This window comes from Nyctibius grandis, chromosome 23 (genome assembly GCF_013368605.1).
Source record: "Nyctibius grandis isolate bNycGra1 chromosome 23, bNycGra1.pri, whole genome shotgun sequence".
Taxonomy (NCBI): domain Eukaryota; kingdom Metazoa; phylum Chordata; class Aves; order Nyctibiiformes; family Nyctibiidae; genus Nyctibius; species Nyctibius grandis.
The window spans coordinates 1,546,236-1,616,847 of NC_090680.1; the positions used below are offsets into that span (position 1 = coordinate 1,546,236).

The 70,612-nt window shown below is 49.5% G+C and overlaps 1 protein-coding gene across 3 annotated transcripts; it reads right to left on the reverse strand.

The window, feature by feature from the left end:
- Window positions 1-205: 205 nt before the first annotated feature.
- Window positions 206-25,776, reverse strand: ATP1A1 (ATPase Na+/K+ transporting subunit alpha 1). 3 transcript variants are annotated; one of them, XM_068417553.1, is made up of 23 exons: window positions 25,463-25,776; window positions 18,876-18,983; window positions 17,576-17,635; window positions 16,372-16,575; window positions 15,903-16,016; window positions 15,241-15,375; window positions 14,926-15,043; window positions 14,185-14,453; window positions 12,921-13,119; window positions 11,365-11,474; window positions 10,062-10,196; window positions 9,314-9,506; window positions 8,645-8,820; window positions 7,997-8,133; window positions 5,996-6,146; window positions 5,291-5,459; window positions 4,528-4,682; window positions 4,044-4,167; window positions 3,116-3,261; window positions 2,861-2,991; window positions 2,174-2,275; window positions 962-1,053; window positions 206-530 (listed from the first exon to the last, which is right to left on the reverse strand). In XM_068417553.1, exons 1-23 carry the CDS (start codon window positions 25,472-25,474, stop codon window positions 502-504), a joined length of 3,069 nt encoding a protein of 1,022 aa, XP_068273654.1. In that variant the 5' UTR covers window positions 25,475-25,776; the 3' UTR covers window positions 206-501. The 3 variants fall into 3 exon arrangements, with proteins under 3 accessions (XP_068273654.1, XP_068273653.1, XP_068273656.1); XM_068417552.1 differs by lacking the exon at window positions 25,463-25,776 and adding an exon at window positions 24,915-25,203; XM_068417555.1 differs by lacking the exon at window positions 25,463-25,776 and adding an exon at window positions 25,113-25,193.
- Between the last annotated feature and the right edge of the window lie 44,836 nt (window positions 25,777-70,612).

The window sequence follows — 70,612 nt, forward strand, 5'->3', positions numbered from 1 at the left end:
ACTGAGCTACAGAGTGGGATGCACCAGGGCTTTTAAAAACTGCGCATGCTGTTGTCTCCAGGACAAGCAGCTCTGCTTCTTCCCTGCTACAAAAATGGGAAGCCAAGGGCTAACCCATGCTGTCACCACCACACCCTAAGCAGGGAGGGCAGGCTGCCCTGAACCAGTTTTTGCCCTGACAAAAAACCATCCACCTCAGACCGTGTGGGGGCATCCTCTTAGAATCATCTTTATTTGTAAAAATCCACATATAAAATCTTCAGGTTCCTTTTACAAAAACAAAAAGGCACATAAAACTACTTAAACTTTCATCCCCATGGACTGATGGTCAGACACTCCCCCCACCCCAGCCTCCTCCAGTCCATGTTTCTTCATGTTTCCTTTAGTTTCAGCTCACTCATGCCCAGGCACAGTTCTGCACTTGCACAGATGAAGTACGCACACAGGGGAGATGGTGGAGAGGTGGCATGGGCTGTGTGTGGAATGTTTTACAGGCGCTTTTTAGTAGTAGGTCTCTTTTTCCACCCAACCTAAAGGAAAAGGAGAGAGAAAGCAGAATTAGTCTTAAGGCAGACATAGTACGAGGTTCATGAGAACTCCTTTTATGCTCTGAAAACTTGCACTGTAGCACCTGAGCTAGTAAGTGACCCATCACACAATGGAAAAATCTTGCCAAATTGTTGATGTGCTGCAGCTTTCAGGCCCTGTTCCAGCTTTCTAGAACTACCCAAGCATCAATTGGTCTTTTCCATCTACTTCAGTGCATTGGTACTTTCATATACTGCAGGAGAATGCAGGGAGAGGGACAAAGTCCTTAATTTGAACTAATGGCACTGTTAATGTTGAGGAAGGGCAAACACAGCAAAATACACCCCTGCACAGTGCTCGGCCCTGAGGGTCCCTGAGCTCAGCAGCATGAATAGGTGGGGAAGATTCACACAGATTCACAGCGTAGTCTTACCACCAGGGTTGCGTCTGATAATGAGCTTTCTGACTTCATCATACAGGAATATGAGGAGGGAGTATGGGAAAGCGCAGAACCACCAGGTCGGCCTGTTTGGGAGAGGAGACAGTGAGAACACAGGCAGCAGAGACGCTCTTTGCCTAGCAGAGCTCTGACTTAATGGCATGGAAGAGCGCAGGAAGGCTGGCGTGTCCCAGCTTGCCAGTGCGCCAGCTCCCACAAGGCTGTGGTTCAGCCAAGAGTCTTCCAAGCCAAGAATTACCACCAAGTTTTCTGCTGCAATAGGTTAATCTACTTCTGGATATTAATTCCAGCATGAGGTGCGTCATAACCCCTTTGTTCATCTCTGTACCAGCACCTCCCCGCCTATTAATCTAGCAATATTTCCTCTAAGTACACATAACCTTTGTGCCCACAGCCTTGCTCACTTGAGCTGCACTGGTTTCCCTTATGATTTACACGTGCTAACATCTAGCTGCTGCAGGCGCTGGGCAGAGGCCAGCTTTCTTGTTAGGAAATGCCCACACTTCAGCGCCAAACTCCAGACAACATTTCTGAATGGAACACAAGACGTACCAGGATTTTTTTTGCCATGAAAATTTCATGGCACTGAAGCCAGAGGAAGGTTTGAAGTTTGAGACTAAACCCTGCCATGACATGCTGCAATGCTGTTGAGCAATGCTTAAGATGTTGGCACCCTCCCAACTGTTAGGAAAGTTACTATGCACCAACTGGTCATCTGCGCCTACGTAGCATCTTTCAAAAGACTTACTACTGGTGCTATTTCTGTGGAAGGTAGAAAAAGGCACAAGATGTCATCACCAGTTCTTTAGTAAAGAAGAGTCACCTGGCCTATGTTTTAGAGCAATTCAAGTGACCTTCTGTGGAGGTGCAGTCCCCTACCCATAAAAATAGCCCATGCAAGTAAGTACCAGAGCAGCTGCACTACAGCACGTTGGTACAACTGAAGTTCTGCTGCTAATTTTCAGTGGGGCACTGAACTGCAGACTCCCCATAAGCACTAAAGAAAAGCAAACCCCTGGTGTGCCACACTACAGCAAAGGATCACTCACACCCTCTAGCCTGAGCTCTTCTGGGTTAAGTCTAGGTTTCATGTTCCACAAGCTCACAACTGTTTATCCATCTCTCCACCCAAGCACTATTGTTCGGTGGTACAGCCTGCTGCACAAAAAGCGTGATGCAACTTACTTGAGAGGGTACATCCTTAGAGCAACATCCATCCCAGGGCAGTAGGAGAGGAAGGCAGCCAGAGCAGTCTCCTCAAAGAGACCAAATATTAGGATCTTGTTCCTAATAGAAACAGGAGAGCAGTCAGGGACAAAGCACTTTCACAGATGACATCCTAAAAAACACCTAGTTGTCACACAGTAGTGAATGGAAACAGACATTCTGGTCTAGCCCAAAAGTCCATCTGGTGGGGACTACCAGGCCATCCAAGCTGATGGCACAGTTGTCACAAGGGTCTTTTACATCTCCAGAGAGAGATATTCCAGTTCACAAATAAGTCAACCAGCAATTGCTTTCATCACTAATTCAGGAGGGTGGGGTTCATGCCACCAGATCTCTTGATACATCAGCTGCTCTGCTGCTGCACAAGGCTGTGTGCTGGAGTATGTCACTGTCCTTTGAGGTGGGCTAGCTCCCACACACAATACCAGCAGAAGTCAGCATTTCACTTTGTCTCAGCTGGATGACCATAGCAGGTACTACAAGAAAGAGAGCACCCAGTCCCTCTTTTATCCACTACCAAGGCACCAGACTGTTCAAGACTTATGCCAAGATGCCCAGACACTGCTGGGACAAAGAACTAGAATGCCATGTGGTAGAGAACACACAGAGTCCAATTCTAAGTCCTCCATGGACAGCCTGACTTACTTCATCCCCTGCTGGAAGACAGAGTTTCTTCGGGTCTTACATATGATCAAGTCTGCCCACTGCACAACCACAATGCTGACAAAGAAGGCTGTATGGCAAGTGAACTCCACTATTTTCCTCTGTTCGTAGGTCTAGGAAGCAGACAAAGCAGAGCACTCGTTCAGACATGCTGCCTTTGCTCTCTGGTGCTCACATGAAGTTCAGCAGGTATTAGTAGTCTGGCTGGCAGCCTCTAAGCTGTGCCTCAAAACTTACCCATTGCTGCCCATAGCTGTCTTCCACATCGTTAATCCATCGGTCATCCCACTGAATTCTGAGCCCTAGCAAGCCAGAAGGCCAGAACCCATTCTCTGCCATGATTACAAAATAGGTGAAGAAACCTCCAAGGGCCTGGATCATACCTGAACAGATAAGAAAGGATGATAAAACCGATGAAGCTACTGTGCAGTGCAATTATAACAGAAAGCAGTTTGCAGGAGACCCCAACCACCTAAAAAATTACTCTTGTGGGGCTCAGTCTCCCAAGCAGCAGCTACAGAAATAGTTCACACTTACATCAAACTCAGCTGCAACCTTTTTGTTGAGCGGCTTCTGCTCCCAAGTTTGTACAGAGTTATTTCTGTTCTGCCCTGTGCTGTGATGGCATGGTACTCAAGGACACGAGATAAAACTCCCTTTGTCTTCTCATTAAGCCTTGCCCACCCCCAACCCTTGCAAAATACAGCCAAGAAGGTTCCCAAGGTCTGCTGCAATTAAGCACGAGCTCCCGTCCTGTGAACTGGGCATGTCTCTGTAGCTGCCTTTAATCAAAGCCCCTAATACTGTGTGTTTAGGGATACGCTGGAGAGAATCCTTTACTTCTAATTAACCTAACAATGGGATCTATGTTCTTGCTGAACAAGTCTGAACCAGAGGAGAGCTGGTTGTCAGCCAGTTCCTTTACAGCACTATGCAATTAAACAAAATTACTGTGAAAGCGATTCAATGGATCAAGCTGCACAAGCCACCGCTGTGTGCCATGGGGACAGAATAACGGCAAGTTCTTAACAGCCTGAGGTTCTGGTTTAGACATCCCAAACCTCAGCCCTACCAAAAGAAGCAGAACAGTCACTGACTCAGGATGGTGTATAACCCCTGCTACCACCGAGTTCAGATCAATGCCAGAGAAAACAGAGCAGCTTACCAATCTGCCCATAGGCCATGCTGATCAGCCGTTCATTCACCAGCTTGTCTGTTTTGGGATTTCTGGGTTGCCTCTTCATGATGTCACTCTCTGCTTGCTCATAGGCCAGGGAGATAGCAGGGACCTTTGGAGGTGGTAGGACTGCTGTTAGAAGTTTCAATTTTCCACTGTATACAACCTTCCTTGCCCCATGTTTTCAGCCTGAGAAACACTGCCCAAAAGCCCTAGCTCTAGTATTTGGGAAGGACCTTACCCCCGCCCTTCTCCAGCCTCAGTTTGTTCTTACATGGAACTGAAGGTTCCTCAGACTCAGAGAGCCATAAGACAGGAAGCATGGGTTAAGGGAGTATCAAATGGTCACTTATTTTAAATCAGAACACTAGAGAAAACTGTATTTAAGCATTTTTCTTCCACTTGCCCTTTCTTTAGGGCACCTAAGAACACCCGCATTTCTTCTTGAGACAAAAAAAAAAAAGACATTCACCATGTCAGTGCCCAAGTCAATGCAGAGGATGGTGACTGTTCCCAGTGGAAGGGGTATGTTCGCAATGATGAAGATCAGGAACGGCGTGATTTCAGGAATGTTACTGGTCAAGGTGTAAGCAATAGATTTCTTCAGGTTATCAAAGATCAGACGCCCTGGGGCAAGGAAGAGAGAACTTCTCACTTATCAGCAGAAGGCAGCCAGGTAGCTCATAGGCAGCTCCAGTGGTAACACTGAAATGCTGTGCAGTAAATTGAAGAGTTCTCTTGCATGCAAGGGTGAGACTGTGTGCTCCACGCACAGCATCACCTATACAGAGTAAGATTTTCAGTCACAGCTATCAGGGTTCACCTCATACAGCAGTAGGATACTAAGCCCTGGTTTCTGAAGACCATCAAGAGCCCCTGGAGGTACCCTCTGTTCTGCTCCTGTTTGAGAGCTATTGCTCCATCAGGGAGGAAAATGTGTCAGACTCAGCTGGCAGAGATGACTGTAGGGTCAGTGTTAGGCAAAAGGACAAGGCAGCTTTTGTTACTCAGCTGCTTCCTACTGTTGCCCATCCCAAAGGGTTGTGCTGGTCCCATGGAAAGGGAGATGACTTTGAAGGGAGGAGGAAAGTGCTGCCCTCCTCGAAAACACTTGTCATGGAGACAAGCTCAAATAAAGGAGAGCCCTCCAGGTGCCTCTATTTCAGAGGGAATCAGTAAGTAACATTACTGAAGCATGCCACTTGGCCACCACTGCACACAAGTTATAAACTCACCTTCTTCAACCCCAGTGACAATGGAGGCAAAGTTATCATCCAGCAGAATCATGTCAGCTGCCTGCTTGGAGACGTCTGAGCCAGCAATACCCATAGCAACACCAATGTCAGCCTTCTTCAGGGCTGGGGAATCATTCACACCGTCACCTGTGACTGCTACAATAGCACCCTAGTCACAAAGAGAGGGATAGAAAGACTGAAATCATCATATGTTTTGGGCACAAAAGCTTTCTCCTGTCTTTCAGGAGATGAAGCATAAAAAAAACCTATTTCACTTTGCTATAGAGACCTCAGTTACTCCTTGTCCTCCCCTCACCCCCTTCCCCATTCTGACCAGGCTTATCAGAGAACCATGCTGCTCTCTCCAAAGGAGATGTTGGGCAATACAGAAACATGTTGAATCCTCCTCTCCCAAGCACCTCTGGAGCATTTAGGAATTAAGTGTGTTAACAAACATCCTAGGATCAGAAGAAAGCCTCAGGACAAACTGAAGATGTTTTCCTGCAAGAGTCCTATACTTACGTATTGCAGAGTGGCCTGACATCAGCAGCTGAAGGCTGCTGACAGACTGAGATCTAGTCTGGCCCTTTACCTGAGGGCACTGAGAAGACTAAGCCCTGCCACTTCAGAAGGCAGCACTGGTTGGTAGTTTATATATGTCTGGGGATTTCTCCAATATGAAATCCTTGGCCTCCCTCTCTTTACCTGTCGTTGACAGCCTTCCACAATTATAAGCTTCTGCTGAGGAGATGTCCTGGCAAAGACAATTTCTGTATGATGAATCAGGATGTCATCCAGTTGCTCACTGGTCATGTCCTTCAAATCTGAGCCATGAACAACACAAGCTTTGGCATCCCTGCAATCAAGAGACAATATAATGTTTCCCTTCACGAGTTAAACCAAGTTTCTCATTAGTTGTATTTGCCTCATAAAACTATGGCTCTTCAGTGCTCTAGTGGAAGATCAGCTCCTGCTGTGACTAAATACTAACCCAGGCAGCCTCTGCACAGAAGTTTGATGCTCCAAGTTTAAAAGGTAGATGGGGAACACAAAGAAAAAGACAAGACAGTGCCAAGCAACGGACAAAAAGCCCCATGAACAGACTGATTCTTTCTACAGCTTTTAAAAATGCATCAAGGCAAAGACTAGTTGTTTCCACAGCTCTTGGCCTCTCTGCAAGAAAGGAACCCCTGGCTCAGGCAGTTAGCTTCCAACATCACAAGAGATGCTTTGGTCTTCTGCAGGCAATCCCTTTTGCAACACACTGATGATCTACACGTGTCTCTTCACAGAGAGAGCTCACACTGTGCCAGTTCAGACTATTTTACACTCTTCAGCAACAAAAGCATGCAACATTATATTTAGACTGGTTTGGTCTGCATGCTACAGCAAAATACCACCTCTCTAACCCAGCATACCATCCCTTATAGGTCTAGAAGACTATCCACACAGCTCATGACATCACCCAGTTTAGACAGGGAAATTCCTTCCCCACCCTTACAGCCAGCTGCTGACCTGCTCAGTCACACAGCCCAGCGATCCCTGGCCTGCATTGCTAGGTTGTGAAGTTACCCTCAAAAAAAAAAAGAAGAATTCAGCCACAATACTTGTCTTCCCCGAGCAGTTTCATTCCACAGGGTGTCTCTGTTCACAGTTCATAAGCGACATGGCTACCCTCCAGCCCAAACACAGGCTGGGTCAAGCTAAGCAATGTGGACAGCCCAGCCATTCTGCAAACAGCCCACTTATGCCAAAGCACATTTTCTGAGGATGCCTCAGTTTTGCACCAGGCTATGAAGGCAAACATTAACCCCTGAGAGGAAGGAATTCCATTTTCACATTTATTCTGCCTGTAGCTACTGACTAGTGTCAATTCCTCTACCCAGCCCACGTCCTGCTCCCTTTGCCCACCTGCAATCAGACCCAGAAGAGAGTTTGAGAGCAATAAGGACAGAACCAGGATTTGAGTGATCTAGTTCATAGGTGATGTTTCAGCTCTTGTCTCTAAACAGTACACAACAGTTTACTTTCAGTAGTCCATTCAGTCTGGATTGTGACTAACAAACTAGGTGCTTTCTTTTTACCAGTTTTCCCATGAACCTGTAAGGTATCTTACTAAATAAGCTTGACTAAGTCTATGTTTGAGGGCAAAACAAGACCTAGCCTCTATTTAAAGTCTGGAATCACAGGAGTACGCAGTTTCAGGCTCTGCAGCAGCACCGCTCAAAACAGTCCCCAAACAGCCACCTCCCTCCCCCCTGCCACTTCAGATACTTTCCTGCCTGCTACATTGGGCCAGCACATGGTGCTTGTGCAGTGACACGAACCAGGCAGGGCAAACGCTCAGCTGGAAAAAGTTAGCCTCCAAAAGACTCCACAGAGACAGCTGTTGCTTTCCCCCAGTGTGGGGACAGACCATCAGGACAGGCAGCTACGGGGCAGAGAAAGGATGGAAGAAGCTGCCTGAGTGTTCTTATAGGGCTTACTCCTAACTACCTCCCATGTGCAAGAGACATGCACATTCAAGACAGCCTTGTGCATTCTTCACATAACTCGTGATACACATTGAAGAGCCACAACATGCTGAGCTAAGCAGATGCCAAGCTTTTCATGTCTAGAGACAAATGCTGAGGGATTATCCAAAGCAAGGAGCAAGGCAAGGGCTTAATTCTTTGAACAGCTCTGGCCTTCCCCACCAGTCAGTACCTTGGGTTGACCTGGCTGACAGGAATGTTGAGTCGAGCAGCAATATCTTCTACTGTTTCATTGCCCTCAGAGATGATGCCGACACCCTTAGCAATGGCTTTGGCTGTGATCGGATGGTCTCCAGTAACCATGATAACCTGAAACGCAAACAGACTGCTGTGAAAGCCTTGCCTGTACTGCAGAGCAACACTGCCCAAAAGGCAGGGTCCCCCGAGACTGAAAAGGCCACGTGGCTTTTGTTCTGCTAGCAAGCCCTGGCACAGAGCAAGCCTGAGGTACAGGCAGTAACCTGTTACCAGCATGCAAGGGATTGAGGTGGATGCAAGACAAAGAAAATTGTTAATCCTGAGTCAACGGATCCAGTTCTGTTTCTAGCCTGTGCTTCGCTCTTTCATCTCAGCACTGTGGGACATGCAGAACACACCTGAGCCAAACCACATGCCATCAGCACCTGCCAGTGCCCTAGCAGTTTGGAGTCTAACTCATTTTTCAATCCATTAACATACATTTGTATTTGCCTGAAGTAGTACTAATCAAATCCTGATCGGTACTTCCCTTCACTCACATTACAGTAACAAAGAGAGTAAGGGAAGCCCTTTATATCCACAGGTATAGAGCAAGGCTGTTTTCAACCCATGAATAGACTACCTTGATCCCAGCGCTTCTGCATTTGCCAACAGCATCTGGCACAGCAGCACGAGGAGGGTCAATCATAGACATCAGTCCTACAAAGCAGAGTTTGTCTACAGGGAAGTTCACGTCGTCTGTATCGAACTGGAAGCCTTCGGGGAACTGCTCATCAGGCAGAGCCAAGTGACAGAATCCTGTAACACATCAAACCCATGTTTACTTTGTTCCTACATGTCAGGAGACAGAGAGAGTGAACGCTTATTGCTTCTGCGAACAGCTACGCAAGAATAACAGGGCAGAGTCAGAGGTTTAGCCAGGGCTATTGAGGCAGGAGTCACGCTCATATTCTGATAACTAATAGCTGTTGCTAGGTGCCCAGACACAGCTTGGTTCACATGCAGTGGAGCAAATCTAATACCATGTGGCCCCACGGAGACTGAAGGTCCCAAATGCTTTGCTTAATTTTGATCTAGGCAACCCAGCTGCTGGGCCAGACAAGACCCTGCAGGTTGCCTTTTAGATGAAAGGCTAAAGGCAGAACTGCTCCTATATGAATTGCTGAAGTGACCTTGACTCAACACTATGGTTACACTGCAGGAACAGTGTACAACACTTAATCTGTGGGGACTCTGCACAGGAGCATGAGGGACAAATCTTTTCCAACTTATTAAGGCTGCTTTTCCTTACCTAACACTCTCTCCCCGAGGCCTCCCAACTCAAGGTAGGCATTCTGAAAAGCATCTTTCATTTCCTCATCCAGTGGTTGCTCTTTGCCATGAATAAGAATGGTGCTGCAGCGATCCAAGATCCTCTCTGGAGCTCCCTTCATCACCAGCAAGTAACGGGATTCTGATGGATTTGCATTTTTGTGGATAGACAGCTAGGGTGGAAGAAATGAAACCGTTCTATAGACATGTGCTGCGAAGGTCACGAGTAATCACTATCACTCAGTGTTTTGTGACTACAGTAGCTCAGGACAGTTCGTGATATTCTGCTCTAGTTTTCATTTACTTGCACTTTAAAGAGGTTCACAAGATAAGGAATTACTATGTATACTTTAACATTAACATATTATCACAGATGTTTCAATGGCCTTTTTTTGTATCCAAGTTCCACCTGTTCAGGTAATTTCCCAGCAGTTCATTCCTGTTCCCAGACTCGAGTTCTTCCATTCTCCATGCACTACTGCTGCACTCGGGGGAAGCATACTGTTGTTTTTTCTCAGCAGCTGACACCATAGTGTCAAGGCAGCTCCAGCTCTTACACAGTGTAACTAAGCATGGTCCATTAACTCAAATTTATAGTCTTGAGCAGTCCACAAGCAATTAATGGCTAGGCAAGATTTTGGTGCCAAAACAAGTTTTGAGGCACACTGCATCCAAATTTACATAACTGCTTCACACAGCATCTCTCTCTCGAGAGGACACACGCTTACCTGGTACTTGTTGGTAGAGTTAAATGGTATTTCCACCACTTTGGGATACCTGTCTCTCATCTCCTTGACAGAACCACAGCACAATTCAATGCATTTCAGAAGTGCAGACTCAGAGGCATCTCCCGCCACTGCTCTCTGAGGAAAGAGACAGCTATCAAAGCATACATCCCAGTGTAAAAAAAAAAAAAGGTGCATTCATCTCAGCCCAGTCCCAGCTTCTACATAACATGATACGAGAGCAAAGAATAAATAATTCTATTATCTAGTACTGACTGGGCTCTCCCACCCCAATATAAGATGAGCTTATCAAGCCTCTGGCAGAGAAGATTTAATCTGTCCATGCCTCCTCTCCCATAAGGTTAGCACTGGTAGAGACTGTAGATGGGGGTTCTCAGCTCTGGAGATCTGTGTGTGCTCAATGTCCTTCTTGAGTTTCCTTTGCTGCAATTTAAACCAAATATTTCTTGCCCTTCTGGTCTCTTTGTCCATGAGATTTTTTTTTTTCATTTTTGGTATCTAAAGACATTTCAAGACTCCCCCCTCTCCCAAGTCTTCCTTAGATGGGAAGAACTCCAGCTCTTTATCTTAGGTCTAGAAAATATGACCTGAAGTTATAGTCAGAGGAGTGCTAGGAAAAAATAGTTTGTTCATCATTTCTATTACCAAAGCATCAGAACACCCTTGGGAAGAAGTTTACTAAGCAACATGACTAATATTTGTCAGATTATAAGCACTGTACAGTTAATTTCAGTCCTGGCTGGGTCACAGTTCAGAAGCAGGAAACTGAATTGATGTTATGCCGGCATTTGCACCAGCACTCGAGCAGGAAAAGCTTAAAAAGCCAAGACTTGCCAGCTAGAACAGACTGGCTAAAGACAAACAGTCTCCCACAACTGCTGCTCCCCCAGCTCTGGTGTCTAGTTCTCACAGCTCCCAGAACTGGGTGTTTGGAGCTTTTAAGTGTACAAATGCCAGAGATAGCGATTCTTGGAACAGCGAGACATTGGGAAATGCCTAGGAAAGCTTTCTGGTTTTTCCTAGCCCCATCTGAAGTACCTTGACCTCCCAAACAGACTGTAGATGCTAGTGGATGGCAGGGAGTCTGCTGTGGGAAATGTCTCTTCCCAGTCCCATCTCCTTTGCCCATAGCACATCTCCTGTAAGAGTGCTAGACTGCAGAAAAGATTAAGAGTGGCAGATACCTCTACTTGGCAGGTTCCTGTGACCCACAGGACGTAATCTCACTACTGTTATGGGAGGGCAGTGGTGGGGAATGGGACAAACACTTCTTTTAAGAACTCACCTTAAGAATTGGTACATTTTCCTGGTTGGCCTGAAACACAGCACGGTTGCAGAGACCTGCAACTCTGGACAAAGCACTCCAAGTAGCTGAGCTCTTGTCAAAGGAAGCACCTGAAAGCAGAGGAAGAATGTCAAAAAGCTCCCCTTGCAAAAAATCACATAAGCCCAAAATCCCACAGGCTTAATAGCAAGAAGCCTTTACCTCAGAAATAGGGAACACTTAGAGCCTGTCAGCACACTACATCTCTTTCAATCCTCCTCCCTTCCCAGGTACTTAATGAGCAGCTGATTATTTTAAGACCTGAGGGTGAAATAGCAACAGTGCAAGAGGACACCTCTGCTTTCCAGACTCCACTAACAGCTGCATCCAGCAGCAGCAGAGGCCATGCTGACAAAGCCAAGGAATTCTGGACAGATAACATTCTTCCAGAGGGGCTTGTGTAAGGGACACTGGGTTCCACCTCCAGGTTGTCTCACTTTATCCATCACCCAGGAGCCAGATGAAATAGCTCCCAAAGGAACAATGCTTAAATAAAGAAAGATACTGCTTCTCCCGTGCTGGCTTTTAAGTTGGCTTCAAGGGAGATGAACTGAACACACAGTTAACTGATAAGCTAATGTACTTTCCATGAAGTGAAATCTTCTAGGTTTATTTCTACTGCAGCCAAGTCAACCGTTGCCAGGCCAAAACTGAGTGCTTCCAAATAACACTTTATTTATAGCTTGTTACTTTGCACTAGTGTTAAAGACCAAGAACAGCAAAGCAGCTTTTTAAGTGGTTAAGACAAGCACAATGTTTTGGAGTGGTTGGGGGCAGGGTGCAGCAGCACCACTGGAAGAAGTTTATGCTAATGTATTGCAAGCACAACATTTCACAAGGTAGATGACAGCTAGGAAACTCCTGAATTTGGTTGTACAAAACAGTTCTGGAGAGATAAGTACCTCTCAATTGCACAGCACACCGAGATTTCAGATTCTATCAATATCTAGAAGAAACTTCCTGGTGAAGTCTTACAGCCACTTCATTCATTGCTACCGCTCTGCAAACACAACAAGGATGTTCTGGGAAAACCCCTGCTCAAGGGCAGCCATCTAGTTCAACATGGGAAATTTCCATGTCCAGTCTCAAGTAACTTATCATCAGGGTCAACACCTCTGCTGTCCGCACTTTCAGCAGACTTAAGATGGGGCAATTTCATCAGATACATTTTGGCAAAAATAATCTGGTACTCTGAAGTACAGAATAGCAAATATTTCTATGCACAGGACAAACATAAGGGGCTGAACAGTCAAGAGGCTCAAATTCCAGTGGAGTCAGTCTGAGCAAAATCACCTATATGCAGTTTAAGGCCTTAAAAGAACTGTGGTACAGCGCAAAGCTTTCTGCGTGTCACCTCAAGTCTTTTAATGCTCACTGTAGATCATATGTTAGAAGTCCTTGCACTGTGGACTTCACTTGGACTGGAGGGCTAGAAACATGGATTCTTAGATGTACAGAAAGCCCCAGAAAAAGCCATTTTCTAATGAAATGCCTCAAGCACAAAGAGATGGTCTTACCACTCTGGTTCTCTGTAGTATCAGCCTCATGAATCTGATTGTCAAACCACATGTGCGCAACCGTCATGCGATTCTGTGTCAGAGTGCCTGTTTTGTCAGAACAGATAGTGGATGTGGAGCCCAGGGTTTCCACAGCTTCCAGGTTCTTCACCAAGCAGTTCTTACGAGCCATACGCTTGGCTGTTAGTGTCAGACATACCTGGCGACAAGGAAGAAGATGACAGGTTAGATGTGCTTCTGCACTAATACACTGCTGCCCAACTCACTGTGGGCATGGAAAGACAACCAGCTGATGTGCCCTGCAGTGACTCCCTAACTTCATGCTCACCCTGCCAGTGCAAAATAAACAGCAATATTTAGCCCCAGCTGCTAGACTTAAATGACATTTTCCTCATCACAAAACCTCTAGAAAAGGACCCCCAAGGCTTCAGTCTCCTGCTTCTCAGTGCATTAGGAAGGAAATAACATGCCCTGGATTAACATTTTAGTTAAAGTTGCAGTTCCCTAATCATAGGGACTCTCAAAATAGGTGGAAGCAGGCCACATACGAGAAGACTCAAAATAGCTCTGGTGATAGGGCTGCAACTTACTGGTGTAGGAAGCGAGCAGCCCCAGCTACCCTTTCTTGCCAGAGGCTCTTTATTTGGTTCCAGCTCCCAACTGCTCATTCCCTGGCTCAGTTGCTGCTCTGCCTCCTAAGGCTGTATGGAAGCCTCTAGCCCTGTCCACCACCACCCTCTACACAGCTGAGCACATCTAGATACTCCCACCACCTCTTCAGGAAACCAAACTTACAAGAACCTCTACCAGGTCCCAGATCAAAAGCTAGGACTAGAGTGAAGCTTGCTGGATGCTCTGCCAGCCCTTCACGGTTGGAGGGGCTGGTGTGCATGTGAGTGTAGAAACCCTGAACACTTGTAACAGGAAAGCCCCTTCTTGCCACAGAAAAAGGCAAGATGAGTCCAGAACTGCTAGTCTTGCTCACTTCAGTTCTACAATGCCAAGCCTCTGTGCAAGTCTAGCTTAAGGATCCATCTTCATTAGAAAAACAGCTGCAGAACTTGACATTGATTCGGCCAACTAGCCTGAGTACACTGAATTTACAAAGCTATACACCATACACAGTATACCTACACTCACCACAGAGTACCTTCCACTACTTTATTGTTTACCTCCATGAATGCACACTGAGCATGAAATCACTCCACTTCCTTAAGAACCATATATGTAAGTCATTCAATCTTTTTTTCCCAACTTCACTCACTGTGACTGTTGCAAGCAGCCCCTCAGGGACATTGGCAACAATGATCCCGATGAGGAAGATTACAGCCTCCAGCCACGTGTACTCAAGGATGAGCGAAAGGATGAAGAAGGAGACACCCAGGAACACAGCCACTCCAGTGATGAGGTGAATAAAGTGCTCAATCTCCATGGCAATGGGAGTTTTCCCCCCTTCCAGTCCAGAAGCCAGACTGGCAATACGGCCCATCACAGTGCGATCCCCAGTGCTAATGACAATGCCACGGGCAGTGCCTAGAAGAGAGACAGGTTTTAGAAAACAAAAACCTTTCCCAACACACAATAAACTGAGTTTGTTCAGCCTGTCCTAGAGTTAGCAAGCTTTGCCCACAACAATGCAGGTAGGCATTGCAATGACTGAAGTCTCCCACTGCAGCTTTTTTTACTCTCTAGCAGCATGAGAAATAAATGGAGATAAGTGCTGCACAGGATTCTTGTGTGACTGGTCAAGCTGTATGCCCTCTCCCTTATACCCCAGGTTACAGGGAATTAGAGGAAGCCACCTTCAAGTAGACAGTGTCCTCTTCCCTCCTTTAAGGGGAGGCACATTTTCTCTCCCCAAGGCTCTTGAGAAAGATCCTGCTTTTGCACAGTAGTAGTAGGCTACCAACTAATACACTAAACTCACACAGTGTTTGCATTGCTTACCTGTGCAGTTCTGTCCCTAGCATTGTTAATACTTTAGGGAAGTAGGAGAGTCACATACCTTCCACACAGTTGGTGGAAAAGAAGGCAATGTTCCTGGTCTCCAGTGGGTTCTCATTGGAGAAGTCTGGAGACCTGGTCTGAGGCTCTGATTCACCAGTAAGTGAGGAGTTATCCACCTACATGGAAGAGAGTACCTTGTCATATACAAGCAGGCAGATGCTTTCAGCAATGAAGGCTGATAAAACACTAGGCACTCCCCCCACCATTCTCTTCCACTCCACTACCCATTCACAGCATAGAAGACATTCTTTGAAACCAGACTAATTCATCACCCTTCACAATGAAGTTTTCAGACAGCCTTTCACTGCTGTACCTTGCAACCGTGTGCAGATATGATCCGAAGGTCGGCCGGAATTCTGTCTCCTCCTTTCACCTCCACTAGGTCTCCAACTACAACACCTTCAGCATTTATGCTGATCTTCTCACCGTTTCTGACTACAAGAGCTTGCTGAAAGACAGCAAAGAAACAATCTATGTCAAAAGCAACTCTTAAGAAGGGGTTCAAAAGATCCAAGTACTTGTGCTATGGTTCTATGAGGTTTCTGCTTGCACTAAGATGTTTATGTCCGATATGTATATTAATTAAGAAAAAAGCTATTTTTGTTTTCTTGATATTAAAGTACCTTGTTGCCAAGGTGACACTAGGATAGTTAGGTATGATACAGACTGTCCATGAAAGAATCCGAGTTTTAGTGCTTATCACACCAATTACTGAACTCCCCAGACTATCAAGAAAGTGTCCTATGAATGTTAATAAGCTGGCAGAACTCACAGGGTGCCAGGAACTGCCCTGGCCTATTAGCAAAGCTACTTGGAACATAAAGAGGAAGGAGTCTCATAGACCCCTTGAAATTAAGAGCTCATAACCCACACTAGCAGCCAGGCCTTTTGCAATTGAAGCTGATGTTTAAAACAGTTAATAAACTTGAGCAAGTTACAGCTTGGCAGATCTCAAGGAAATGAGGTATTCCATACCTGAGGCACCATGTTCTTGAAGGACTCCATGATCTTGGAACTTTTTGCTTCTTGGTAATAAGAGAAACAGCCAGTAATGATAACCACAGCTGCCAACACAACACCCAGGTACAGCTACAAGGAGCAGAGAAAGTGAGTCAGAGGACAATCTGCCTGAAAGGCTTCCAGTTTGTCCAGATAAATTGCTTGGTATTTAAGTGCCCCGTTACAAAGCATGGAGGTACTTGCAGTCTTTGCGCATTTTGTACACAAAGGCCGTCCACAGGCTAGTGTTGTTACCACAACGTGTAGGAAGTCGGCTGTTCCTTTCATTATGTGGAAGCACTCCAAGACATGTTAAGCTCACACACTGAATTTCCCGTGCTTATGGGAAAAGCTTCTGGACTGAATGCTTAGAGGAAGTTAATCTGCTTTGAGCCAAACAGGCTGCTCAGACTGCCTTTGAGGTAAAACAGACATTTTTACTTACATTATCGTTGTTGGCCTCCTCTTCCATCACACTTTGTATGCCATAAGCCAGAAAACACAGAATAGCACCAATCCACAACAGGAGCGAGAACCCTCCAAAGAGCTGCCGACAGAATTTCACCCATTCAGGCGTGGTGGGTGGGGGTGTGAGGGCATTTGGGCCATCACGAGCCAAAATCTCTGCTGCACGTGCGGGAGTCAAACCCTAGAAGAGAGATTACTTTTACAGGCGTCGTGGCAAGACTGACTGGGGAAGGTAGCTCTGAATTTGTTCATGTTCTACCATAGCAACAAGGAGATGCTAACAGGCAATGGAGATCTCCACATCTGCCAGGGCTCTGCAACACAAGTGCAGGATGTGAAAGTCTAATGTCAAAAGAGGAGCTACAGGATGTCGGATGCTATTTGAGGAGCCTGCACAGGCCACGGGGCTACAAACACTGAAGAAGGGCAGGACAAGAAGGCTACAGCAGCAGACTGAGCTCTGAGCAACAGCCTAGTGCAATCCATCCTATCAAATTATGGAATAAGTGAAAGCTAGGGGCCATAAAGGTGATGACACTTTGGATTGGCCTTCCAGGAAGTTCAGAAGTTCAGCTTTCAGAAACAAAGGTCTTTGACAGAAATATGCAAGTCTCTGTGCCATTATAGAGTAACAGCAGACTTGTTGCTATATGCACTCATGCAAAACACGCATTAAGCAAATCACACAAGAGCAAAGGTACAAAACCACTGCAGTGCTTCTTCACTGGGCTTTGAGGTTAGCTAGGACATTTGCACACCTCTTACTACAAAAGGGTAAAATTTTAACTGCTACTAGCTATCATTAAGTCTCTGGGCATGTGCTAGCTCACTAGACTACATCTGCAATATAATAAACATTTTCCTTTATTACAAGCTCCTTGGGAAAAAAAAATAAATCCAAGAATCAACTTGACCTTGGAACAATTCAGAGGCAGATAACAGTGACCTTGTTTCTAACAAAGTATTGCAGCCAGGCTGTACAGTGGGAGGATGAAGAGAAGTATTTGTGAGCTCAACAGTTCTCCCAAAGCCTGGGAAACTTAACTGGAGGAAGGGAGATTAAACAAAAAAAAGAAAAAAAACCACCAGACCACCCAGATCTCCCTTTGTGAAATGCTCTGAGCCAAGACTGTTCCTTTTCAGATCAGGGCAAGGAGGGAGGGAAAACAAAGTCTACCTACCCTACTCAAGTCTGTTCCGTATTTACGATGAAGTTCATCAAGGCTCAGCTTGTGGTCATCCTGAAAGACAAGAAATGGTTGGAGGGGGAAGAGATCACAGTCCCTGCAGGCTGATCAGCAAGAGCTCAGCAATTCCACCCCCTACCCCAGGTTTCCTATCTGTAACAGTTTTGTGAGATAGCAAGACTCTAGCTCATCTCCTCTGTGAAGAGAATCTCAGTCTCATCCCACAACTCAAAGCGGTCTCATCTTTATCGTTCTTGTGATTATTTATTTGGGTATGACGTGACAGCTTTTTAAACAAGCTCTGACTATATCTCAGTATAGTCTTTACACCCACAGCAGATTCTGTCAAGCCTCAGTGGTTTGGGTTTTTGGGTTTTTTTCTTTGGGGGGAGGTGGTAAGGAAGGACAGCAAAGGAAAGGAGCTGGGAAGGAAGGTGGGAACGTACAGAAGATATCATCCATTTTTAAGTAACGCTGCCAGTTTAAGCAGTGTTTCTTCCCCCAAAGGGGCTCCTTTCCACAGCCAGGCTATTTTTCAGTTGGATCACGTTGGTGAAGAGCAGTGCCTCACTTAAAAGGTTGTACTGGAGGGAGCAGATGCTTTAAGTTAGCATCACTACTGAACACAAAAATCTCATCTTGGAGCCAGCTTTAGCACACCCTCTCCCTAACAGAGGGGCCAAAAATGTGAAAGCCCAGGCTCAAATCCACAGCACAGAAACAAAACCTGCATCATCTTCAAGGAGAGCAGATCTAAGCTGGATGATGCTCAGACAGATGTATAGCATCATCCAGCATTCACAGATGAGGATGGGAACACTCCCCACAGCCTCAAACATGATTAGAAGGAACAATACTGAAGTCAGTCTGAGCAGAGGCCAGCAGTAAATGGCACTGTACTGACTCAACTCCTCAGCTAGAATGAAAACAGCAGTCCAACTCACATGACAGCACAATAAAGCCTGCAATGCTGCTATCCAGACAGCGCTTGCCTGGGTGAGGAAATGCAGCTACACTGTGCTACGGGTAACACAGGCAAGCAGAGACTTGGGTTCTGTGTCAAGTGCCTTTTGAGAAGTGATGTTTTCAGGGCCTACTGCATGGTCATCTTCATGCTGAAACACTTGCAGCGTGTCTGTCTTGGAGACAGATGGGACAAGAAGGGAGATTAGTGCCTTCAGTCACACCATGCTGTCAGCAGACCAGCTCTCTTCTCTTTTAGTCACATGAGGCACAGGGCTTTGGGGGTAGTGAACATTCTTAAAGATGCTCCTTCCATGCCCTACACTCTTACCATTGAGACTTCCTTTTTAAGCTCATCCATGTCCTTCTCCTTCTTCCCCTTTTTCTTCTTCGCTCCATGCTCTGATGTAGCAGTGGGCTCATACTTGTCTCTTCCAGCCTGCAAAAGAAAACACAGTACCGTTAGAAACTCTTTACGGTCAACTTCTACAGCAGTAGACATGAACTATGCACACGAGACTGCCAGGCAGACAAAATGATTACAGTTTATTAAAGTTATGCCACTTCAATCAATAAAAAAAATAAGCTAGTAAGCAGACAAGACTGCTCAACAGCATCCCCGACACACAGATTACAGCCAGCCATTGTGCAAGTCTAGCTAGAAGGAAAGCAAGCTACACGCTGTTCAGTCAGTCTCGATGTGTGAGCCCCAGCTCAAGCTGAAAAAGTGATGAAGAGCAGAAGAAACCAATTCCTGACTGCATACGTATGTTCCCTTCAAGGCATTAACTCCTCCTCCCCCCTCTCAGCCTTCTACATCCTCTGGCAAGGAGCAGCCTATCAACTGAAGATAAATAAGAGGTGGTATCTCTGACTGGTCAGATCTGGGGGATAAGTTCCAACACTTTCATTCTCCCTTTGGCACTCTAGCTGGCTGGTTACGCAACAGAAATCTGCTTTCAATTTATGGCAGTGGGACCAGCGAGAAGGGTATACAGAGCAGTAGTACACTGTCGCAGGTTCAATCTGTGCTCGGTCCTGCTTACACTTCACAGAGCAGATGATTTGCTTAAAGCCTCTTTATTCAGATGGATTTTCATTTACTTTCGTTATGGTTAACTCTCCATGAAATCATGCAGAGATTTAGATCTTGTCATGATGGTGCAAACAAGCACCTAAGGACAAACAAATCATGACGTAGCGCATATAAACATCACTTAAAAGAAAAAAAAAAAAAGTACAGAAGAATTACAGGCAGAAATAATCCCAAACTGCAAGAATTTTGGACACCCTGTAAGGTACCAAAACCAGGCACCAGGACAGCCTCACAGTGCAGTTCCTTCATTAAGTACTCCATACACTTCCAGACTCACAAGCTTCCAACAGCAGCTTTTCCCTCCCTTCCCTTCTGCGTGGGACCTATCACATCCCTGCCAAGCTTTATGTGATGAGATTTTCACCCAATAAGATCCCCGAGAAGTATTTTGAGATGAAACAGCAGTTAGTGGCACCAGAGTCAAACTTAACAAGATTAAGAAAAGGTTTCAAAGGCATCGCCTTGCTTGATCTCTGCATGAGCACCTCAGATCACAAACTGGATTCCTGAGAGTGATCTGGACACAGAAACTATTGTTAGGATCCAAGAACTGTCCTGTTAAGCAGCAAGCACAGGAAATTTTTATTATTTACTCCAAGAGAAGTAGAAACCAAAACCAAAAGTGAAACTACACCAAAAAAAAAAAAAGGGAAAAAAAGTCACGACTTTTCTATAAGAACCCATCAGTCACATTTAGACAAGGATTTTAACTGCTCAGAGTAAACTGTGCACACCACTCTGCAGCCATAGTCATACATTTCACATGCACAGAAGCCCTCTCTTGCCCTGTTCAGTAGAAGGGAGGCTTCACACCCCCCATATCCTTGCATGCAGCTACGGAGCTGTGCAATAGAAACAGTTTTTAATAAGTGGAGCTGATCTGTTTGCCTCCACTCGTCCAGGAAAAGGACACAGACCTACAGACTGGCAGCATTCCTGACATTCTCTTCCCTGCACCTAAACTCCCATTTCGCTTCTTAAGAAAGTGAAAGCCACAGAACTTAAACCAGCACGGTTCTTGCATTCCAGCATCACAAGAATTTGCCATGGGGCAATTCAAAAAAAGTCACCACAAAGCATCTCTCTCCTTCAGTCTCTGAAGGAAACAACTTTTGATGTCTGCTAGAGCTCTAGCAGACAAGTCCAAACCCAGTCCTGCACAGAACATGTGCTTCTTGGTTACTGCTTGAGATGAGAAATGATTTCTAACGAAGGTGAAAGAGCTGGTGCCTTGACTAGCAGTTCATCACCTTCAGCTTCACCCCTTCCCCCCAGAAGAGCTTGGCAAGCTCTTGCAGGTGATCTAAAAACCTCCTGGTTCTTTGAAACTTCTGTGAGAAGCACAGTTACTCAGCTTATCAGGGGCAATAGTGAACAGCCCAAGAATATAAGAGCATTTAGATCTTTCAGCTGCACACATGACCTACAAGTGGGCAAACATGAAAAGGCTCACTGCCCTTGTTCAAGCATGATTTGCTTAAAAAACCCTGAACAAAAACCCCAGTGACCAGCTGCAGTCAGGACAAAAAGCAGATAAGAGTTACTTTAAGCACCCAAGTATTTGGGTCTTCCTGGAGTCCATCTTATGGAGGAGCTCAGAGTTCCTCAATTTAAAAAAAAAAAATAAAGCACAGTACCTTCCCTTCTGTTGCTTTAGTACTGCACCCTACCCTTAAAGAAAAAGTAAGTCAGTAGCATCGTTTTCAGCTCCTGCTAAAGGATCATTTCATGCAGTGCCTGAACTTCCTGCTCCGTCTTTCAAATCCAAACTCAGAGATCAGAGTCAAAGTCCTGCCCCTGTTCTGTGCCTTCAGGGCCATCGCCACTCTTCTGGCAAGATGAACCCAATCTGTTCAACAAAGGCTTGTGCTGGCTGGGCTGCCACGGGACAAGGGGTTCATCCCACCCCTCAGCGCTGTAGGATTTCCCTGCTCTCCCCTCCTTTTCCTGCCGTACACTGAGAAGGACTATGGTATTCCAGATCCACATCTTACAGAGAATTAATCACATGGCCTGAGCACAAAGGAAGGTCTGTCTCAGAAATGTCACCCCTGTTACCTGACTTAGCCTAGGAACTCTGACTCATCACAACTGCCACAGAAAAAACAACACAGCTTTTTTTTTTTCCATGCAAGATTTCCCCCCCCCCCGTCATTGGCTTAAGCCCAACATTTGTACACACCAGTGTAAGAAGTTTTATACAGCCCCCAGAAAATCCTATTGTCTTTCAGACACAGCTTATGCTTTTCCGCTCTGGCTCTGGACTAATTGGCCATTCAGGGCTGATGTTCTCAACACAAGCCATGATTGACCAGGAAACAGGAGGAAATTAGCACACAAGCTCAGAAGTACCTTATTCTAACATCACCTAGTCCAACAAGAAATGTCAAGTAAAAGCCAAAGTAAATTACACAGTCTCTGGAGGCCTGGTCTGTTCTAGTACTTATGTCATTATAATCAACTGTGCAGAGAAAACAGAAAAGTTACTGTCCTGCTGCCTCATGAGACAGTCTTCAGTAAACGTATTAACCAGATGAGTCATGATATGGACTATGCCTATTGGACTGGAAACATCACTCCATGACCCTCAGCAAGAGATGCGGATGCCTTCTCTGGATCCTTCTTACTCCCTCCCAAGAGCCATGTTTCATCCCCTACCTTTCACCAAAAGTCTAATCAACCGCATCAATCGAACAGACTAGGACAGTACAAAGCAGTTTTTCCTCAGCAGCCAGCAATTGCTCATTGTGAGCAGACTGCTGCTTCCCAAATTATGGGAGCACAAGCTCTGCTCTCATGACAAGGTATCTAAATCTTGCAAGGGTTTTCATCATCAGGGTAAAAACAGGACCACCCACACACCTTAGATCTTCTCTGCATATCAGGACAAACACCTCTGCTTCTGGTGGAACTGCTTGAAGACCCAGTGCAGAGCTGGCTTTCCAAATGCCACCGCTGCACAGCTGAGCAACCCTCCCTGCTTTCTGGGTGCTGTGCCAACTATAGAGTGTTGTCTCCCACACTTCTTTGCCTGGAATATTAGTGCATCTTTACCATCAATCCAGAAATCTCTAGTAGTTGTCAAACACATGAAGATGAGTGGACTGACACTGGACACAGTTCTCCCCTAGAAGGGCTGGTGACTTCAGCTACCCCTTGAAAAGGCCTGGGTGAAGCATGACCTTCTGCAGTTTTCAGCAGGTCAGGATCCCACTGGTTGTGGGATTGCAACCCGCACGTACAGACCACTTGCCAGAAACCCTTCAACTTGTTACGCTGCTTTTGCAAAAGTGTGCGTTGACTAGGCCCAGGGTCTTCTTTGGCAAAAGGAGTATCCTTTAGCCATAGTAATAAAAAGTGGGAATGAAAAAGATGGGGAGGGGGAAGAGTAATATATAAGATTTCTTAAACGCACCAGATAAGGGTTGCTTTGATTTGCATAATTTCCCCTCAGCTGGTCCATTATGCAATAAGCCTTCCTAGTTTCTTACAGGAAAAAACCCTCAACTGGGGTTCAGGCGTTTAGCACTGACCTCCAGCAGCAACCCGAAGCACTCACTACCGACTGTGTGCTATGCCTGTGCAGCGAGGGAGACCGAGTGAAATGCGCTGCTGGCTGCAGACAGCTTCCAGGCAGCTCTGAACAGAAATGAAATCCCGTCTGCTTTCCTCCACTACGCACACCCCCTCGGATAATCTGCTTTTTGGGCTGAACAACATACCCAGGCAGCTCACGGCCCTCCCCTTGTCCCGTTACCATTTAAAGTAAAACAGACGCTCCGCTCAGCTTCTCCTCACAGCCACAGAGACAAGGAACTTGTTCCCTCACACTTACGCTCTTACTTTCTCTCCCATCCCATGGTCCCATGGGAAAGAGGTTTCCTTTTCAGGCACCTTAACGCAGGGCAGGCACATGCTGTTCAGTGTTGCAACCACACACTGCCTTTTTCACAGCCCTGCTCTCTCACATCCCCATTTTTCACAGGGTCCCCAATTACCCGCATGCATTCTCACCGCTAAACAAACAAATCTTGTGCCTTGCTACCAGAAAGCCTGAGGCAGCCGTACACTGCTGAATTATTCCTCGCGTCAGCGCTTCAGTTTCAGGCCAATTGCTTTATTATCCATGCAACCTATGAAATCTGAAATAGAAGCGAGACCGCTAACAGCCTCCTATATTAGAAAGCGTTTGTACCTCCCATTAGTCCAGCCAAGGCAGCCTAAGCCCCTGAAGCCTTTTGCACTGCAGTCATACACATACACACAAGTCCAAGGCTTTGTTGATGATTTAAAGCATCCGAGAAGGCTGCAACGACACCAGATCCCCCCTCAATATTTTACATCTAGACGATCTCTTATTGTGCACGCTGCCTGTTGCCCGTCAGGCTGAAAAACATCACGCTGGGCTGCCAAGCATCAAAAGGACTTCACTGAGGAAACAACCCACAAAATAAAAAAAATTCCCCAAAACCCACACCATGCACTCCTCGATCCCCTTTTCCAAGTAACTGTCCGTTCAGCCATGTTCTCGCAGCTCCCCTACTATTCACGCAGTTGTATCAACATTGCCGCCGTCCTACCGCACCCATGAGGACAAAGCAAAGTCAAACCAATGTTTGAACAGCGCTTGGGAAGCACAGAACACCTGGAGGCAGGGGCAACGCTACCACCTCTGCGTCTCAAGGCCCCGCGCCGTCACGCTCTCCTCAGAAAGTGGAGAAATTTGGGAATTTTCTAGGAATGAGTCTAAACCAAAAGTAAATAAAGGTCTACACACCTCAAACTATACAAGATACACAGGGAAGTATTTGAAGGGAAAAAAACAAACATCCAAACAATAAAACCCAGAAACTGGTCTTTACTTTTTCAACATAATAAAATAAAATCGGAGCAACCCAAGAGGTGTTTCTGCTCCACACACGGGTGTTTGACCACAACACCCAGCGTCAAAAAGTCTTCACTCCTGTGTTAAAGAGCCTTCACCGACACTTTTCTTTAGTTAAACAGACAGGATCTGAATTAAGGACTTCTCCTTGTGGGCTATAAGGTAGAAACAACACTGCTGCAGGGCCTTGTGGGAGGCTTTTATGCCAATTAAGAGGAGAGACACGAGAGTGAGGGGCGACCACCTCCCTCCTGCCACCAACTCCCATCAGGCCCTCACTGCTACCAATAGGCAAATTAGCCCTAATAAACCCTAATAATCCCGACAACTCCCCTACTCCCCCCCCCCACCCGGGCCCTCGTGTCTCAAGAAGTCTAAAGTACTCTTACGGGACCGGGAAGCAGACACGCTCCGCAGCTCCGCTCCAAAAGGGCATCAGATAACGCCAGTCCCGGCGGCTGCGGGCCCCACACGCCCTGGGGGCTGCGGGCCTCACACGCCCCGGGGGCCGGAGGCCCCTTTTCGGGGGGACTCGGCGTTAGGAGGAAGGCGGCGGGGGTTTGGGCCATCCCCCGGCCCGGGCTCACCGGTACAGGGCCCCCTCCGCGGTCATGTCTGCGGCCGGGCCCGCGGGCAGAGCCCGCCGGCGTGTGCGTCTCCCCCCGCCCCGTTACTTCCTCTCCCACCGGCGGCGGCAGGCGGCCGCCAGGGCACGTTGCTCGGGGGCAGGCGGCACCGGCGCCGCCCTCTAACGGCCGTTACCGCCCGCCCCGGCCCCGCCGCCCTCACACACGACGTGGCCGCCCCTCCCGCGCGCCCCAGCCGCCGGCGAAGGGGGACCGGCAACGGTCCGGCTCCTTGAATTTCCCACTCCCGGCCGCACGCCCACGCCCCGGCCATGCGCTCCGCCCCAGCCCGCCCGGGCCCCGCCGCTCACCCCTTTGCCCATGGTGGCGGGCGACTGCGTGCGGGTCAGGCGGCTGGGGGCGAGGAGCGGGGCTCAGCGGCGCCACGTGTCCCGGCCGGCGGCAGGTGCGGAACAATAGCAGCGCCCGGGCCGCCGCTCGCCTTCCTCCTCCTCCTCCTCCTCCTTCCTCCGCGGCTCCTCTCCTTCGCCTCGCCCCGCTCTGCCCCCGCCCGGGTCGTTCCTCTGTGTCGCCGCAGCCGCCCGCAGCTCCGAGAGCCGCCGGCTTCCCACCGCATAAAGAGCCCTCGCCACACCGCCCCGCCCCTCCCCGGCCCTCCGCACCGCCCCTCCGAGGCGGCGGGCAGGCGGGGATGGGACGGGACCGGGGCGGCGGCGGTGGGGAGGGCTGTGGGCGGGAGCGGGGCCCCCGGGTGCACCTCGGGGCTCACCTCGGCTGCCCCAGCCGCGCCTCGCCGCGGTGAGGGGGGCCGAGGCTCCTTCCGCCCTCCCGGGGGCGAGGCCGCGGGGGGGCGCAGGGCCGAGCCCCGGCTCCGCCGCTGTACCGGGCCGCACCGCTGGAGGGTCCGGCGGTTTCCCACTCGTGACCGCCGCCCACCGCCGCGGCCGGAGCTCCGGAGGGGCCTTTCCACCCAAACCCCAGCCTGTGCCTCTGCCGTGGGGTTGTGTTGGTGCCTTAAAGCGCCCTCCGTGCGCTGGGGGATGTGCGTGCAGTTGGCCGGGAAGGGCTTTAAAGCGTGGCGATCGCTGCGCTTGGGCATTGGGTAGTCGGTGAGGAGTTACAGGGTGTCTTCCCATGCCCTCTGCTGCTCGGGCAGCCTGGCGAGGGGACCGTGGTCCTTCCCTCACGCTTCAGATGCTGGGAAAGGAGCACGCAGAAGCTGTGGCACTGTGTTTGGTCACTTTGCTATTTACTTCTGTCTAGATTCTCTAGCAAAGAAAATCAGCTCCTGGTCTTTTTCGTTCTTGATGGCTTAGTAGAACTTCCAGGACTCTGTATGAGGAGCTTGGAAATGAGAAAGCATTTCAGTAGCCTCTTCCCCACAGGAGGCTTCATCTTCTTTTGGGAGGTGAATTCAATTCCTTTTGAGAATTGCCAAAATTAGCTGGGAACTTACCTGCGGAGAAGAAACGTAGTTACAGCACTTCCCTGCTAAGTAGGGCTTGAAACTCCCCTCTGCAGGAGAAGAGAACTGAATTCAGGCCTTAAACGTCCTGCACAAGAGCTTGCTCATCAAACTGTTTGCCCACAGCCCCATGTATGTAAGGGGAAGTGATGCCACTACAACCACAGTTTTTTAAAAGGTGGTGGAGGCACCACACTCGTGGTGGAGCTTGGTCCTGTCACTGTGCCTGCTTTTAGAGCTTCCGATAGATCCGGCGCTTGCGGATGTGCAGGACACTCCGTCTTTGTGATTCCAGCTGGACTTACTTACAAACAGCTTGACCCGCTCAGTTCTGAGATGCTTCTGGGACTGAACGTGGTGAACTTTAAAGTACAAACCAGCAGTGAGATCAGATGCAATTTTAGACAGCAGGCCAGCATTTCAGAGACACTTGTTTAGTCTCCTGCATAAGCTCCATTTTGTGCCTCTGATGGTCTTTATTGGACCTGGCACTGTGCTGACAGACTGGGAGACTGAAGCTTTCAGTTTACCTAGAAAATACATGGCACCTGGGCAGCCGTCGCCCTTCCAAGCTGCACTGTCTTGACCCCGAGGCAGCGCTCTCTGTTACCTTTCATTACTCACATTTGAGGTTTTCTTTTAAGACTTCTCATGAAAGGCTTGGGTCTTGCCAGCAGGCAGGGAGAAGGGGATAGGCATTAGGAACTGGGTAGAAATTTCAGAACCTGAAATCACCTGTTCATTTCATTTTCACTCCTTAACAGCATTTCATTCCTTAAGAGCAATCCACCGTACCAAACTTGGGTTTCTTTCTATGTGGCAGTGAAGTATCATCAATAGGACACTAAAAGAAGACCTCCAGACACCTTCTGAGCCATATTGCCCCTTGAAGTGCCAGTTGATTTGGCACAGTATCAGTTTGATCCATCTTTTGCCTTGGGGTAGTTAATGTGTTGCCATTTCTTCACAACATGAAATTGTAGCGTGCAACTGTGATGCTGTAAACTCAGACCTAGTGTCTCTTTGAGGAGAAAAATGCATCTCAGTTCTGTCAGTGGCAGTGATTTAAACAGCAAATCCATACAGGTCAAAGGAAATTTTATTATGTCAAATCAGACAGGGAGGGCAGAGTACTTGTGTTCTCCTCCTGTAATAGGTATCAAGTGAGATTAGCTTAAGAAAAATCAGGAGAGCTCTGTTTTCAGTATCTACAAGCAATTACAAACTCTTTTTGATACCTTGGCAGGGCGACTGAGAGAAGCAGAGATAACATACTGGGAACTTCACTCCTGCCAGCGGGTTGGATCCAAATCAGGCTTTAATACCTGAAAAATCCTGCTGTTTGGCTTGTGTGTCCCTCTTGGTTCATCCCAGGAGTAGTCGTGAATTGTTATGTTGCAGATTTGCAGCAATATATCGATATTTGCAGCAATATATCATTTTTCCCTTCACTCACTGTTTGTGGTGCAGTTGTGGGCTGCTGAACAGCAGTCGAATTCCAGGGGTAGGTAGCACAGGATGCGATGAAAGGAGAAGAGTGAGCCTTAGGTAAACAGTGCAGGGTGCTACGTGAATGCCTGCTCCTGTGGACATCACACGGCCCTTCTGCAGCATTTTTTGCTTTGAGAAGCTGGGAGTGTTTTACAGCGGGGGGTTTATTATGGCCATTTTAGGGATGGGAAAATGGAGTCACAGAGAGGGAAGGCAGGCATGCAGAAAAGCTTTAGCAGGTTCTCGTTAAGAGTCCAAGGGTCTGAAAGCACTTTGCACTTGCTGCTAGATATGACACCTTCTGCTCAGGAATATTCCTGCTTCCAGTAACAGACTGCATGTAGCTCAACACGGAGAAGCAAATCTTCTTTATCCCTTTGCAACTGCCCCAGCCTAGGGCAGCATTGGCTGGGAAAACTAGGATCCCAGCAGTGGATACTACCCAGAATAAGAAAGAATGTCATCTCCCGCCTGTTTTTTCTTTCTGTGACATCTCCCGTGTTCATCAGCGTTTTGTATCTGTTGCAACAAGAGCCACGCTTTGGCCTTCACCTTGAAAACCAGAGCTGCTTCTTCAGAGGCAATCAATCTGTACACATTGGGGCAGTTTGCCTGTGGACAGTACAGTGCCCTTCACAGCAGAGGCTCCCACTTACTCAGCAAAAAAAAGAATGGAGCTGGGCCCAAATAAGCTATTTTTCCCCATCCACTTGCACCTTATCTCAAGAGTCTCCAGAGGATGGAGGCTAAAGCAGGCGACCAAAGCGGCAGCAGTGCAGATAAAGCGAGGTGTGCTCCACCACGAGGTCTCTGTCAGTGTGGTTCAGACAGGCGGTCAAAAGGGATTCATGCTTTTTGAAGGGTAGGTAATTCCCTTAAGAGGGGACCCAGAAAAGACAAGGAGATTGTATGTAACTATATTTCTATCGACCTTCTGGCTGTAATTACAGGCCTCACACTCCCTGCTGGCTTGTCCCCTGCCGTTAATGAGGTCACTTTAAGAGATAAGGCTGTGACTCCATTAAATGAGGGGAGGAAACAATATCTAACTATGGGGTGAGCAAAGATCAAGATCCACTATACCCGGTCAGGCTTGGCTAAGCTGCTTCTTGTGCTTTTTGCCTCCCCTTGGCTGAGGGATACAAGCATTTTGCATTTTTGGACAGTATTTGCATTTTTCTAAAGCCTTCCAAGTCATTCAAACACTGCTGCAAAAACATGACAAAGGCTCCTCAAAGGCCCTGTGAAAATCAGGGCTCCAGCCTTTGCCATTGCATATAAATGGTATTACCTTCCTTCAGAGTGGCGGCGTCGTGGGCTGCAGAGGCGAAGGGCAGAAATATGCAGCATTCCTGTCATTTCGAGTGCCTCAGCCTGTACAAAATTCCTGTGCGCTTGACGCTTCCGTAGGTGGGAATTTGGCTGCTCAGCCTTTCTCAAGAGCAAGCTCAAAGTGCCTCAGCCCAAGAACTTAAAAACTGGGGGGGTTTTGTGTTTCACCAGGGAGGAGGCGAAGGCTTACTAGAGTCACGCAGTGGATCGGATCAACGTGTGGGATTTCGGAGAGCGTGGTTCCTGTCTGACTGCTAGGACATGGGTTCTTACTACTGGTTCAGAAATCCCCAAGGACTACTTGGAGGGGAGGTGCTGTGAGAGCACGAAAAGCAAAGCCATCGCCAGCAGATTGAAATACACTATTCAAGGGTTTGCGCTTCTCCAGGGAAAACGTTTAGGACTCCACAAATCAAAAAAATAAAGGGTTAAACTCTTGCTCTGGACAAATCTGTAACATGCATTTAAGTGACACTTCTTTTTTAAAGCCCATAACCATAATCTATCATTCCATTTTTAGTTGCCAACGCTGTTTTTAATTCGCCCTTCTTTGCCAGTGAGTTATCTGGGAGATAAAGCAGCTTTGAAATCCCTAGACTCCCTGGAACCACAGTGTATATCTGTGTGTGCACTTTGCCATTCCGCAGCAGATAAACTGAGTGCCATGTAATTTACGCCTTCTGTGCAAACGCTTTGAGCGCTAGTGGCTGTGTGGGAATATATCTAAAAAAGCATAAGATTGAGACAAAAAATATCTGCACATACTCTTCTTTTTTTTCCTTTCCTCCCGTTTGTACCTGCCTGTATTCCATGGCAGGGAGGTGATTGCATCTAAGTATATACAAGCTGGTGAAAAATGCCAGATTTCTTCTTTTTTAATCCATACTTCCACTGTTTTTTTACTCAGCTGAGAGGGCAAGTGGGTGTATTATTGATAAGTAAAAGAGTTCAGGATTGTTGCACTAGGGTGGACAAGGAGAGAGAATAAAGTATGTTGCTATAGTAGAAACAGATAAGCTTTGTTTTGCGTTTTACTGTGCTACAGATATGTTTTCAAACTTATAAAAGATATTGATAACTTTCCATTAAAAAATTGCCTTAGAAAAATATGACGTTTCCAAAGGAAACACCTCAAAGTCAGGATGTGCCAAAGTCCAACCTCTGCTCTCTCCACGTGCCTGCATGCACTGTGGGGCAGCCTTCAGTTACAACGCGCTGCTACATCCAGCATTTCAAGGTGAAACACTGCACGATGAATGAGTGGGAGCCAGCTTTAATAGACTGAGGTTTATCTTCACCTGCCATAATGCTTTGTTTTCCGAGATTAATGTTCTCTGAGTTCAAAAGCCCCTTTTGGCAGGACAGGCGGAGGTCTTAGAGAGAGGAGAGCAGGCTGATGCGGACCCTTGCTGGCTGCAACCTCAGAGACCAAGGTCAGCACGGAGCTCAGCGCCCTGCCTGTTGACTGACGGCCAAGTAAGGGTGACGGCAGGATCTTAAGACCTGTCTAGTGGTGCTCCACTGTGTCAATCATACCTTCTAATATCTGATCTGGCATACAGGAGGCTGTGCCTCGCTTCCCCATGCCTTACGCAGCCAATAGGGGTACGAAAGCTGGGCGTTCCTGGTAGGCAAAGAGGGGGTATGGCTGAAACTTGTTGATCTGAAGTAGCCTGAATATGCTGAGTCTCTAAACAAGCTACATAAGCCATCAAATTGACAGGGCACTGGGGGAGGATGGAGAATATTCTTCCCAGCATGACAGGGATGGATTTTCTGGCGGTGGCTGCTTCTGTTCCCGTACAAATGATTACTTTAATACAATAAAAAATGAACGATATGAGTTTGGGCACCTACAGCCTTAAATAGCCTTGTCTTTAATTTTCATTTAAGTCTGCATCCATCAATAAAATATTTGATATTGTTCGCTAGACAACTGAGTTCTGCACAAGATGTTCAGTCTGGCCCTGGTTCATCAAAACACTTAAGTGCTTTGCTGAATCAGGGACTTGCTTCTCATTAGAGCAGGCACTTTTTATTCAAGGAAGGAGAGAGCATGGTGCAACCTTACCGCACTGTGTGGGCTCTCTTGGCAAGTGCTGTGCACAGTAATAGGTTATGGATTAGGAGTCTGTTCTCAAGGCCCAGACTCTCACTCTGGGTCTTCCACCAGACGCATTTTTCAGCTGGTAGTTATCAAACTGGCATGGGAGTGCTTGAGCTGTGGAAAGGAGCTAGTTGTTGGTTAGAAGTGGTACTGATTTGTGGGGTTTTTTTTCCCCCGCACCAGGGAAATTCTTCTACACAGCCTCAGGCTTATAGAGAAAAGGTCGAAAGTATTGGGCTCTGAAATGGAGACAGTCATTGTGCAGGTTCACTTCTGGGATAATCCAGCCCCCATGAAGAATTTTGCAAAAAGCTACAAAACCAGGTATTGTGATAAGGCAAGCACTACAGAGCAGACATTTTAGTAGTGCCTCTACGTAACTGTCTAAAAAGCAACGCATGGTAAGGAGGAAAACAAAACGAAAAAAGGCATCTCCCCCAGCTACATTCGAAGGATGTCTCACTAAGAAAGAGGGAGGGTAATCTCATCATTCAGGAGTTTGGGGCTGTGCCTGGATGTCCCAAAACATCCGTCAGCACTAGCAGGGCAAAAGCTTTGCCTCACACCGTAATCCCCTGTCTCTTCCTTCTGCTGCCCTGGCACTTCCCATCTCTCCCAGCAGCTGTGTTGGCCCAAGTGCGGTGGACAAACACTGTGAAACAGGTTGGAGAACCGATCCCACTTGAAACAAACATACAGAAAGCATCCCCCATTTTTTTCCCTTGGAGTCTTTTATTTGGGGATCTGCTCTCACATCAGGTCCGCACAAACAGCAGTGCCAGCACAAGGCAGCGTTGCCGTAGACTGGCATTGCCACCACAACGTGGGAGCCAGGAGCCCCCAGATTTGCTGGCAATTGAGTATAGTTCCTATACGGGTCCCATAGCTTAAAATGGCCAAGTGCTTCACAGCTGTTAGGAAAAGCATCCTGCCCACCTGGAGTTAGTAAGGAAATGCTCTTGTCTCCCTGAGGCCCAGAGGTAGGGCCTCAAGTAGGATGCCCCTGGGGTCCTGCAGAAGTGACAGAGCTGGGGAAGGGGCTAGGAAACACTCCAGTCTCACCCCAGTCTGGATGTGGGACAGCCTGAGTATGGTCCTAATCCCTGATGCTCAGAAGTACTCCTCACTCCTGGAGTTTACATGCAGAGAAATTGCTTGTTATCCTAGCTGAGATGCACAAGAACTCTAGGAAAGAGCACGGATGTCACCTCCACCGGCCTCAGCCAGCCAGCCCGGTGGCCAGAAGGTGCAGGCTCACAGTAGTTCTCCTAAACTGTGTTTGTAGAGGGAGTTTTGTACCCTGGGAAACATGAAGCACATACGCATGATTGGTGTTTATATACGGGGCTATTTCAGGACAATGTAACTGCTGGGAAAAAAGAATGATTAAAAAAAGGTTTCGAAACAGACAAGATAGCTCCATAAAATCCTCCACTGCCTGAGACGGAAAGCCAGCAAAAATAAGCTTCACCAACAAATACAATTCATTCCAGCTCTTGTGGCGGGGAAATAAGAGAACTGCCAGAACAGTGGGTTGCAGTTCATGGCGTAAGTGCATCAGTATCATTATAGCCTTGAGATGAGCAGTTACCCTTAGTAAGAAATGCACATTCAGCAGCAAAATTGTTTTGTGCAGACGGGCTATAGCCCAAGGATGTGTTGTATTCCCACTGTTTACTGCCCAGAGCAACTCAAATAGGCATGAGCAAGCAACGCGCTGACCAGCTATAGATTTTTGCTTCACGTTTATGAGTCTTCCTTATCTGCAACACAATTTTAATTCAGTAACAAGTTCTGCTTGCAGAATGTCTTTCTCTTCAAGGATTTTAAAACCTACCTGTTTGCACTGATTACTGTTCTGGGGCAAAAGAAAAGAGCTGCTTATCAGCACCCTGTAATATTACCCCATGGAAAAAGTAAGGAAATTAATTACAGGAAGAGAATTAATGAGTGAGGAGAGAACTCAGGTGACAGGCATAGCTGACAAGGTTGCTGGCTTTGACAAAAATGTCATTTTAAAAAGTTGGTGTCTACGTGTTCAGAACCCGAACAAGAGAGCCTAAAAAGCAGCCTTGACTAGCAGTAATTGGGATCTTGAGAAGGGTTCCTCTGCATGGTGGGGAGGTGTAGCATCTCTTTAAAAACAAATACTTTCTGCCTTTGTTACAAGAGCTCAGCTTAACGCCCTCTCCATCACTGGTGTTACTTGGGATTTCTGGTGTCCACAAGGACAAGTGCTAACCCAGAGATTTTTCCAGTGGAGTTTCACACAAAGGCATGCATATGTGTTTGCTTCATTTTTTAAACAAGCTGGGGATGGCTGCTTACTGCAATGGGAAGGACAAGTTTCAGAAAGAAACCTGCAGTTTCAACTTTACTGTGGATGAAGTTCGTTAGACCCGGGAAAATTAGAGCAAAGTCCTAGCAAGTGTTGTCTGTATTGCTGCTTACTCTGTGTAAAGACCAGAGGACACGGAGGCTCTCGTACTGTAATCAGCTTCAGCAGGCGTTGCAAAGAAAGGGTCTGAATGGGCATGGACGCATGATGTACCCACAGGAGCATGTCTGGGCACTGCCAGCCCAGCACCCCTGCGCGACTGTGTGCTGAGCATAGCCGTGGTCTGACTGCAGAGCAGAGCAACAGGGAGCTCATCATCTTTCCAAAAGTTAGTGCAGAGCAGCGGTGACTCAGACTCAAACGAGGGAAGGACCCGCGTTGTGTCCTCCAGGCGTGCAAGTCGCACGGTCCTTGTTGGCAGGACAGAGCCAGCCGCCGAGGAGCTCTGGGGAGGATGCTGCTCCATTTCTTCCTCCACCCTCTCTGACCCTGGGGCTCTGCAGGCGGAGGGGATTTACAGCCCTGCTCTGACATGGCCAAAAGGCTGCTCCGAGTTATCTGTGCAGATGTGCTTCTGAGTTATAACCTTCGGGCTGCCCCAGGCACCTCGGCGGTCCCCCCATGCAGCTGAGGGGAACATGGTGGCAGGTCCTTTCTTCCCCATCTCCACCCCATTGTACCAGGCAGACTATCATGCAGCCATCACACTCTTGAGCAGCGCTTCTGGCTGCCCTAGATAAGAGAGTTGCACATCGGCCAGAGACTATGATAGACCCAGATTAAGAAAAAGTGGTCCTGGGTTTAATCAAATCAGCAAAAGTCTGAAGTATGAGCTGGCAGCCAACAGGAGCACAGACCATGCACATGGGAACAAGTTATTGCTGGGGAAGATCACATGGATTTATAATACACCAGTTGCCTTGGCTGCCCAAGGCAACGCCTGCTGAGGGGAGGATGCTGTCCATTTGCCGTGAGTAACAAGAGGTGCGTGTGGCACAACCTGCTGAGAGCTCGCTTGTGCTCTCATAGCCGCTTTGATGCACTGCATTAGCCACTTGTGGATTTACCCAGCTAGCAAACTGTATCTCCAAGTGTAGTCCCACACTAAGAGCCTCATCGTGCCATTATCTACATTGCACAGGAGGCAGAAAGAAACACAGCACAAAGGGGCAAGGGTAGGATTCATGTTGTTTCCATAGTCACTAGAGAGCACCTCTCCAAAGAGCAATTCATTCTACTGACATCTGCCACCAACCCTGAAGTGAGGTGAGTCACTCTGGAAGTCCCCATGTTTCTCCACCAACTGTGGCCCTGTTGAAAGACCTAAACTTTTGAATAAGCTAAAGTTAGGGGCAGGGAATTGCATCAAAACTTGTCTTGCCTGAGCTTCTTGGAAAGTTCGTGGCAGAGCTAAGATCTGCCCATATTCTGCCTGGGATCCCAGTTCCAGGCTAACCTAAAAGCCCAGCCTCTGCTTAGGTGGACACCAGCTCTTCATCAGGAGCTAATGGTTCTTTTCAATGTCTTTCTGGCACAGGCTGCTTTTGGGCAAGGGCAGCTTTACTTTCATGCAACACATACTTGTACCAGGACTGCAATGAAATTTTAGAAGTGCTGGAAATTGTGGTAAATCTGCTGACCTGTAGCTTGGGTTTTTCCCTGATGAAGAGCGAGGTGCCTACCGCTGTGCTTCACTCCCAGCACTCTCCTGTTGCCCTCTTTGTTCTTTCCCACAGGCTGCTGAAAAAGCAGCGTTCCTTGGGGCCATAGAATTGACCTCTAGCACTCCAAGAGGCAATTACAGTGGAGACGGTAGACCAGGGGAGCAGCTCTGAGGAATAGCATGTCCCAGGAGAATGTGCTTTGCTCCTCCAATGACATTGCTCTGTACAGTGCACAGGTATCTGCCAAGTACATGCAGTACAGCAGCCCAGCTCCCTATCCCCCAGTGTGATTTTTTTAATGATTATATAGTGTTTAGATACGTTTAGACCTTGGCTTGCCAGCACATAGCTATTGTCTGCACAGGCATGTCCTCAAGCAACTATGCAGAGAACCCATTATGGTTAGTGATAGACCTGAGCCACATAATTGAGATCCACCCTTAAGCCTCAAGATGTTAATGATCTAACGCTCAAATCCAGCAGATTCCTTTGTTGCAGACAAAAGCAAAAAACACCAGAGATGAATTTTCCCAGTTCCAAAGAGACGGAGGATTTTATTTTGGTTTGAGGGCTCAGTATCAGAGTTCAGATCTTGTTCCCGTGCATTAGTGTTCAGGAGGACTGCTGGCTGTGCTAGCTTGTTTCAAGCCTAGTTTCTAGTTACACTGAAAGTGTTCAGTGGGAAGAGGCTCATCATGAGTTGAGTGAATACCTGGGAAAATTGATTTTAAGGCAGATCTGTAAAAGTCTTTTTTTTTGTGCCAGAATAGCAATATTGTTAAAGAACATCTTACCCCCACCCCGACCTTTTTTTTTTTTTTTGGCAGAGAAGTTGAAATTTCTATAATGGCAAAAACCTTAGTGCAAATGCTGTTGAATCCACTTCTAAGTCTTCTTGCCAATATATAGTCATTTTTGTTTCACTTATGAAATCAGCTAAACCAGCAGAACTCTCTCGTGACAGCAAAAGCAGTACTCCCACGAGGAAGATTTGCTGGGATAGCTCTTCTGGAATACTTACACCTGGAAATTTTAAGAATAAGACCTCGCTGAAGTAAATATGTATAAATACACACATATTGCAAAGAGGTAGTGAGGAAAACAGCCTGAGTCATCTCCAGTCTATCCCAATGGACAGGTGGGAAAGCTGTGCCTTGCTTCCAGTTCCTACATAAACAGTGGGAGCTTCCTCTCTGGTATTTTTGCTCGATGAGTAGGAAGACAGCAGTAACAAACACCACCAGCCTTGCCTTCATTCTTTGCAGCTTATTACCCTCACAGTGTGCACACAAGCCTCTCCAAGGGCATTGCCAAACTCACCAGACGGCCTCCTCAAGGTATGTTCTGAAGAGCTATTGCACGTCATGCCCATGCAATCCTCTTTTCCTGCATCTCCAGGCAAGGGCACGCACCACCCATAAAAGCATGCAAATCATTCCCTAAGTGTTGTACCAAAACATGAAAGAAAGTATTTCCTTGCCCTGAGGAAGTCATCGGCAACAAAGAGATGGAATAGACTGAGGAAGAAGAGGAGGGAATCGGCTGTTCTGTAGTTGAAATAACAGGGGGCTGGAGCAAGCTGGGTGGTGGAGAAGCTGAAACCACCGTGCCGACCAGCAGGACCAGGGAGTGGGGCAGAGGGCTCCCCTCCTGGCTCAGTGCACCCCAAGCTGATCAGCTGCGGTGGCCCTTGGATGTGCTCAGGGTGCTGCTGGTCCAGCAGGACCAGGGTAGCTCAGGTGCTGTGCCTGGCTCTCTTGGCCATCATGGAGGGACTTCATCTGGCCAAGGCCACCAGCTTGGAGCTAAGAGAAATAACATGTCTTCTGGGGTCTGACTTAGGGCCCAGGTCACTGGCAGAAACACGTTTTTTCAGCTGACTGACCAAAGGAGCTGTGGTGGGTGGGCATGGAGGGGACTGCTTGCAAGGGGTTGATGCTCTGCTGCTGGCCTTTACAGGCCGGAGCTGTTGCAGAAAGGGCCTCTCAGATTTTACAGGTATTTTTTAATCTTGCTTAACAGCTTGAAGAAATATCCTTTTTCCTCTTCCTTCATTTTTGGGGCAACATTTCCCAGGTATACTTCCAAACTCAAAACATAGGCTTCCTGATGCAAGCTGAGCATATTGAGCAAGAAGCTGGCATTACTAAATTGGAGCAGTACTATCTTCTCCCGGAGAACCACGGCGGAGGAAACAGAAGGTTTTGCAAACCTAATCAACTAGTCCTACGGGAAGTCACGAGATCAGCTCCTCTCAAGCCAAAGCACTGAATGCTTAAACAACAAATTGAGATGTTGATTAAAAGGAAAACAGCCTTTTAAATCTATATTGGCCAATGCAGTTCAAAAGGGAGGTTTATTGTTCTAAGTGTGTATACTATAAATAAGGGGGTTATTTGATGTTCTGGGAGTTGCACAACAGACTGTTTCATGCGATCTTTCAAGAAATGGTTTTAGCATGAGTGGGGTGGGTGGTTCTCTCTGAGGTATTGGATTTCATGAATATGCTGAGGCTTTTGGGAGAGCTTCCACCCTAAGAAAGATGGATCTGTCGTGTTGAATTTTCTGCCTCTCCCAGTCAGCAGAAAACAGACAGGGTGATAAAAGGGTATAGCCCTCTGAGAAGGAGGAGTTAAAAAAAAAAAGAAAAAAAGAAAAAAAAAAGATAAAAAGAAAAAAAAAAGGATGGGGATTTGTTTATTGCACTTCCAAAGAGGGAGTCTCCTCTGCATTTGAGTTTTGGAAATACTTTTTGTCCGTGTTGCCAACACAGGCAGCAGTGTATCGGGGGTCAGCTAGATTCTAGCAGTGCTTCCAGAGCTCTTGAGAGCAAAACACAGGTGTCTTCGTGATCTGTGGCCATCTAGCAAGCCTGAAATCAGCTTATAAGATGGTGGGGGGGAAACAGAAATCACAGCACAAGGACTGGGGTGTGATCAGAGATGGGGACTCCAGGCAGGGTGCCAGGAGGCAACTGTGGCAAGCTGGAGCACAATGGAAAGATGTCAGCTCCCCTTCTTCACCTGAAGGTCTTCAGCACTGCAGAGGGACCTGGGCATAACTGATATTCCACCTCGTGCTGTTAACTTTTTACATTTCCACTCTCCTGTTGTGCCATGTAGAGCCTCATTTCCTCTGCTGGGGAGGATTAGACGAGTGCAGTAGATTGCAAAAGATCTCTCGCAGATGCAACACCATGAGCAAATGTAATGGTCAGAAAAGGCTGAGGTGGAAAACAACTGTGCAAGTGGATGCAGGTTACACCTCTGGTTCCTGCTGGCAAGTAGTGCTTGTGCCTCTGTTGATGCAGGATTTTTTTTGTTTGTTTGATGTGGTTGGGGCAGGAAAGCCAAGCTCCTTGCCCTCAGTCCACTCAAGTTAATGAATATGAAACTGGGTCATTGCCACTATAAAAGAGAATGCCTTGAAGGAAGATTGTAGAGTAATAAAAAAGGTAATTCAAGTAGTGCATCTAATTCTGTGCTTAGCACTGTGTAGCTGAGATGTTACTTGCTTTTACTAGCCCTTTACACCGGTCTGACTGTGAGACTAGATTTCTACCCTAAATCTGAAAGAGAAAGAAAAGTTTGATTGAAAGGTTTAGAGCTGAACCATGAAGAAGATCAAGCTGTAAGCTTCACTGCACAGGCATCACCCCGCTTCTAGCCATACTTAAGTCTAAACCACCATGTACTGATTGGTGAGGAGTCACTATGGAGCCTAGCAAACTCCAGCTACATCCTAAATGGAAAACTGTAGTTCCCCACCGGGCCACGCACTTGCATACAAGCTGCTCCCACGCTCTCTCCTACAGTGGTACAGCGGGGAGACCTCTGGCTTCTCATCACCCAGCCCCACACAGCTGAACGAAGGGGGTGCTGACTGAATGCATACCCCGAAAGCCTTCTTTTTCCAAGGAAAAAGGCCGTGGGCCATACCCGATTGCCTCACTGGTTAGCTTATGCTGATCTAACCCACCCATTGCTCTGAGACAGCATCAAGGATACCTACCCCACCCTGCCCGAACTGCGGAGACTTTTAAGAACTGATGGGTGGTAGCCAGCGGCAGAGGCTGTGGGTATTTATTGGAGGACTAGCAACCCTTAAAAAATTGAAAATATTTCCTCAATGACTACCTTAAATCATCCTTATTGTAAAACAAACCAGGCCTGCCTTGCCTCTGTGGACACAGAGAATAATGCATTGCAACTTCTACGAAAGGGCAGGTTTTCTGGTCTCTCCCTAGTTGTTGTGTCCGGAGGAAAACACGCTGGACTATCACATGTTCCTCAGAGGCTGTTTTCTGAGCCCTCTGTCCAGCTTGCTGCTTTCTCTTAAAGTTTTTGCTCACCTCTCTGAGTCTTTAGCCCGATATAACACAAACTTAGTCTGAATTCTGACCCCAACATAAGATTCCCTGTGGCCCTAAGTGAACAACTTCCCTGGCAAGGGAATACAAACAGAACTGAAACATGGGTCCCATCCGTCTGTGAGGATACTTGTCCCTGGGTCATAACTTCATAGGGTCTTTTTTAGAAAAGAAAGACTGAGCCAAAATCCTGCCTGTAGCCATCTCCAAACTCTGGATAAGCTTACACTTGAAATGAGCACATGGGTCCATAAGCAGAGCATTACCCACATTAATTCCTGAGCAAAACATTAATAATGAAGGAGAAGCTTGGGACGCTTGGCTTGACTTACCAAAAAGGCCGTGCCCATAGATTGAGTTGCAGGTCTTAGCACCAAGGCTTGTGTGACTCCTCTGTGGAGGCAGAGGTGGAGGAGCCTCTGCAGGCGCCTTTCCTTCTCACCCTCCCACAAGTGCGGGTGGCAGAAGGCACGGTGTGCGTTACTGTTCTGGGTTTCAGCACATCTACACGTGGTAACTAGAGAAGCCGTAGCAGAGCCACGAGGAAGGCAAGCTGAAATCGATCCAAGAAAAATGTAGTCCATCAGCTATCCTGTTTCAAATCCCACTGAGAGGATGTCAGTACAGCAGTATTGGAGGTTATTGAAGAACAAGCCTTTCACATTTTGTGACTATAAAAAGCAAAATAAATACAAACCCAACAAGTTTGCAGCATATGTGTCCCTGTCTCTCAGAATCTGAGAGACCACGTATAGGAAAGCGATGGCAAGAGAGCTGAATCTCATGGGTATCAGCTTGACTTCTGAAACTTAGCATCCAGGAGGATGACTGACACATCGGAGTGCCAGGTGATATCACAGAATCACAGAATCAATCAGGTTGGAAGAGACCTCTGGGATCATCGAGTCCAACCGTTGCCCTGACACCACCCTGTCAACTAGACCAGGGCACTAAGTGCCATGTCCAGTCTTTTCTTAAACACATCCAGAGATGGTGACTCCACCACCTCCCTGGGCAGCCCCTTCCAATGTCTAATAAACCTTTCTGAAAAGAAATTCTTCCTAATGTCCAACCTGAACCTTCCCTGGCGAAGCTTGAGGCTGTGTCCTCTTGTCCTATCGCTAGTTGCCCGGGAGAAGAGGCCAGCCCTGTCAAGCCAACAGTTTGGGTCTCGGCTGCACGGGAGCTTTGCCTGGCGTGACTGCATCTGTGCGTTTCCCTCTTGGGCTGGGGAAGAAGGAGTTAACAGTCTTATAGCTACATGCTACAGCCTGAAGGCACTGTACATACACAGACAGAGAGGAGGTGCTGATTGATGGGGCCCTCAGGCTTCCTACGTAGGGAAAGGGAGAGTTGCAGGTGCTCTCTGGGGAGCATGCAGCAGCACTGGTGCAGCTGCATTTTGTAGCAGCACAGCAAAGCCACCCCCAGGTCCCCTTGCAAAGCAGGTGGCTGGCAATGCTCAGAGAAAGCCATACCTGGCAGGCACCGTGCTCACCTGGAGTCTGTGTCCTTCCACCCCTGGCTGAGCTGGCAAGGGGAATGGAGCCACTAGCAACATGTGATACCTTGCATCCCTGCACCTACCCCAGGAACTAGGGCACCTGGTACTTCACCCAGCATGCTGGTGGCTGCATCATCACCTACCCATGTCCTCAGAGGGCTTCTGGTCAGCCTGCCACAACCCCAGGTGCTCAGGAGTCTCCTTCCTCTTCCAGAGCTGGGGATGCCTCAAACCTTGCACAGGGGGTGTGAAATCCCCATCTTTGTATTCATCTGCCCCTCCCACCACACTACAGGGCTGGGTGTTCCCAGTGCTGGGGGTTATCTCTAATTCCCAGTGCCTCTCAGCTGTGTCTCCTTAATCAGAAAAATGCACCATGCTTGGGAAGAGTCTGCTGCCGGGGCCCATCCCACACGTGACCTTGACTGGAGAGGGGAAGGTGGACCTTGATCAGTGATCATGGAGTGATGGGGCAGGAGGCTGCCCCTCGTGCTTGCTGGTGCTGGGACTTTGCTGAGGGGCTGCTCTGTGAAAACCAGCACTGGCAGAACTGCTCTGGAAGCTGTGATTTCCAATTGCATGTCATAGGGGCTATGTCCTCTCAAACCATGGCTCTTGTCCTCTTCACAACACACTATAGCAATGAGACAAGAAACAGATAAGGTTGACATTCCTAAGGCCCTTCACCTGGGTTACCTGGAAAGCAATACCTAGATGACAACTCCTGCTGCTGAGATGGGATTTTTCTGGCTGACTTCTGCTGGACTTGCTCCCATTCTGCTCTGCTTTACCTGTTCCCTGCCTCTTCAAAGGACAAGAGTTAATGTCCTTATTCTCCCTAAGTTGGGCAAATACCCAGCTGAGCATGGAGAGGGAGAAAGGACAAGGGAGTGTTAGCAGCCTCAGAGTAATGTATGAGAAATCATGGGCTGCATCCATCGCTCAGCTCCACCACAGAGACTTGGACTGGATCGACACTGTTCCCCCACCTGTAAAACAGAGATAATCAGTCTTCCCAAATCTGTTGCTGGGAGAAAGTTTGTTACTGGTTATTAAGCCCTTTGAGGTTCTAAAAGGGCAGGCTAGCTGGCCCGAATGACACAAGGCCTATCACCCAGCTGGAAGGCACTCTGTGACTTGAAATAGAACAGCCCTTTGCAGGGAGGAGGATCATAAATTCCACAGGGCACCAGATAAACCCAAGGAGGTGAAAAGACAAAGGAGTAGCCAAAGTTTCAAGCCCCTTCCCCCCAATCCCCTGCCTCCTCCCTCCCACCTTTTCCATGCCACCACAACAATAATGGTGTGACAGCCCTCTCCATCACTGCAGCGTGCTTTATGCTGCACCAGGTCCTGCTACCAATGAACCGCATCTCTCCTTCATCCCTGTTCCTCCTCCTTGGTCAGCAGGTGGGCAGCCTGAATGTCCCCTCTCCTGGGAAAACAAAAAGAGGAATGGTGATGGAGGGGGAAGACAGGGTTGGAGGAAGGCAGAGGGAATGGAGGGTTGCAGTCTGTGGTGGGATGGAAAAGCTGGAGCTGAGCAGAAGGAGACAGTGGAGAACCTGGGGTAAAAGAAGGAAGGGGAGAAAGGAGCACACTGACACCCCTGCAAAAGAAAGGCAACAGGTGGAAGTATGGAGGAGGGCCTGGTGATGGGAGCTGGTGTTGCACACATTTCCGAGCAAGTGGGAAAATATAGCAGAGACAAGAGGTCACACAGAGCCTCCTTCCCAGCACACACATCTCCGGGCAGGTGCCTTGCACACCCAGGAGGTAGCACTGATGAACACATTTAGCAACTGTCTTCACCTGCCACCACTGGAGCAGAGTTTTGGGACCACACCAGAGATCCACAAAAGTAACATCACCTTCATTTGGTGCAAGCAGTGCCCGCTTTGCCCAGGTCCAGCCCCGACTGTTTGCCTTCCCCCCTGCAGGGTGGCAGTCAGGCACACAGTGGTTACCCAACTTGTTCCACAGCTTTGGTTGGACAACACGGAACAGTTACAGGAGCCTGGAGAGTTCCTGTGAGGGTGACGACAAGGAAAACAAGGCTGTATTTAAAAGTGTTACCAGTGTAATCACTTTGGAAGGGGGCTTGGAAGAGGAAGCAAGACACCACTTTTTCAGAGCAGTAACAACCCAAGTGTAGGTACAGTTATGCTGCAAAAAGAGCACTTTTACCAGGAAAGCTTATTTCACTTGGAAATACTTGCAAACACCGCCAACAGCTGCTTTGCATGGAGAAGTATGTATACAAGAGCCCACATACGCACCCAGGTTGCTGTGGCACAGCAAATTCCTGCTCATCAGCTGCATGTTGCGTGGGAAGGAATTCTGAGCTGGCACCACTTGCAGGGCCATTGAACACAGACAAACAAGGTACAATTGTTATTTATTAGTAGTTTGTTAGCATCAATACCGTGACAGCGTGTCTAAGCCCTAAACGTGTGCTGTGCAAGGAAAATGGGGGAGGAGGCCATGTACAACTTTGGGAACAGCATGCTACTGACAAAGCTCTTTGGTGAAGAGAAAAATCTTCACCAGTTGTTTTTCAGTGCAAGGAGGAATAGCTACAGTGACTATGCAGAAAAAGACATGTCCACACTGCTGGGAGTCTTCTCTGCTACAGCTTCCCAGCACAGATACAGCCACAGAAAGGGGATCAAACCAGAGAGGCTACAACAGCCAGATTGACTGACTTCAGCCTGGCTCCTTATGCTCTTGAACTCACCTCCAAACTCTCCTTCATCCAGAAACATTAACTCCAAGCCCTCGCTGACTGCATCCATTTTTCACAAGTGATGCATGCTCAGGCTTGGAAAAACACGGGTCATTAATGGATCCTACTGTGACAGACAGGGACCGCAGGCTACTCGCAGCCCGTAGGCTGAGAACTGCATTCCCCCAAATGAAGGGTAAAAGAATTTGCCTCTTTGTTTTAGGGATTGTTCTCCCCAACCCTAAGCACAAGCTGAATATTCATGAACCTCCTATATGAATTAGTTATCTTCTAAAAGCAAACACAAAGTCCCCATTCTGCATGAGGTGCCCAAGCACCGGACAAAGCCAAGCGTCTGCTCTAGCAGCGGGTTTCCCAGGGACTCTGCGTGCTGCCTTAAACCAGTTACTCTTGCCTATTAAAGCAGGATCAAAACTGAACAAAGACAAAGACCCTTCCAGAGCTGTTCCAGGCAGCTGCAGCTAGTTCAGACGTCTACATCTCTTGACCTAACATGACTCCCAGGCTGCCACGCTGTCTAGATGGGAAGCCAGAAGGGAAGCTAATGTGATTTTTATTGTAAGTGCTGCTCACCGGTGCAGTCAGCCTAGTTTATGTTAAGAGTTCAGGTTGCTAAGTAGCTTGCCAGGGCAGAGGTTCAGATTCGTGTTCGAGCTGTATTTGTGGTAGGAACAAATGGGTGTGTATGAGCACAAATGTGTGTAATGGTTCATTTGGAGGTGTTTGTGGTAGCATCCAGGAGGGAAATGGGCATCTCTGAGTGGGAGCACTCCTGAGGTTGCTGAGGACATCAGAGAATGGTTCACTGTATACATGAGGGAGCTGAAATGGGTATCACTGGGGAGGCAGACCTAGGTCCAAGAGAGATGGCAAGAGTGTGCAAAAAATAAAAGGTTAGTGATTGCAAGTGTGTGTACAAAAGAGACAAGACATGTCTGCTGTGCTGTCCCAAGCAACAACTACGTGTACTGAGATCCTGATTCCCAGGACATGGCTGGACATCTGCCTGCCAATGGGAAGTAGTGAATGAATTCCTCTTTTTGCTTTGCTTCCATGTGCAGCTTTTGCTTTTCTTGTTAAACTGTCACTACCTTGACCACGAGGGTTTTTTTTCACTTTATTTCCTCCTCCTGTCCTGTTGAGGTGTGGGGAGAGAGCGAGCAGCTGGGTGGGCATCTGACAGCCAGCCATGGTCACCCCACCTCACTGTCCTTTCGTTCAGGTGGCCTATGTCCCTCCCAAGCCCCCACATGCAGACAGTGGGGACTATTAGGGACACTTAGGATGCTGGTGAGCAATTCACAGGGCCTGTGTGGGGAACTGCCTGGGGCTGGGGAATAGGAAGGAGTACCAGGGTCAGACTGACCTTGTGTCTGTATGCCTGGGAACACAAGTGTCATTGCCCCTAAAAATACCACCGTGGTACCAGTGCTACAGCAGTACCCCAGTGCAGCAAGTGCCTCTGGACTGGTCTTGCCAGGCTGGACCTTCTGAATCGCCAGGGACCTCTGCCTCTCTGCGCAGCGAGGCGAGGGGGCTCATGCTGAGAGGTGGGATTGTAGGTGCTGCTGGTGGCATGTGCTGAAGAGCATTCCTCCTCACCCAGCAGACCTGGTGCACATGGAGATTGTGTGGTCACCTACACAGCAGCCTCCCCTGCCCACATCAGTGGGGCCAAGAGCACTGGCCACACGAGTCCATTTACCTGTGCTCTGCCATCCCCGGGGACACCAGCTCCACGGTCTGCCCAGGCCTGTCACTGCCACTGATTCCTCTCCAGCCCAGAGTGAACATCTCAGAGCAAGCAGGTCTCCTGCAACCACCAAGAGGCAGAGGCAGGATGTCCTTGGTCGGTCCCCACTGTATCCTCCACCTCTTGTGTGCAGATGGCATAGAGACCCTAGTGCTCCAGAGGACAGTCCTGGCAGGTGTCACCAAAATCAGAGCCTTTCTGGACCACAAGTGGTTGAACTCCACTTGCTCCCTTTTCCCAGCCCCTAAATGGAATCAGCCCTTACCCTCAGAAGATGCTGAAGGGCACCAGCAGGACGGCTATCTCCATGAGCCACCTCCACAACCTGTAGAAAAAGCAGGCACAGGCATGGTCACAGCATGGTTTATGGGGTCCCTGGACACAAATCCCTTCTGCAGCATGAGAGAGACCCTGGCACACATGCACTTGGCATGCCTCAGCCCCTCTCTCATCTCCCCCAAGGGCTATGTGTTTTTCTCCCCACTTTTCTACTCGCACCCTCTCTGCCTATGGCCCCACCATATCACAAGACCTTGGCAGCCTCCTCTTGGCCCTGGTCAGGCTGACCACCTGCAGCCCCAGGAGGAGGAGGACGAAGAGGGGGAACCACAGTGACTATTTATCTCCCCACACTTTGGGTGAGGTGGGCACGAATGGTGGGGCTCTGCTCTGTGTCCCCTCCTGGCTCCCTGTTCTTGCACTTCTAACCCTCTGGCCTTCATCCTTTTTCTCCCATGAATTGTCACCGTTTCTGCTGTTTTCCTTTATTCCCCCCCATCCTGAGAGCTCTATGGTTTAGTTAGGATCAGCTGACACCCAGCCTCAGGGGTAGGGTTTTCCCCAGCAGTCCTTGGCTGGTGGCCACATGATTAAGAGCAGCAGGAGAGCGGCGGTGGGAACCCAATCTGGCATTAATGAGAGCAAGAGGTTGTTGCGTGACCAGCTGAGCAGCAGGAGCCTGGCCAAACAGCAGCATAACAAATGGCGCCGTGTGTAGCAAAGCTCCTCGTTAGCATAACACGGATCTCGGTTACACCGGGGCGCTCAGCCTCCCAGCTTTGCTCTTTCCTAATCAGCCCTCTCGCAATAAGGGACCATGAAAGACCAGAGGCTTCTTGTTCCTTGCAGCCAAAAAAAAACATGGCTTGTGTTTCTGCTTTAGTTGTGTTCGTGTCTTGCCCATCTCTGGAGCTGATGGTGTCCAGCAGGAGCTGGTCAGGCTAAGTGACCTGGGACTGAGCTGTGTGGAAGAGGGGTATCATCTCGCTTATCTTTGCTGGGAGCCTGTTTGCCCCATTGGCTGGCAAGGCGTCCATGGGCAGGGAGGACCAGGCAGGACACAAAGAGTTGTTAGGTGTAGGCTTTGCCATCGAACAGCTCACCGCATGGATCTGAGCCCTGCTTGGACTTTGCAGGACTAGGTCGCTTTGGGACCTGCCTCTGCTGCCCTTCAGACTACAAAACCCTCATCCTTTCTTAATGCAGGTGCTTGGTGAGGCCGATTGCAGGTTGCTGGCTGCAAAAGTGTCTTGGCTGGCCAGTCTCTTGCAAGGTCTGTATTAAGAAACTCCTTCTCAAGGTAGCTCACTGCTACATTGTACACCAAAACACGCGGGGCTTTACACCAACTCCCAGCTGTAGTTTATTTCAACTCCTCCATGTACAATGCAGCAGGGACTTGCTGACACAGCTCAGTAAGCAAAAGATCACGCTTTTTCAGCGCCTTAACTGGTAGCAGATGTAGCGAAGGCCTGGTCCCTCTGTCCCTGATGTGAACGTGATCAGAAGTAATTATATAGTTTAGTTATTACTGTACCCCTACACACAACAGTGGTCCCCAACTGGAAGCTTGGAGGCAGTCCATAACCTTTGTGCAGTCTTGGGAACTGACTGCACTCTGAGGAAGCCGCCGTCTACGCAGGCCAGAGACATCAAAACAGGGTATTGCCCACAACATGTTTTTTTGCACGGTATTGTTAACTAAGGAATGACATATAATATGTGGTCATATCTATCATCTGTTTAGCTATGCCAGCATAATTCATACAGTCAAAGAAGTTATGTCAGTAAAATTTCCCAAGTGGACAAGCCTCATCATGGTTTTCTCACAACCACATAATAGAACATTTTCACACTGCTCAGAGCAGCTAGGCAAGCATCAGAGCTGGCTTTTGGTGCAAGAAGCCCTCTGAGCAAAAGCAGTATGTTAAGGGGTAGGTTGTCATCAAAGCTTTTCCGCCTTTTCTGCAATAAGGAAGTGCACGAACAGTTCCTGCCCTTTTAGAATATGAATCCAGAATAGATTTTGCCAAGGACTTCAAAAATCATCATTTGGAGCTGGGAACCCAACAAGACAGACAGTGTTTGGTCTGTACGCATCAGGAGAGTTTGTATTGGCAACTGCATCTCCTCAGTAGAGATGTGACTTGTTCAGACCCGAGGTGGAAAGCAGACTGGTACAGGAGTTTGCACAGAGCATGTCTGTTTGCACAGATCACTGGAAAACTCTGGTCTCAGGGCAGGGACTCCCAGTTGTGCCCTCAATAGAAGTAATACATGATCATTTATGGTTTCAAGGATGTTTCTTTTGCATGCAGCCTGGACAGGGACCTGTGGGGTCAACCCCAGCTCCAAGGCCCATGAAACAGCTGCTCTGGGGGTGGAGGCGAAGCCGTTCAGCACCGAGCACAGAGAGGCCGAGCTGTGAGAGGCACTGCTGTGCTGGTTGCTGAGGACATGGCGTGGTCTCCATGTGTGTCCATGACCAACCAAAAACTGCCATTGGGAGGGGGCACGCAACCGCCTCCATGAAGTACACCCTGATTTGCAGCATGCAATTGCTCTCTGGTTGTGAAAAGCACTTACCTGCTCTTGAAAGCTTGTACGAGTACGTACTGGGGGGGAATTAAAAAGGTCCACTGTACAATATTGGGTGGGGTACAATATTGTCTTGCTATTGTATTTTGCTGGGATACAACCGTATCCCAGCAAAAGCACCAGTGCAGGGGCCTCATATTGGCTTTGCAGGGCTTTCTACAGGCAGAACTTCCCCAGCAGTAGCACTTCCATGCTAGCATGGATGCTATATCTAGCTGCACCAGTGAAATCTTTTCTGGTAGAGGCAAGGAACACCTGGCAGAGGGAATCCTATAGCTGCACATTTCCCAGGCCACCTGTATGACCAAACCCACCATTTCATTACCACACTGTTGGCAGATCAGAGGCTCTTCTTTCTGAGTGCATGAAGAGGATGATACCAGTACAAGCACGTGTAGGTGATACAGGCCATGGTCCTGGCCACAGAAGAAGTGAGGGGCATGTCATTAGGTATGTCTGTGTGGTGGCAGAAAGGATGCTGTGACATTGAACTGCAGCTAAGGGGAAACCTTTGTAGGACGGGGCCACAGTGTTAGGTCCTGTCAGCATGCCAGAATGAAGCTATCTGCACTTAGTCAGCCAAACACCTTAAACATGCCCCAGGCTTCATCCTGGCTAAGGAGAACTGTTGAAATGTTACCTGTAAACATGATTGTGTCTTGCTGAATACAGCGAGACAATATTGCACCCCACTGCAATATTGATGGGGTGACACCGGGTCTTAAGTGTGGGAGGGTTAGACAATAACACTAGAGATAGAAAGTGTGTCCGTGCAATAGGTTAAATATGGAGCAATGTCCTGTCATAAACAAAGTTTGGCCTCACCTACGTAGAAGGGATCAGCCTAGGTTTACCATATTGCAGCCTTGCAGAAACCATGGACCAAATCCTGACATTTTGTTAGCTTCAAGAGTGGCGCTGACTCAGAAAATAGTTAAATGCAGTTCTAGTTGTCTGTGGAGGAAAAGGATTGATTTTCCTGTAACATGAGAGGAGCACTGTACCTGGCTGCTTCAGGGCTATGGTATTTGCCACAGGGATGGGACTTTGGCAGACCATGGAGTAGGAGGCAAGAACAAGCCACGAGCTGTATGTGTGAGGCCACAACAACAGATGGGGCTGGAGGCAAACCATCCAGATGAAAATTGTCCATGGGTGAAGCAAAGACCTGCTTGAAAAAAAAACCTGTGTCTGAACTTGCCCACGCAGCACGGGTGTTTGAGTCTCAGTCCAAGCCTTCCTGGAAGCTCAGTGGTGTAAGAGGTAGGAGTCAGAGCAGAAGAGATCACAGGGTTCATATCAGTAGACGATACAGACCAGGTAACAGAGTCCAAATCCAGCAGCTCCTTTATCCTGTGACTCATGAGGACAAGGGGAGTTTTGCAGAATCATAGCTTCAGGCCTTTGGATGGTTTGCAAAAAGGCATCTTGGTGCTGATGCACGTGAGTTGCTCTCGGCTGAGCTCTGTGAGTACAGAGCATGGGTGGCATTCGACCTGTCCTAGTTTTACCCACTCCCTCTGTATCATCACCATCACAGACAGTGCAAGAATTTCACAAAGGGTTGCCCAGCCGCTTTCCCATCACAGCCCACAGACTGCTATGGGAGGTCTAGAAAGCTTGGCTTCTGTTTTTGTCCAATCTACAGGAGACTGAGAGGAGCCACAGTAATAGGCTTCAAACATGTGAAAGGTCCCTGCAGAAGGGAGGGGAATAACCCATTCTCTTTTCCCACTGGGGAAAAGTCAAACTCACGTGCCTAAAACACAGGGAGAAGATCTAGGTCAATACCATGAACCATCTCTAAATAATAAGGTGAGTGAATCACTTCCTGAGTAGGCTGGAGGATTGGAGGGTTGTTAAAGGCATGTCAGAAAAACATCTGTCAGGCATGGGCTAGGTTTAGTTAATCCCGCCCTGGAGAGGAGGATGGGTTAGCCGATCCCAAGGTCCTTTCCTATTCTGTGTTCAGTGATTTCACCAGTCCTCATAGTACCCAGGGACAAAATACAACTATTACAGGCTTTGTAAGATCCCTACTGGTTTGTGCTTCTTCCATTTAAAAAAACCCAACAGACTCACCCATGGTTTATTTAGAAAGGGAATAGATATGCAGGGAAGGAAAACATCCTCCATTTACTTATAGCCAATGCTTAAGGGAGGGCTGTGAGAGGAACCAGGTCCTGCAGTGCTTTCTAAAAGCAGGCAAAGCTTCTCCTTCGGGAACAAAAAGATACACCAGGGCCAGCACAGCCATCTCTCCCGTAAGTGCCTCTAGTTTCTTGGATCGGCAGCTTTCACCCTTTCTGATTATAGATCTTCACAAGATTTTCTCCCTTTGAAGATGCAGGCCCCATACAGTGAATTTAAACTGGCCAGCAAAAGGCTTGCTCTCCTTAATTACCTTTCACGGACCTTTCAGAAATAGGGGGTCTGCAGACCACAAGCCAAAGGTCACTTTGTTGAAGAAAGTTCAGATTTAAGCTCTTTAAAACCAAGTGCAAGGGATCAGGCATCTGAACGTGATATTGCCTGGGGTCCTACCTTGGATTACGCTCCTCGGAAGCGATTTGTATTCTGAAGCTCTTCTTTGGGACAGACCAAAAAGCAAGCAGTCCAGAGTCAAGAGGACTGTGGACAGGCGGAGGGGAAAAAAAATTATCTTTTTGATTAACAACGACAGTCTGGTCTATAAACCCCTTGGGGCTCATCAACCACCTCATCATAACTGCCACGCCATTTCTCACGCACTCAGAGATGTAGCTGGCCATTCGCTCAGATGCTGGATGTGGTGTCTTCCTAAGGCCATTCACAACCCTCCCAAAGTACCTTGATGCATACATCTCACAGCGGCGACACCTCGTCTCGTGGTGGTTATACGTGTTCCTCCCTGCTGCTTTTCCCCGGGGGCTGCCAGGAGTTTCCGTTTCAGCTCATGCCTTGGAGGGCTGGAACACGCTGTAGTGCAGCACGGAGCGTTGTCAGCAGAGACCGAAATGGGTTGTGCTTGGCAAGCACAGTGGAAAGGAAAAAGAGGGTGACCCAGGAGCATTGCTGTTCTCACTTCATTTTTCCATTGCATCCACTGCTTTTTTTTCCTATCAAGCCCAAAGAGAGAAACAGAACAGAAACGAAATATAAGCAGGTTTTCTCACCATAAGTACTACAGGAGGGGAGCACCATCAGGGAGAGGAAAGCAATCAGGTCTGGGTTATAGTCTCCATCCTTCCACTCACTCTCTCTTCTATCTTTCATCCCCCCCCAGTCTCGCTTTCTCTCCAGCATCCCACCGCCGTTGCCGCTCAGGGTGCTGAGCTGATGTTTGCACTGGTGCCTCAACAGGGTACCAGACAAAGGATTACATCACTCGCAGGCTGGCTCTGAAGAGATGTTTTTGGAAGCGCCTCAGCTCTCCCCACAGTGTATTGTCAACAGATACAATGGCTCAAATATGACAGCAGTTGAAGGCAACAGGAATGTTATTGTCGTCTGTGTTGCTGGGAGCAGCTTCTGGCTGCTCAGAGGGGCCGGGCGTCTTTGTGAAGCATGGACAAGGCCATTGCTCAAAGCTCAAACAGGCTAGAAAGCGCCCGTCTCCTGCAGCACCACCTCCAAACCGTCTTTGGCAGAAGCTGAATGTCATTGGCATCTACCTCCTCTAAAGAAACCCAGCCCTTGCCAACTGGTCCGATGAGCGTGGGCCTCAGCGAAATGATGTGTCCATCAGGCAACCTGCTTCGCCCTTCCCTACCAGCAGGTCTCCTGCACCACCTGCCTCCTTCCATCCCCCTGCAGCAAGAGCGCTACAGCACATGGGTTATCCATGCTCCACTCCAATAGTCCAACAACTGCAACAGCCCATTTCCACGACACTGTCACGGCCTGCAGAGAAAGGTTTGCAGAGGACGTGGTGCCAGGAAAGTTCCCAGAGAAGGTCTATTTGGAGAAGATTCCCTTCTGAGTCAGAATCTCACCTGCAGGACCCATGACGACCGACCTGCCCTGGAACTGGATCCAGGGAAAGGGCATTTATTTTTCTCTGTTTGGCAATGTTACTGCCCTGGCAATGGGCACAAGGCAAACCCCTTGGTTTGTTCCTTGAATTTGGCTCCCCTGTCACCGGCAGAGCTGCAGGGGCTGAGGGAATCGCAGCTCCCACAAGCCTCAGAGCAATCATGTGCTTGCCCACAAGAAAAGTCTTGAAGCTGGAAAAGCATTTACTCAGATCTGGAAGCAGGAAAGCCAACATTTCCTCCCTCCATAGCATGGCTCTGAGAGCAACAGTCACCAGGAACTGCCTTGAAACCAGACTGCAGCCGAAAGCACATGGGTCATAACAAGGGGGAGGAGGCTGTGTTTACACCCTGCTGCTGTGTGTAACCTCAGGTAAGTCACTACCTCGGTTGCCTGTGCCTCAAACCTGCTAAAAGTAACCTTTCCTGATCTTGCTTAACTCTCCAAGAACGTGGATTCCTCTGCCAGCCCAGCACATACCCATCTTTGCATTTAGTTGGCAGATTTTGCAGCCGTGCTGCTACAAGCTGACCTTCTGGGGCTGCAGCCGTGCACCTTTAAATGCTGCTCCTTTATTTCAAATGCCTCTTGCAATCCTCCTGTAACCTGAGCAGCCAAAATTGGTGCTGGCACTGGAAAGTGGTTACACAATACCCAGGACGTGAAACTCTTTTGGCAGGGGGATGTGAAAGGAGATGCAGGTGGGAGGCTGCAATCGCTGGGGTGAACACCCACACGTTCCCTGAGGAGCCCAGAAGAGAGGAGATGGACCATCTCTGCCATGAAGCGTGGGCAGATCTGGACAACAAGGTGACGGCACTGCTGGTGAGCAGGGCGAGCCAGACCTGTCCAAGTCAGAGAGCACCTTGTTCAAGAGCAGCCCTGTGGAGAAGGACTTGGGGTACTGGGGGATAAAAAGCTGGACCTGAGCTGACAATGTGCATTCGCAGCCCAGAAAGTCAACTGTATCCTGGGCTGCATGAAAAGCAGCAGGTTGAGAGAGGTGGTTCTGCCCCGCTACTCCACTCTGGTGAGACCCCACCTGGAGTACTGTGTCCAACTCTGGGGCCCCCAACATAAGAAGGACGTGGACCTGTCCGAGTGGGTCCAGAGGAGGGTCACAAAAAATATCAGAGGGCTGGAGCACCTCTCCTATAAGGAAAGGCTGAGAGAGCTGGGGTTGTTCAGCCTGGAGATGAGAAGGCTCCGAGGAGACCTTATAGCAGCCTTTCAATACTTAAAGGGGGCTCCTAAGAAAGATGGAGACAGACTTTTTAGTAGGGCCTGTAGTGATAGGACAAGGGGTAATGGTTTTAAACTGAGAGAGGGTAGATTCAGACTAGATATAAGGAAGAAATTTTTTACAATGAGGGTGGTGAAACACTGGAACAGGTGGCCCAGAGAGGTGGTAGATGTCCTGTCCCTGGAAACATTCAAGGTCAGGTTGCACGTGACTCTGAGCAACCTGATTTAGTCGAAGGTGTCCCTGCTCATTGCAGAGTGGGTTGGACTAGGTGACCATTAAAGGTCCCTTCCAACCCAAACTATTCTATGATTCTACGAGTCTGAAAAGCCACCAGACAGGAGACCCGCACAGATGCTGTTCACCCTGCACGTGCTTCAAGCATCGCCTTTTGGTGTCCAAAGTTACCAAGTCAGCCACACGTTCACCAAATTGTATCGTGCCTTCCCTCTCCTGATGCCACCCCAGCTGGGGGACCATGCAAAGGCAGGAGGCCCCCAGACAGAGCAGGGAAGGTGCCAAGTGATGCGCAGCCTGCAAACCTCGCCACGCATTGCCCCTGCAAGCGTGCCATGCCGTGCCGCAGAGCCAGCTCCTCCGCCAGCCAGAGCCCCGCTGCTCCTGAGGGCAGGGTTTGGCTGCAGCAGGCTGGCTCTGGCACGTGTGAGCGGCAGGGCATGTATCCTGTTTCTTTGCACGGGCTCGCCGGCATGTGCACGGCTGTGTGGTGGGACTGTACGGGCTTGAGCCGCCCCGGCTCCTCGTGGGTGAAGTCTGAGGCTGGTCCCGGTCCCACCCCTGCAGCCAGGGGAATTGCTGCGACCTGTAAAGGCAGGATTTTGCCCACAGCATCGTTTTCCTCCAGCCATGCAAATTAATTTGCTGGTAACCAAGAAGCGTGATCTAACCAATGCTCTGCACCATCTAACCCTGTTGGAGCTGCTGGGATTCCTGTCCTCCTTTTCTCCCTGCTCAAAGCCCTTGAGCTGCCAGCTCCATGTAGCTGCCAGAAGAGACCCAGCTTCCTGTGCCACCAGCTCGCCTGCGAACGAATGCCCATCAGCTGCTTTCTCCTGCGTGAGCCGTGCAAAATATTTGGGCCTTGGCTGAAGGAAGCCCCGCACCCTGCTTCTTCCTAGCACAGAAGCTGCCATGCTTTCCCCCGCCGGGCTGAGCACATTCCTCCCTCCCTGCTGCAGCGCTCTGCCCTGCAGCAATTTCCAAAGGATTTTTGTGGCATCTGAGACCTGGAGACAAATTCATGAGATGTAGAGATGTGGTTTCCGTCACGTGTTGTTAGCCCCGAGTCCTCGCTAGCGTGGGAGGCAGCGGGGCTGCAGGGGCTGCACCAGGGAACGGGCACTGGCCGTGCTCCTCTCCCAAGGGTCGGTGTGCACTTACTGTTTCACAGCTGGCTCATTTTAAGTGGAATTAAATTGTTCTCCATGAGCTGATTGGGAAAAATATTGTGTCTGCGCTCTCTCTCCCAGGTTCCTGACAGACAAAATAATAATTACATGGCCTGGGAAACAATGATTATTACCCATAAGCCTGGGAACTGCTTTTGCCATTCAGCTTTATGGGAATCCATACGGCTCCCGTGGAAGGGGATTATTTACCTAGGCCCTGAGAAAAAGCTGAGGAGCCCACGTGCTCCTTCTGGCTATTGTATTGCCGAATCCCACGGCAGTGCGGCCGGAGAGCGGCTTCCTCTGGCTGTCATTAATCCTTGCGTGCTTGACTGCCTCAGCACGTGGCATCCTTTGGGTCACCGGCCTCTGGGAAGCCAGGCCATTGTTTTGGGGCTTTTGTCCCGGACAGAGGGCTTGCTGGAGCTGGGGAACCCGGCTTTGCTGGCGTCATGCCTTCACAAAGTGACTAGCTCTCAGCCTGATGGTTGCTCAGGCCCTTCCTACCTCTGCTGCTGGGAAGCCAGCTGGATTTGGACCCATTTTGATGAGGATGAAGGAAGGACTAACCCCAGGATGTCCCAGGATGAGCTATGCTTGCCCCACATGAAGAAGCATGTTCTCCCAGATGCCATTAAACCAAACCACTGCTTCCCTGGCCAAGCCAGAGTGAGAGGGCCAGCGTTTAGGAAGGGCCCCAGCTTAACAAACTGCAGCACCAATCCTCAAAAGTCTAAAATTCCCATACCGTGTTACAGCCCCGAGCTGCATGCCTGCAGCTGCAAGGGGGTGGCTCCACCACCCCCATGGATGGGATGGGACACCTGGGATGCCCCACTTCCTCCTGGTCCCTAACTCCCAGCTTGGTCTTCTAGTCCCTGCAGGGGAGAAGCAGGAAGATGCAGTTTCAATTCAACACATGTATTGAAGCAAAGGAGATGTTCTCTTTCTCTAAGGGCTGAAAGAAAGCTTGCAGAGGAGGCTTCTTAATAGGGATGGTGCCTATGGCATGCGTGTGCACACATGTGCATGGAAGGAGTCAGGGCATGCAGGGAAACCCAAACAGGCCCTTCCTTTCTGTGGGCTTGTGGAGCCCTTTGCATTTCCTCCTTCTCCAAAAGACACTTGTGGTGGCCTTCAGGAAGTGGGAAGGAAAGAGGAAGATGTGGGAGATCAGTATCAGTGATTCAGCCATGATCAGACCATCACCGTCACATACTAAACAAGTGGGCACACAGTGACGCTTGAGAGCAAGCCTGCAATAACAAACCTGCAGCTACAGGTCAGCTGTCTGCAGGAACTCGAGCTGCCCTACAATAACCAAGCAGCATATCTTCTCCCAGACATCATCAAACCAACCCACTGCTTCCCTGGCCAAGCCAGAATGAGAGGGACAGCATTTAGGAAGGGCCCCAGCTTAACAAAACGCTGCACCAACCCTTGAAAGTCTAAAATTCCCATACTGTGTTACAGCCCCGAGCTGTGAAGCAGCAAGCTCTGCAAATGATTTTTGCGGTGGGAACCTTACAGGAAGGAAGAGAAATCTGAGTGTTTACCAAGTCAGGGTTCAAAGGAGGTTTATAGCTCTGATGGGAAAGTCTCTTTTCAAGGTTGCCTCTGCCTCGGCACAGTCTGTACACTTTAGGGACAGATCAGAAGGAAGCAAGTTGTGATTACTCCCCCTTTGATGATGGCAGGCAACACGCTGGCCAGCCTGGAAAGAGCTGACTTTTCTTTCTCTAGGTGAGGCACGCAGTTAGGAATGCCTCCGTGTGGGCAAGCCCCCACATTGCTCCCGATTCCTGTCCCTCCCAGGGCTGCTGCAAGGCCATGGAGCAAAGCAGCCAGCCCCGACTGCCCACCCAGCTCTGCCATCACACTGTGACTAGCAGCTCTCCTCCTGGGCTTGCAGCAGGAACCTCCCTCCTCCTGCTCTCTTTAGGGGCGTTGGGTGCAACCACAGCTTTGCAAGTGGCAGCAATATTATTTTGATGCTGCAGTCACTCATTTACGGTAAATCACTAGCTTTGTCAGGTGCCAATGGATGAGGAGAGGGCTGAGAAAGCCACCTTTTACACCAGCCCAGCAGTGATGTCAGAAGCGCAGCCAGGATCTGGAGAAGGTCTGTCTGATGGCCCCCGTGAGTGGAGCTGTGCTGCTGTCCTCTCCACTGCCAGACGGGCAAGGGACACAGGGAGAATCTGTGGGTCTTCCCAACCTGCACAGCATGGGGCTGCCTCAGAGACCCCCGAACTGGTGCATCTCATGGCCTTGTGTGTGGTGCCAGTTTGGGGATGGGGCACGCCAGCATGGCTCCATGCCTGGGCTCCCTGCCCATACCTCGAGTGCAGAGCTGCAGGGACCCAGCTGTGCAGCTGGTCCAGGCAGCCTCAATACCTTGCAGGGACCACAAAGCACCAGCGTGGCCCAAGGGACTTGCCCAAGGTTTCCCTGGGAGCCTGTAGCAGAGTGAAGGTCCAAGCTCCGACCTGGCCAGTGCCTGGTGAACGCAGAGCTACCCTAGTGCCTGCAAAGCAGCACCAGCCTCGCAGCGCATGGGAGAGTGGGGTGACGCCGGTCTCGGGCATTGATCCCTCCATCTTCTCCCTGATTTTGCCCAGCGAGCAACGTGCAGGGAAGCAGAGGGACACCCTTCCCCTCCCACGTGCTCGGCGGATGTGGAGTGCGGTGGCAGCCGGACAGAGCCGCTTTCTCCAGCACAGTGCTGCTATTGTCCGGCCAGGCTCCGCGGCCTCTCATCCCCGCCAGGCAGGCACAGTCAGGACCTCAGCAGCACAGATGACAAGGTGGAGGGGATGGAGGCAAGCCTCTGGAGCAGGCAGCCCACCTTTGCGTCTCCCTGGTGCAGGCCCGCTGCTTTTTGGGCTTCTGCGCAAAAGACGGTGTAAGGGAGGGCACTAAGGTGGGGGCTAAAAAATGAAAATCTAAATGAAGAGGAGGGAGAAAGGAGAGGAGACGATGCTGAGAGGCGAGGGGCGAGACAGAGCCAGCGAGGCAGAGCTGGGCTGGGAGCTGGAGAGGAAAAGCTGCGAGCCCCGCGGGAGCCAGGCTGTGGGAAGAGACAATGCGACAGAGGGGAAGGAGCCAGGTCCCGCTCTGGGACACGCGAGCCCTGCGCAAGGCTGCAATTAGAGAGAGGAGACAGCGTGTCTGCCCGGGCTGGGGAGTCTCCTTCTGCCACGGACGCAGGCTCGCGCCAGGGCTGGTGCAGAAACGCACCGCCTGCTCCGTGCCCCTCCGCAGAGCCCCCCTTCGACTTGCACCCCCAGGGGGACAAACGTGCCGAGGGCAGGCGCTGGCAGTACCCACGGAGATTTCCTCCGAGGTGCAGGGGGCTTTGCTCTCCAGTGCTGGGACAAGGTGTCTGGTGGTGTTTCATGCTTACCATTGTGGTTGCACGGCCACACCAGAGCCCTCTCCCCAGGTCAGCCCTCCTCTCCTGGCTGCCCTGGGCAGCCCCCTCCTGCCTCCTAAAATAGCCACTCAAATACCAACAACCTCAAGGCAAGCAGGTAGCTTGACCGCCCACCTCTCAAATCCCTTCGGCAGGCTTTGGGGATTTTGCCGGATGAGGGATGCTACAGACAGATGCGTCTCCAGAGCACAAGCTCTGGTTTTAGTGTCCTCCTCTGCACTGCGATTATCCAGCCCCTAATGGAAAAGTTTGTTTGGAAACAAAGTCACTGGGTTTGGCTTGGAAAGGCTCAAAAAATACCGTGCAAGGGTCACAAACCTTTAACGCGAACCGTGTTTGGCCGGGGCTGTACAAGAGGAGGGAGGCAGAGAAGGAATAGGAGCACACACCTTTTATGCTGCCGCAAAGCTTGGCTTCACTCTCTCTGGACATAAAGGTCCAAGCAAAGAGTTAGATGCTCTAAAAAGAAAGCGAACAAGCAGCACAGCCAGAGAAACTGATTTCCAAATTTGCTTTTTACAGTTCATTTTCACCGCCCAGCCAAGAGGCGGATGAAGCAGAGCTCCTGTGACCTTCTGCTGGAGAGACAGCAAAGGGAGATGCTTGAAAAAAGCCAGCAACTCGTGGCAGGAAAAGAAGAAAGAGGAGAGCCCTAGTGAGACAGCAGTGGGTTTTTTAAAATATAAAATAATATACTTCAGACTTGCAGTGGTTTTTGCTTCCTGCTCAACAGTTTTAAACCAAAACAACTGCTTTCCTCTTCTTCTGGTCATTTTAAGGTCTTTTATCTGAGGAGAAATTAAATACGAGGTGTGGAAGGAGACCTGCCGGTTTCCCTGCCATTCTCACCTGCGTGGGAGCGGTGGGAGCGATGAGTTAAGGCAGCACCATGTATTGACCAACCTGTCAAACAGAGAAGCGTGGAGGATTACCACAGTGTATTTAGAGCTGTGCAGCAATAACAGCTAATTTGTTTTTGCTTAAAGAGCGGTTACGGTTAGTTTTGTTTCATTTTAAATAAAGACATTTGGACTCCAGAGGTCATTTCCGTGGAATAACAATGCTCCTTTCAGAAAGGGGCACTGGCAGGGTCTCCGGTACACCCAGTGCACCCGGTCTGGTTTGAAAGCCGAGCCGCAGCTCAGCGAGGCAAGTGTCCTCGGGGCTGCCCTGTACGTGGTGCAGCAGCTGGCCGTCCCAGTGCCCCTGCCACCGAAAGCACAGGAGCTCAGGAAGGAGTTTCAGCTGCCTATTTGTCAGTAAAATGAGGATGGCGTCCAGCCCCTTGCCCCAACATCACCTGCACCCCTGCGCCTTCTGGGAGCACTGGCAGAGGATGGTGCATCCCCAGCAGGCAACGTATGGCCGTGTGTTTCCCTCATCCTCATCAAGTATGGCACGAGGATCAGATATGACCAAAAATACTGATTTAAAAATAGCCTGTTTGCAGTGTGTGAAGGTTTTCCAGGTGGTGCTGACTTTAAATGGCAGGTGAATGTGCCTCACTGACTCCAGTGAAGTTGGTACCATGATCTGTATCCATGTAGATACGTCAAAACAAGGTGATTTATCCAGCTCATGCAGGAAGCTTTCAGCAGAGCTGGGAGAAAAAGCAGGCATCTCAGTTCCCTGCTCTACGTAGATTATGTATTTCTTTTCCTATATGCTTCCTAAATAGCTACTCACTCAGGCTTCCAGCAGGCAGAAAGCGATGGAGCTGTGACAAAGAAAACTTGAGGCTCAGGCTGTTCTCTCTCTTGAAGACATGTATTTGCCACAGATTTTCTCTCTGCTGCAGGGCAGCCCCCAGCATCACTTTGAGGCAGTCAAACAGTCTTCACGTTTCAGGTCACTTTGCTTTAAAAATAAATTATCTTTTATTCTGTGTGGGGAAAGAATCTGCAGAAAGAAAAAGCCTTCTGGTTAAAAAAAGCTCCCCTCCTTAGCGAGCCCTGCTGTTTGTCACCCTCTTGGAAATTTGTAAACTCTTTTCTCTGTATTTATCTAACCTTGCTATTTTTGGATTTGCCGTAGCTGTCTGTGCCGACAACGTGTGTACGGAGGGGACAGTGTCTATGCTGCTTGGCTGGTATTTTTGGCCAGTGCATCAGTCGTTACCGGGAGCTTCAGCAAGGCTCGGGTACCATGGGAAGATGCAGAAGGCAGTCCTGATCCCCCCCCTCTCTCTGCCTCCTCTTCCTCCTCGGAGAGCAGTGATGCCCTCCATGCCCACCTGCCTGCTGCAGCTTAGCAGCCCCCAGCTGAGACATCTAACGTAGACACCGCCAGGAATGGGAGGGCTGGAGGAGAGGGCAGAAGGAGGACAGGCAAGACAGCACGACTGGCTGCAGAGGTGCCATTCCAACCTCCTCTCCCCACCCCAGCCCTCTCATGGCTGCGGGAAGGGTCACTGCAGCAGCTGAAGGAGTTCTTCGCCTTCCAGGGGCATGGCAGGACTGCAATGGCCTGTAGGAGAAGGCACTTTCCTCCTGTGTTCTTCCCAAAGCTTCCAGACAGCCGGCTCCAGCATAGGAAAGAGGGAAAGAGCAGCACGGGATGAACGCAGCCACTGTGCATGGAAAGGAACGCACTCCCCTCCCCAGGGAGGTGTGGGTGTGTGCCTATGTGTATGTACGCGCGTGCGTGTATGTACCTTAATACCCTACAGCTTACAAAACACTCATCATTTTAATTTTCTTGTCTTGCCAGGGGCCTTTCCAAACCAGCTCCAGCCGTGGTTGACGTGGGCTGCCCTATGCTGTGCCCAGAGGTGGGCGGCATGGGGGAGAAAGGAGCTGCCACTGGGGAACCTCCACCCCTTTGTTTGCGACCAGGGACGCCCAGGCAGCACGCAAACACATTCCCCTGTATCCCCTAAATAGCATCAGTACATGTTTATGGCTGAGATTGGGGGTGAACCCCAGCACCAGGCAGCAATTCACTACCATTCCCCCAGGCAGCGATGCCACAACAAGGAGAGGCCACCGCGGCTCTCCCGTGCTGTCGATAGGGAGATCTGTTCTGCCCCAACCAAAGCCCTGGCCAGAGTCACTGTGCATCTGCTAATCACACACAAAGCTCTTCCTAATTTCTTGGAGGCTTATGGGAGCAATGTTTTTCAGCTTCAGAGTTTTGATTAGGGCTTGTCTTCCAGTAGCCAGGAGGTCACAGTGTCTGGATAGATCACAACCTGCACATCTGCATCCTATTACACAGCACGGTGATTATTTTTCAACATTCCCCACGTCTTCTAGCAGTGACAGCAGTGATTAAAGCCCGGAGTGGATTCCTGAGTAGCGTTTTCAACTTCCTTTACTTTCACATCCTGACCGTAAACAGGAGAAGAGGGCTTTCCTTGGGCACTAGGTCAGGAAGCCCATGTGCCTTGTGGTGATACCAACGCACTGATGAAAGCCCGGAGAACGTCAACTGGTACAAAGCAGCTGAACAAACCTGCCAAGAGGTGCCAACAATAGCAGGATGTCACTGCAGCTCACGGGAAGGATGTTTCCATTCACTGATTTGGCTCCTGTGCCAAAAGCTGTCCACTGGTCCAAGGAATAAAGCCAATGTCTCCAGGAAGTGACCACGGGCAGACCACGGTGGCTCAGAGCGAGCGACGGGGATTTGGTTTCCCATCCGCAGTGCCAGAGCAGCAAGAGGAGGAGGTGTGCGAGGTGAGCTCTGGGCAGCGCACCTCTGGGCAGCTCCATTTGCAGCTCTCACTTGGTCTGGAGCTCCTGGTACAAGGGGGCTCCATAAACCTTCTTGTGGGAGACTGGGACTTTTATCGCTCTCCTTCTTAGGGGAGGGAGGGGAGGTGGGTCAGGGGGATCAAGGAGATAAGAGGAAAAGGATTAGTCGGGTCAAGTCTATAGCAAGAGGCTGGAGCTGCCAAGCAAGTACTCCAGCTGGGAGACTGCCTCAAAATTTCCCAACCGAGTAAGGATTTTACTTTCTCTCCTCATTACGCAAGGAGGCATTAATGAGCCCACATTTCTGGGCCGTCGGGTTTGGGCTTGTGCAGGTCAGCATTCGACATTCAAAAAACTTCTTTCACCGTAATTTTCACTGCAAGGTTTTGTGAGGCAGCCAAGGGCAGGAAACTGTCTCTAAACGAGCACGACTGACTGCTCCGGGTGGGTCCCGGCGCTGAAAGCAGCTGCTGTCTACGGTCTGGATCCGGCCAGCGAGGAGGGAGGAGGCCACACTCGTCTAGCCGCTCGCCCCTTCCCATGGGAGAAGGGGCCGTGGCACACGCCTGTGCGCACGCCTGCGCAGCAGCTCCTGCCCACTCTCCCTCACCGTGTGCCTCTGCAACTCTTCCCGTCCTTATCCCACTTGACCTGCCTGGTATTCCTCTGCTCGGCTCTGTCTGTCTGTCTCTTCCTAGGCATTTGCAGATGTCCTGTCCCCACGTGCCTGCCTGCACGTGCACCCACGTTTGCATGTCTCCTTGAGCCCCAACGCGTGCCTTGCTCTGAATAATTGCTCAGGTTGCCTAGCGGCTACATGCACCTGTATTTTTCTGCTCAGTTACGCTCGTGTGCCTCTCCCTGTGTCCTTCCAGCGCCTGCCCCCATCTCTGCTTGCATTTGTACATCTGCCTCCACTGGCTCTTTTTATCGTGGTAAACAGGAGAGACGGGTGCATCCGAGCCACGTGCGCCCAAGCCAGCTGGAATCACGAGGGACGAGAGCTGGGATGGAGGGATGGGGAGGAGGAGGGGGAACGTGAAGCGGAGCGAAGGGGCTGTTGGAAAAGGCCTAGGGGACAGCCCGCCTCCTTGCTGCCTGCACTGCCCTCCTGGAAAAGATCCTGAGATAAGCCTGCTCGTTAAGATAATGACTGGGTGCCCCTGGAGCTGCAAGCCACCAAGCTGGAGAAGCGCCGCAGCTCTCGTTCACCCTCAGAGACAAGAAAGGGCCAGGGTGTCCCGAGGCTGCCGCCTCTCTGGGGCTGATGGGGGTCGAGGGTGGGGGAGCACAGATGCACACCAGAGCTCAGCTGAAAGGGGAGGGCTACAGGGGTTTGGGAAAGGCAGACGCAAGGCAAAAATACTCCAATTTCAGAAAAATGCAGGGTGAGCAATTAAGGCCATTTAAAATAAGAGTAATATGACTTTCACCTCCAATACTATGTGCAGTTTTGGGCCCCTCACTACAAGACAGACATTGAGGTGCTGGAGCAAATCCAAAGAAGGGCAACGAGGCTGCTGAAGGGTCTAGATCACAAGTCTTATGAGGAGTGTCCGAGGGAACTGGGATTGTTTAGCCTGGAGACAAGGAGGCTGAGGGGAGACCTTATTGCTATCTACAAGTACCTGAAAGGAGGTTGTAGCGAGGCGGGTGTTGGTCTCTTCTCCCAAGTAAGAAGTGATAGGACAAGAGGAAACAGCCTCAAGTTGCTCCAGGGGAGGTTTAGATTGGATATTCGGAAAAATTTCTTCACTGAAAGGGTTATCAAGCATTGGAACAGGCTGCCCAGGGAAGGGGTTGAGTCACCGTCCCTGGAGGTATTTAAAAGATGATTAGATGTGGCGCTTAGGGACATGGTTTAGTGGTGGAGTTGGCAGTGCTGGGTTAACGGTTGGACTTGATGATCTTAAAGGTCTTTTGCAACCAAAACGATTCTATGATTCCTTCCCTCTCAGAAAAAGGGCGGCCAGGACTGCATGACCTAGCTTGTAAGGACCTCTGCAGAGCCTTGGCTAAAACTTTGCCCCCCACACGACAATGCTGGCCATCACACCACGCACCAGCTGAATTGCCACCAGCACTGGGGGGCTGCTTTGCCTTGCCCACAGGCATGGTGGGGCAAGGGGGGAGGATGAGAAGGAAGGATACTACAGCAAAGGCATGGAGGGATTAAGCATCTGAAAGTTCTAGCAAAGGGCAGGGGAGCTATGGCAGCGGTGGGCAGCTTGAAGAGCGCAGAGGACCCTGCTGAGACAAATCAGAGGATGCAGAGAAGCCAGGTGAGAAACCCTGGGGCAGGGGAGACCGGCGAGGTTTCTAGAGATGTAGCTGGGAGGAGGGATGGAGCAGGCTGGCTCTCACTCCTGTGTGGCACATGCCACACAAGTGGTCAGAGCCACCCTGGGGTGCTGGCAATGCCAGCAGTGTTCGTGTATGCAGGGAGGCAAGGCAGCGGCCATGCCGGGGTGAGACGCAGGGGCAGGGAGAGAGGAAGAGGCATAGAGGCAGGCACAGCCCTCGAAACAAGATAAAAATGAGTCAGCTCTATGAGCTGATGACTAGGGGGAGTCCTGGAAGATGTCAACATTTCTGTCTCTCTTTCTGGAAAATACCCAGCCTCGCACACGTTCCCCGATGGAAAACTACTGCAGTGGAAGTCACGACCGCGGCCGTGCACCAGGGAGATGGGGGGCTGGTGCAGCCGGGCCAGCTCTCCTGGGAGCAGCCAGCTCCTCTGCTCAGGTACCTCTAGATGCCCATCTGCCTCCTTGGCTGCTACGTCCCACCCTCCCTGCAGGGGTGCCTGCCTGCAGACCAGCCTGTGAGGCCCACCGGCACAGAGGGCAGCAGGGTTTGGCCTTTTTCCTTCGTCCGGGGCACTAAATTAAGCATGGTTGGTCCCTCCCCTCACCCTGCAGCGCTCCTGATGCTCATGGGGATTCAGGAAAAGCAGCAAAGCCACACCAAGAGCTTTTTAGCGGTGCCTGGCTCCCCTCCCACCAGCTCGAGGAGCCCTGTCCCAGGCTCCTGCCCACACTGGACACATCAGCTGGTGGGCTGCTTGGATTTTCTGCTTGTTTCTGGATTTTCTTCACATCTGCAGTATGAAGCAGTTAATTCTAGCAGTTAATTTAAGAGACATGAAAAAAACAGTGTGGCCAAGGCTAAGGGTCAAGAGAGGGATGCCTGCAGCTGCGAGTGCTCTCAGGTACAGCAGCAAGAGGAGGCATCTTCACTGTGCACAGGGGAAGGCTAAAAAAACCTCACCACTTTTCTTCCCCTTAACCAACAATTTAACTCCCTGTGCCTTCAACTTGTTTCTTTCTACCTAATTAAATTTCCTCAGATGGCTGTGTTTCAGGGCAGAAGCCTGGTGCGGTGGGTGCACAGGTCACCCAGTCCTCGGCCAGCCGCAGGGAAGGAGCGCCTGCGTACCCCCATGCTCCTCAAACTCCAGGCCTGGCTGCTTTGTACAGTTGGACAGAGACACCACCAAGGGCTTGCTGCAGTCTCCACTGCAGGTCAGGAGATAAGCAGCCCTCAGCGAGGACATGATATACCTGGCAAGACTATACCCTTCGCAGGGAACAACAGGCTCTTTCATGCCAGGCACTGGCACAGCCAGGAGCAGTCACGGGACAGAGGGAACCACGGATGATAATTCAGCTCAGCACCACCAGCCATAGCAATCTGCCAGGGGTGTGGGGCTTGTCCCATTACCCCCAGGCTGATGGGGCAGCCCCACATCGGCTGCTGTTGGGAAGCCCTGGGATGCTTTACATGGGATTCCACCAGCAATCGCAGCAAGGAGAGCGAATCTGGAGGGCTACAGCTTTGCTGAAACTGGCTTTTTCGGGGAGGTTCAGGTGGGCATGGCAGCTCTCCAGTGCCAAGGGCAAAGCTGCATTTCTGCCTCTGGTATCTGCCGAGGCAAGCCCATCCCAGAGGGAAAGGGCAGCATTACCACTGCCTGCCACCTGGGAGACAAAGTTCCTGCTGGAAGGAGCCACATATTGACTGTGCATATCTAGAGGCACTGAATTATTAAAGAGAAGAGATCTCTTAAGGCTACAGTTGGAGCAGAGAGCTTTACAGATGGCTGGTATTAAGTGAAACAGACCTCTGATGGCAAACCACCTCTCAGACTGCTGCAGGATGGTTTCTCAGCTGTGGAGCAACAAAAAGCAGCCGGAGTGAACACGTACACATCACCCCAGGGCATTACTGGTTTTGGTAGTCCAGAGCAGCCTTTGGGAGCATTACAGTGAGCATGTGATGGGGAGATAACCCCTCCCACCCCGTTCTCCAAGAATATCCACAAACTGGCCTTTGCTTTTGCTGGATGAGCCCAAGACACCCTTTCCCTGTCTCCCCAAAGCGGGGAAACAGGCCTTGGTAGCCTACAAAGAAAAAGCACACTAGGTAAGGCCAACCAGCGACACTCGACACGGAGGCATGGGAAAACACCATCGCCTTGCACACCCCTCGTGAGACTGGCACGCAGCAGAGGTCCAAGGGGGTACCACGCACCCGAGGCTTAGCATCTCCGACCGGCTGGGACAGATGTGTGCAGCGTTTGTGCTGTAAAACTCGGGCTGCTTGTCAGCAATGAGGAAACCCTCAAATACCCTGGAACCAGACTTCTTCCCACCCTCTTGCTTGCACGTGATTAAAGTCATGCATGAGCTGGCTGTTGTTTCCAAGCCTCCTGAATTTGCCAAAATTAGGCTGGATTTGTGGAAACCGGCTTCCCGAGACCTTGGGTACTTCCTGCTTCAAATACCAGGCCAAAAACAACACAGCAGTGCTTGCTCTCCCAAATTTTGGTATGACTCCTTTAGTCCCACATGGAGCCACAAGTTATAAACCTCATTGATTTTGAAATCTTGAAGGTCAAATATTTTGGCTTTTTTTCCAAGGCTGCTCAAGCAGATCATCGCTACGACACTGGGTACAGGAAAATTTTGGAAGTTGATACCTCAAAGAAGCGTCATCTTCTCGTTGCCGACACCGGTGCCAAGTGATCCTTTGCTATTAAATGGCACCCTGAGGTCAAAGGCATCTTGCCTAACATTAAGCGGTTGTGAGAGCTATTGCCACTTATTACGGGGATCACCAAGTACCACTTTGAGGGATGTGAAGAGTATACAGCTGACAGCTCTGCTGCACTGGGACAAGAAAGCCTTTGCTCCCAGACCTCATAATCAAATGTATGATGAACAAGAAAGATGAAATAACGAGAGTGGAGAGGAAGCCGAGGGCTGGAGGAAAGCATGATGTGTACCAGAGCTGCAGGGACTGAAGCTTTCTATTCCTAATTAACGGACTAACTCGTCTTATTTTCTGCTCTAACCACCATATTAGCCTTTTAAATATAGAAGGCTCCTCCCTGGCTATGTACACAGCCAGCCGGCACCACCATCCATCTCAGCTACATTGCCACAGGTTGTATTTTCAGAACCACTTGATGGGTAGATTAATGGCTGCCTTTTTATTGCCAGCTCCTCAGCTTTTGCAGGGGGGTGTGTGGGGGAATAGACAAGTAATTACAAAAAAAAAAAACCCATATGTGAGGCTTTCAAGTGTCATGAAGATGGCTAAAAAAAGCCAAGATTTTTTTTTTTTTTAAAAAGGAATCTATAGGGTTTTTATTTACTGCTTAGCTTGAGAAATGTGAGGCTTGTAGGCTCATTTTTCACACTTTCCCCCACACACCCCCCAGGCCTGGAAAGAGACTTTGTTATTTTTAAATGAAAATGTGATGTTTTTCATAATTACATGGCTCCAAGCTCTGGAGCTTTACTGGAGTAACTACTGTGAGTTCTTGTCAGTGCTGTCCAGTGCAGCCACCTGCGCAGAAATCTTGAGGTTTCCATCACATTTAAGATGAAGAGCAAGGTCTCTCATCTTCTCTTCAGGGATTTGAGAAGTAATATTTAAGATGAAAACCATAGAAGTGATTTACAAATAATTGTGATTGTTGATACAGGTTTGATGTACAAAACAGTACAAATTGAAAAGGTGGGTTTTTTTAAAAAAAAATTATCGCTATCAAGAGGGAAACTACACAGATTTAAAAGCTTCCCTGTAAGTAACACAGACAAAAGCCCAGTGGGATGTAGAAGAAGGTTTGGGTGCAGACTGAGGGGAAGACAGCAAATAGCATGCACGGTGCTAGAGCCAGGAAGGGGGGAAAAAAATAGGCACAACTTGCTCTCTCCATTCAGCAGGGCAGCACTTCAATCCAAAATATCCCGTCCAAGCTGATGTTTCTCGTAGTGGAAATCCAACCCCCCCGAAGGACAGGAAGGGATTATTTTAACCTCTCGTTCAGAGCCAAGTCTCCAGCTGCGCTGCAACAGGCGGCACGCTGATCCGATGCTGTTACTGCTGCGGCGTGGCTCCGGCCCCTGCTCCCCGTCCCACCCAGCCCACGGCCGTATGGATTTGACCATGGCAGTGCTCCCGCTGCGGGCAGGTCCGAGATGGCCCTTTGCACTTTGCGTACACCCTCTCTGGCCAGAATGACTCGGCCTCACGCTGGCTTGCCAGCACCTGTTATTCTGCAGAAAACCAGGGTGACGCGAGTCATTGGGTCACACCAGCACGAGGCCAAATGCTTTGGGTTCCCTGCAGCCAGCTCAGCTGCACAGACTGTCCTCACCCCGCTGGCTGCAACGAGGCCACACTCATCCTCAGTCCCCATGCCCACAGCTGAAAGCACCAGGCTGTTACATGGGGGGACTTGTCTGCCTTGTGGGACAGGAGATGTGTGTACTGGGGGCTCACCCCAGCATGCACACAAGAGGTACCCGTCTCCCCACCAGCAGCCAGCTACCGCAGTGGAGCACAATTTTTACTGCAGCTCCTTTGAGCAGGGGGCACCTATAGGGGCCAGGTCGCCCCAACATCGTATTTCCCACCTTGCTCACCAGGCAGGGCTGGCTGCTGTGCTGCAAGGGGGTGCGGGAGGAGAGGTAACCCTGCCAGGGCCACCCCTGCCTGGCTGCTCCCCAGGGGCTGCTGCAGGTTTTGGGGCTGATGGCAGGGAGAGGGATTGCTGGTGGGCACACTACAGGGGAGCAGCAGCCCAGGTGCTGTCCCCAGGGCTGAGCCAAGCTGCACTGAGTGCCAGCAGGGAGTGACACCAACAGCCCCCTGCTCTTTGTGCCCTGGCTGCCCTTCCTGGGGAGCACTGCCTTCAAAAGTCACCTCACCCAGGGTTGGGCTGACTTGCTCACACAGGGCATGCCCTTGCTCAGCAATTAATTTGGATGCAAGTAGGATTTGCATGTTAATTGCTCTGCCTAAGTAACACCATGTGCGGAGGAAGAGTGAGTGCTTTTCCCCCACTCTGAAATAACTCCATTTATAGACAAGCTCTTTGAGAGAGATGAGGCTTAAAGCAGATACCAAGCTACTGCCTACGGTTTCCAAGCAGCATCACCCCGACTTTGTCGGGCTGCTACATGGGATCAGGGAGCCCAGGGGTGCCCCAAATCAGAGCAGGAGGGCAGAAGCACTGTGGTAAGTAATACAGGGACACACACACACCAGATATCCTCATGTGTGGACTTTCCTGCAGGCTGGCACAGCACCAGCTGCCTCCGTGAGCTGGTATCTGGGCGGGTGGGAAGGAATTTGGACCCAGTGGATCTGATTACCAGCGCAGAGTGCTGCTGTTAAGGAGGCACACACCACCATCACAGCGCTAGCAAGCCAAAAGTCTGGTGCTAAGACTAGTGATTGCATCCAAAATGCCTGGCTACATCTGGCTGCGGATGCCTCGCTCCGAGTGAGGGGACCTGCAGTGCTCAACAACCCAGAGCCTGCGCCACGGTCTGGGGAAAGGGAGGAGGCAATGAGTGGCTCCCCCGGGCTTATCTGCGGGTTTGAAAGCTCTTCCAGAGAAAAGGAACCAGAGGGAGCTGTGTAAAAGGCTGCTGAGAAATATTTAAATATTTCCGTTTCCAGCGTAACTTGAGTCATTTGGAACGGAAAGTTTCCATTGCCCAATAAATCTAGCACAGTCATTTAAAAGGAAAAAAAAAAAA

Bases quoted from the DNA above. Each gene is read 5' to 3' on its own strand.
- ATP1A1 (XM_068417552.1), bottom strand. From the start codon at position 25,094: ATGGCCCAAACCCCCGCCGCCTTCCTCCTAACGCCGAGTCCCCCCGAA. The intron at 8,821-9,313 runs GTAAGGAAAAGC...GATGTGTTACAG, and splicing joins CCTCGGGGAGAGAGTGTTAG to GATTCTGTCACTTGGCTCTG. The intron at 4,683-5,290 runs GTGAGTTTATAA...TCCTTGCCCCAG, and splicing joins TGTCACTGGGGTTGAAGAAG to GGCGTCTGATCTTTGATAAC.